Source organism: Fundulus heteroclitus, chromosome 19 (assembly GCF_011125445.2).
Source record: "Fundulus heteroclitus isolate FHET01 chromosome 19, MU-UCD_Fhet_4.1, whole genome shotgun sequence".
In the NCBI taxonomy this organism is placed as follows: Eukaryota; Metazoa; Chordata; class Actinopteri; order Cyprinodontiformes; family Fundulidae; genus Fundulus; species Fundulus heteroclitus.
Window position 1 is genome coordinate 5,186,299 of NC_046379.1, and position 57,826 is coordinate 5,244,124.

Sequence of the window (57,826 nt, forward strand, 5' to 3'; positions counted from 1 at the left end):
ACTCAGGTCTTCTGGCTCCAGCCTGCTCTGCAGAACCAGAACCAGAACCAGACATGGAGAAGCAGCATTTAGTTCCTATGCTCCACTTATCTGGAACAAACTCCCAGAAAAGTGTAAAAGTGCGGAAAGCCTGAACTCCTTTAAATCGAGATTAAAAACACATTTGTTTAAAATTGCCTTTGAATGCTCTAGTTAAACTGTTTTACTGTTTTTAATGTTGTTTTTTGTTTCTACATTCTATCCCTACTTGCTTTTATTCCTATATTTTAATCATGTAAAGCACTTTGCATTGTCTCTGTACTGAATTGTGCTATATAAATAAATTTGCCTTGCCTTGCCTTGCCTATTTTGGTGGAGTTTTGGAGACTAATTGTTTCCAGCAAACACGCTCGAGCCACAATATTAAATGTTTGTTCAACCACGAGTGTTTTAGTGACATTGACAACTGGTAAGGTTTGATAATGTCAAAAAAAAAAAAAGAAGGATCAGAATTTGTGCCTGAAGTATAATTATTTTTGTTTAGATTATTTAGTTGCGCTAACTTTCTGCCCTTGAAAGAGTTGCTCTGAATATTTTGTCTTTATTATTACAAATGCAGATAGCGACTCATGGGAAAGCACAGGCCTTCAAATTCAGTTCTCATGGCTACCCTGGTTTCAAACAGCCATTTGGTTTGTGTGAGAGAGCAGACATAAAATAATTAATTACACCTTCATCTGGTCAGTGATACCAAGCAGGTAACTGTGTAAACACACCCTGAGGATAGATAAAACCTTCAGCTTACCTTTAACTGCTGATTAAATCCCGTAAAGCCCTGTGACGGACTGGAGACCCTTTTCAAGGTGCAGGAGCCATCTACCACTTTCCCAGCTGCATGGACAAGCGGGGGCTATAGATAATTTATGGGTCTCAGCTGAGTTGAGATACCTGGGGTTAACCGCTGAAAACAGTGGAGAGAGAAGAAGAGAGAGCAGGCAGGGTGGATTAGATGAAAAATGCCAAAAACGATGCGTGACAGAAAGATGGCTTCATTGAAAGAGAAAGTCCATAAGAACAATAGTGAGACCAGCTATGGTGTAAGGTTTGAAGACTGTAACAAGGTCTAAAAGACAGGAGGCTGAGCTGGAGGTGGTGGAGTAGAAGATGCTGAGCGTTTATTTGGGAGCGACCAGGATGGAGAAGATTAGAAAAGATCTGATCAGAGCAACAGCTAAGGCTGGGTACTTTGAAGCGCTGAAGTTAGAGAGGTAAGGGTGAGGTGGGTCAGTGAAGAAGGACTTGGAGATAATTGGTGTAACAGTTAAAGCATTGACCCCTAAGAGGAGCAGCCAAATAAGACAATAATGTATGGACAGATGGGAGAATATTGTAAAAACTAGTGTTGTTACAGCTGAACTAAAACAATACTGCCCTCTACAGGCAAAGCAGTGGCTCTGTCCTACTAGGTCGGTGCAAACATGCTGATTTATCTGATTTTTCTACTTTTCTACTGTGTAGATGACAAATCCAAGAGTGTGTGGTCACACGTTCACATGCAGTATCTCACGTCTTTAGAATCAAATCAGTTCAATGAGGTAAAATCCAGCATCAAATGGATTAAATCTAAATGAAAAAAAAATAAAAATAAGTGGTGGAATCTACAACTAGATTAGAGTAGCATCATTCCATCATTGGGTGAGATCTAAAGGACAAATTCTATTTATTATATGCTTCTTTTTTTCCTCTCTCAGTCTGTTTGGGTTATGGGTAAAGAAATGTTCCCTCTATTGTTTTAAAATGTTTTCTAAGTGGCGATAGTTCCAATAGAGAGTTATCCGGGTGAGTGTCTTTTGGGAAACAGCGCAACAGTTTTCTTCAAAACAATCAAACACAAAGTGGTCACTCTTCCTCTGTATTTTTTAAATGTTTTGATTTTGTTTCTGACATTCTATTTTTATCCTTTTGTACGGTGACCTTGAGTGTCCAGAAAGGCGCCTTTTAAATAAAATGTATTATTATTACTGATGCCAGTTAACGTGTGTTACATGAAGGCGTATTATATTAAACATAATATATGAAACATAAATCTTGTTTTCTCTTTTTAAAGTCACAGAAACGTGACCGTATAGCATTAAAAGTAATTGCATGCAAGTTAAAGCCAGGATGAAAGTGGATGCTGGTATACAGAAAGAGTGGTCCTACTGAGGGACACCATTAGCTACAGCAGTGAACTCTAATTAAAGCCATCTACCTTTACACACCATGTTAGAGAAAGATAATTATCAAACAATCCCACAGTTTCATCAGAGAGACCAATAATTGTGAGTCTGACGTTTCAATGTATTGGGATGAAGGTGTATTTTTAAAAATGAAAACCAAACTTTAAGGGATTTTAAAGGCTGGTTTGTTAAATGAATTCACTCAAGCTGTAAACAAAGTATTTATTTAATAACTTCAAACAGATCACACAATATTATAAAATATTAAGTGCTGCAAGTCTTACAAAAACAGTCAGAAAATCCTGCAAAACATGGTATAAATACAAATGAATTTATGTACAAATACCAAAAAAAATATAATGCTCATTAAAAAAAAAAATCTACAAATTTTCAAATTACATTCTCTAATCTATATAATAATAATAATAAAAAAAAACTCACACGCAAACAAACCACGACACCCATTTTTACCAAGCTGCCAAACACACAAACACATTTCAAGTTTTGTTAGGACAGGACTGGTAGCTTATCTCTGCGGTGTAGAGGGAAAGCCATAAAAATAAACTTCAGCATCAAATTCAAATGTTTACATCTCTAGAACGCTCACCAAAAACATTTCATAGCCCACCTGTAACACAGGTGACGTGTTTTTTTTATTATTTGTTTTGGTGATTTCCAAATATTTCCTCAGAAATACAATATAGATCTGAAACTACTAAAATCAGACATATTATAATTACATCTGCGATCAGAGTCAGATTAACAGGGGAGCTACCAGATTAGGATCAAAGCTGCCAAACCAGGAGTCAGTGATTGCTTCTCAGCGTAGCCAAAACTGGGCTTTGGGTCTCAGTCGGCACAGTTTTGGCACCGAACGCATTAAAGACCTGACACTAAAAAGAGAAAAGTAAAGAAAGAACGTGAGCGCCTATTAAAACAGGACACAGTACGTCCAACAGCTCTGCACAGCTTGGCTGGACTTCTCCTGTATCAAAGCACCCTGCAGTAACAGCTTCCTTTCATCCAGTGATTAAAACCTATAAAGCTGCACAAGAGGTAAAGCTGACAAAATACAAGACTGCCCCCTACAGGTCAAATCATTTCAGGCTTTGGAGCAAAAAAATTAAAATAAAAAAACAAATCCTGAGTTGATCACGTTAAACGCTGCCTCATAGCGGCGTAAATCACATTTTCTCCACATGTAATGGTTTATCCTCTTCTGATGTAACGTTTTTTATCTAATCTTCTCAGCGCAGTTTGAAAGTGTTCCCACAACCCCCCCCCCCCCTAAAAAACCCACGTTTTTAAAGTTTGTTGTAAAGTTCTCTGAGCAATACGAACAAAATTCACGCAGTAAAGTCAACAACTGGCTCTAAAGACGTAGAAATAAGCAATGGCTTCATAGTGTAATAATATTATTTGCCCCATTCAGGCATTCTTTTAAATATTTCCCACATTTTTTATCCCCCCCAATTCATTAGCCACCTCCGTCGTTTTCAGCTTCAGCTCTTTAATAAATCCCCGAGGTCGTAGGTGTCGAAGAAATCCGACACCCCTTCGCTGTCCTCCAGGCTCCAGAGGTAGTCGCTGTGGTCTAAAGGTGGAGAGAAGCTGACGAAGGGAGTGTTGGGGTCTGCGGTGAACGAGGCGCCGGGCAGCTGGTCCTCCGTGATCTGCAGCAGGCTCGGCGGCAAACCCAGAAGTCCCTCGACGTCGAGCAGAGAGGCGGCGGCCGAGGAGGTGGCAGGAGCTGGAGCTGGAGCGGAAACAGTCACTGTGAGGAGGACGAGGACAGAGCACAGAGGAAATACATTTAACTGCATGATGGAGGACACCTGCAGATGAAATAAGTGAAAACTTTATAAACCAGAGCTACGTTCAGTTATTTTTAGAAACGTAACGTCACGATGATGTCACATCACGTGGTACGCAGTAGGGCAAGCTTGCATAGTCCGCCGCTGTTTCGCTGTAAAAGAGACGTGCGTTACCCTAGGTTTTACTCTGTAAACGACTGCTTTTTCCAAATCTAAAACCATGGTTTTTAAACATTGTTGCTATGGAACGTGCAACAGCGACTCGAGTTACGCTGATCGGCCGCATATGAAGGATGTTTTCTTCAAGACTGCCAAGGAGAAATGTGTGCGCTGGGTTCACCGGGGCGGTCGGCCTACACAACAGTTCAACCCGGAAAAAGTTACCAAATTCACGTACATATGTAGCAAGCATTTTGTCGGAGGAAAGGGCCCAACCGAAGAACATCCTGACCCAATTCCAGCGACATCAAGTAGTGAACAGGTAAGAGTTTTTTTGTGTTCTATTGAAGCTTAAATCTGATCATACGTCGAACAGCAAGTCATCCTTTGTTACACTTTTGTCATGTCTGCTTGTCTATCCTGTCTCGCGATATTGGCTTAGGTCCCTAAGTCGACCATGATTGTTTGTTTTGTCATCATTTCAGCTGGAGAGGTACGCTCGATGCAAAAGAAAGGCCCCCAAACAACGACTTTTCACCAGTCCACCAGTCTCTAAAAAGAGGAAACAACTTGTTGCTGACGCTGATTCCCAGCGTGATCTTGATGCTCGCCACGAATTTCTTAAGGGAAAGATTCTGAGATGTAAACAGTTGTTTTGTAGCTACCTATTGGCAACATATACCGATTCCTGGACGGTGATTAAAAACAGAAAAAAAACGGCCGACGACGCCATGAACGCCGAGCAGGAAACAAAAACAAAGCTTACCGTTCATCAACTCGGCCCGTTTTCCGTTTTTTTTAAGCCCTCGACACTCAAGCTATCGTTTGAGCTGAAGTTTGGTGTGTTCTTCGACAGTTCGACCACTAAACCGTGCGCCTGGAACATCGTCTTGGGAAAGTTTAACGGCTGCAAAGTCGCTGTTTCTGTTGCGCGTGTAATGGCTGGTTGCTACGGGCGCTCTCTACCTGTTTGTCCTACCAAAGCGGCAAAAGGGGCTTTGCTCTTGAGACGGTGACGTCACGTGCGCGGTACGCTATTCAATCCAATTTAATTTATATAGCACCAATTAACAACATGTCATCTCAAGGCTCTTTACGAAGGTCAAATTCAATCAAATCCTCCTGATTGGTCAACAAGTTGCAGGTTGCATCAAGTCTCGGCGTAGCGTAGAGCCACAGTGGACAGTTGTCTGCATTGTTGATGGCTTTGCAGCAATCCCTCATACTGAGCATGCATGAGGCGACAGTGGAGAGGAAAACTCCCCGTTAACAGCTATTCCTGGTGACGCCCACGATACCAGACCTACCTTCTACGGTCTCCTCTTTGACGCTCTGGCTCTGCGGCGCTGCCGGGGCCGTCACCGGTAGCTCCAGGTTCTCCTTTTTAGGGGAGACGGCGCTCTTAACCGGGCTGGCGTCTTCCAGGCCTTCCTCTGGGCACAGGTAAACTTCTATAGGACCGTTCCTGCTCTTTAAGTAGATCTGTGACGAGCCCTGCTACAGAGGAAAACGATCAAATCGTCACATTTACAGAAGCCTGCAGAGGATCAAACAGCGGCTGTGGCTGTGTTCACACGTTGAGTCTCACCCCTGCAGTGTCCGGCACCTCCAGCTTGGTCTCGGCGGGAGCCTTGACGGCGATGACCGTCCGGTCTCTGAAACTACTGATGGAGCGGATGTCCTGGTGCGTTACGTAGCCCAGAGTGCAGCGGGGGGTTAAGGGAAAACGGACAAATGAAGTGTATATACAGGACACAGAGGAGAAATGGGACAACGTAGCAACAGATCTTTGTAGAAAGGATATCTTTGGCTGTCTTTGAACTCCGTGAGCTGTTTGAGTTGAGCGGTGGTGGACTGGATCAGGTCATCCAGGCATCGCTCTGCTTTCTCCAGGTCTCCTAGCTCTCGCTTCAGAGCAAAGGCCTTTTCTCCTCCAGCAACGCTGCCTTCAAAAACATTTCCCACCCTAACAACACACACACAAAGACAGGATCGCACACATAAATAGGCAGGTTCTGTTTTAAAGACTATCATTAGCCCATTCTAAAAGACTGGGAAGTCAAATAGGATCAAATGGTAATGGAAAATAAAAGGTTGCTGGATTTTACTGTGGATTTTCTCCAATACAGCAATGTTCAAGGTTAAACATACAGGATAAAATATGCATGTATAAGTAAAACATGTATTTTCTCCACAACTTGAAGTAGTACAGATATATGCACTGCAAAAACGGAACTAAAAATAAGTAATATTTTCTTAAAATGAGTGTATCTGTCCTTGATTTGAGCAGATAAATAAGATGATCTGCCAATGGAATAAGATTTTGGCACTTAAAATAGGAACAGCTCATCTCCATCGTCTTATTTCAAGTGCAGGATGTCTAATTATCTTATTTTAGCGGTCAAAATACTCATTCCATTGGCAGATAATATTATTTACCTGCTCAAATCTAGGACAAAAACACAAATTTTAAGAACTTTTTACCTATTTTTAAATCCGTTTTTGCAGCGTGTATAGATTTGACCCTGATTTTATCCTCCATGTCTGGAGTCATGTTCTTTTTCTTGGACAGTAGATAAGCAGATAATCTTATTTACACAACAAGGGCAAATACTCGCATTTCAAGAAAATACATTTTACTGACTTTTATTTCCCTTTTTGCAGTGTGGGTTCCTTGCTGTCTTTTGTTCTCTAATGTTCTCTAACAAACTGAACAACTGCATTTATACAGAAATTAGTCATTTCTATTTAGTAATTAGATAAATTTGAAAGCCAACTGGTTTGCAATGGATTTAACTTAGAAGTTTCAGAGTGAAGGCGGTTATGCACAAAATACAGAGTCAAATAATCCCTCTGTTCTTCTGGAGTACGTATAGGCCTTCACTGAAGGCACTGAATACAAATGCATTCAACACTTTTACAGTTTTTTATTCATAAAAAATAAAAATAAATTCTCCTTCTTCCTCACAATACTGGATCTATCACATAAAAAATTTTGCAGTTTGTGGCTAAGACCTGACGAAACGTGTAAAAAGTTTGAAGGGGGCCTGAACACTTTTGCAAGGTACTACAACGACATGTTTGCACTTACATTTCTACACCTACGGGAAAACAAAATCAAGAGAGAAGATATGAACACATTCTCTTAAGTATCACACTGCAAAAATGGATCTAAAAATAAGTAAAATGTTCTTAAAATTTGTGTTTTTGTCCTAGATTTGAGCAGGAAAATAAGATTATTTGCCAATGGAATGAGGATTTTAACCCATAAAATAAGAGAATTAGATATACTGCACTTGAAATACGATGATGGAGATGAATTGTTCCTATTTTAAGTGCAAAAATCTTAATCTATTGGCAGATCATCTTATTTACCTGCTCAAATCAAGGAAAAATACACTAATTTTACTTATTATATAACATTTAACTTATTTTTAGTTCCGTTTTTGCAGTGCAGTTCCCAACCCTGCGCTCTGCATTCAGACTTACAGCCACTGGATGTTGTTCTTCGACTTCTTTCGTATGAGCTGTACCCCTTCAAGGACGTTGGTGATGTCATAGATCCGCCTCTTCTGGACCTCCAGAACTTCAGTGGCCCAGTTAAGATCCAGAACGCCGTCGGCAGATTCTGCGATCAGTCCCACAAACTTCTTGGTCAGCAGGCCCAGCGAAGTGTCGTACCGCGTCCGCTCGCCTGGAGACTTTGGTGCTTGAAACAAAGTAGAGCAGTATACAAAAAAAATAAATAGTTAGCATTCAGATCATCATTTTATTTTAACATTTTCTAACTCATAGATGTCCATCAGCTGACAATCAGTGTGATTTAACTCATTACTGAGTCACTGGAGGGTTAGAGGGGCTGCATAAATGTGCCGTTGATTATTATTTATGCTTGATTGCTACTGGTTAGTGATTAGTGAGTGAAACCTTCCCTCTTTCACCTTTTTTAAAACAAAAACCAACAGCCCCTTTTCCATTAAAGGGACTTTAAGTCGTTATACCCAGGATTTTTAAAGCCCTCCGCACATTTCCACACAATTTCAATTTTTCTGGGTCTGAACCAGGATAAATGTTCCTGATCAGGAGGCTAAGACTTTCAGATTACCCCAGGACTGTTGAGGGGGGGGGGGGGGGGGTTCAAAGCTGGTTGTTGAAACAGAAGTGGCAACGGGAGTAAAAGCTGTGTTAAGAATGTGCTATTTTACATTTTCTGTGGCACAAAATAAACGTGTAAGATCTTTTTCAGGCGAGAGCGTGGCTGTTTAACACTCAAATATCTGCTCGGTCCATCAAGACGTCACTCAATTGCAAAAGTGAGCCAATTTTTTTCGGAGAGGTCCGTTCCTGCTGCGCTAACAGCTAGCTCGCCTCGCCAGCTATCCGGTCCAGGCTCGCCGTACCTGGGACGAGAACTGCTGACTCCCAGCGCCTCGTTTTCAAACTCCTGCAGCCGTCGTCACCGAGTGGAAGTTAAACACTGATATACGTCCGTTCATGATCCCCAACCCTTTGGCTTATTTAAGCGTTTGACTTTGTTACTGAGCAAATCGGTGCGGCCGAGATCAAAGCTGAGCTTCATGGCGGGATAGTTTTATTCAGCTTTAATGTTTTACTAAAGAGCAGGAGAGTAAATGTGGAAATTAATAATTGGCTCATCTTTAACGCATGTCGGTGACGACGGTACGATTGCTGGACTTCCTCAGGGACTAAAAAAAAAAAAAAAAAAACTAAACGGAGCAAAGGTTTGGGCTCCGTTTTTAGCTGAGGTAAGGGCAGGGACAGCTGATGACGTTGCCTTTACTGCCACCTGGTGGACTGGAGGTGTAGTGCAGTCTTCTTTATAACTTCCCCACATGTCATTAGGCTGTTTTAAATCCATTTTCAGCGGCCTTTCAGAGCAATGGAATCAGAAAACACATAAATTACCCAGGCAAAAAGCAAAATTCCACATATTTTAATTTGAGGATTTTTAGAACCGGGAATCTTGGTGAACCGTTCTCCATCCTTAAGCATCCAGTTCAACCCACAAAGATTCCTTATTTTCTTAGCTCCACTGAGCTATCCTACAAAGCCTATTACTTTTCTCATCTGCTCAGAACTTGACCAGAACTGAACAAGCCTAAATAAATTTACTGCTGATATAAGCAACCTCTTGTCCATATGTAGCAGACTCACTTCGTGGGCTTGGTAGACCTGCTGCCAGGTTGCTTTTCCCTTTGGGTGTGCGAAACTCAGGCAGGTAGAGAGGATCTTCTAGGTCCAGCTTCCTTTTCGCCTGCAGAGAAAAGGTTTTGCACACGTTAGACAATAAAACCTAAACAAAAACCAATATAAATTAATTTGCAGTGAGTCTGCAGAGGAAAAGCAGCAGAATCTGCAGAGGAAAAGCAGCAGCGTATGCTGGGGAAATCCACACCCAGCACCAGGACTATCAGCACCGGTTGTCAAAAATATGGATAATCTGAAAAGTATCGATTCTCAAACGCTGTATCCGGTTACAATACTAATTTGGCACGGTATTGATACTAAATATTTTTGCATATGAGGCAAATGAATGTTGACAAGTGGTGGTAACGGAGTAAAGCAGGTCAACAAACTTGGCCAAACATCTTAAGGACCGACAAACTGGCCTTCCTGATGGATTCGACAAGTTAATAAATTAAAGTTCCCAATCATAATTTAATTTATTATATTAAAGATATTACTGATATTAGCGTGACCGGTGGTCCGCATTGTGTGATTAGCTGTGGCTAGCATGTTACTAGGTAGGGGTTAATTTGGGTTAATTATTTAGCATTTATCTGCAAACTAGTATCTGTGATTCTGTTTAGGAACCTTGTTCCACGCTTAGATTGAAAAAGGTAGGTTTTCTATGTTAATAACATAGTTTTTATGCCTTTAATTATTTGTGGGGGGGGGCGGTTTATCCCCGTAGTATCGAAAATAGTCTTGCGCACATCGAGTATTTTCCTGGGTACCGATATCGAGTTTGAAATTTTAGTATGGTGACGACTCTACTCTACATCAATGACTTCACCTCAGGAGACCCATCTGTCAAACTCCTGAAGATTGCTGATGACACAACGGTCTTCTGCCTCACCTGGGACGTCTATTTCCATTAAATTTTATTTATATAGCGCCAATTCATGATTCATGTCATCTCAAGTCTCTTTCTAAAGTCAGATTCCATCAGATCCTCCAGATTGGTGAGAAAGTTTCCTCTCTAAGGAAACCCAGCAGGTTGCATCAAGTCTCTCCAAGCAGCATTCACTCCTCCTGAAAGAGCGTAGAGCCACAGTGGACAGTCGTCTGCATTGTTTATGGCTTTGCAGCAATCCCTCATACTGAGCATGCATGAAGCGACAGTGGAGAGGAAAACTCAGGAGGAACTTCAGATCCATCTCACCCTGACCAACTTCTCCCCTCTGGTTGGCGTTACAGAGCCCTGTACACTAAAACCAACAGACTTAGGAACCGTTTCCTCCCACAAGCCATCACTCTAAATACTGCTATTCATTTCTACTCTTCATATTGTACTGTATACCATATCCACCTACCTCATGTACATAACAGCATAAATAGTTCTCCATAATGATAACAATGGAAGTAATATTTACACCTGCATCCTTTGCACTCTGCTCACTGCACCGTTGCTTTATTGTCTAAATCTTTCTGCTTGTTTATAGCGTCTCCATACGTGTCCTCTGTACTGCCGACTGTGTTTGATTTTATTACTGTGTTATTGGAAGAGTAAGCACGTTGTGACCATCATACAATCCAGGGTGGACACAAACCTGGCAAATAAAGCATCCTAATTGTTCAATCCGTCTATTTAAATGCGATGTGCAGAGTGAGTCTAGACCCGGAAACAAATGCAAAGAAAGGGGACTAAACGGGGGTTTTGTTTGGGGTCATAAATGTGCCAACGGTCCCCAAGAGCACCAACAAAGTGCTCCCCTCACACTTTCCCAGCCATGAAGTGGGGCCCATTGTGTGTAGGTCAATAAAGATTTGGGGAGGGGGTGGTTGCTTCTTGACCCAGCTCCTGCTAAGTGCCAGGAGGTCTCTGGAATCCCTCGTGAATCCACTGACCTCCTCTACTTTGCGTCCATCGACCTACGACACTGCACAAACCCTCTGCACAAATATAGGATGTACCGACTTATCAAAGCAACTAGTTTCTATTAAATTCTGCCATTTTGTTTTTCAATGACTATATAATATACTGTTTAGAAAATCAAACGGCCCAATTATTTTTGGTTTGGCTAGCAGGCTTTTAAACTTAATTCACACCTCCAAGTTCCCGTGAAAATTAAGATAATAAGACTTTCATTGGTGATCTTACCTGGCTCCACCTCTAAGACAACTTTCTTAGTCTTTCAAACAAATGTCAGCTGTTGTGTTATTTGCTGCGAATGATAAAAGGTCCCAGAAATTAAGACTTAGACTTAGACAACTTTATTTGTCATCCTGCATGCACAAAAACGGTAAAAATGCAGTAGATCTCAATAAATAAGACTGACTGATTGATTAAAAAAACATGTGCTGCAGACTCTTTGATGGCGGCCATAGTTTTGAATCCGACAGGATATCAAGAAATCTCAAGTTTATCCCAGAAATTAAGACTTAGACTTAGACAACTTTATTTGTCATCCTGCATGCACAGAGTGCGTAAAGAACGAAATTTTGTTTTCAAAAATGGTAAAAATGCAGTAGATCTCAATAAATAAGACTGACTGATTGATTAAAAAAACATGCGCTGCAGACTCTTTGATGGCGGCCATAGTTTTGAATCCGACAGGATATCAAGAAATCTCAAGTTTATCCCAGTTTAGTCACCAAAGTGAAGTGTTTTTTCTTTAACTTAAGAATCTGCATCTTTACTCGGTTTACCAAAAAACGGTGGGAGTTCTTAGCAAAGATGCACAATAAATCGTACTGAAGTCCCCATTGCAATGCCTTCTGAACAGGAGACTCCTAGAATGCAATATTAGGCAGGATAATACAATCCTTGTGTCAGGAAGTCTTGCTTTGCTTGTCGATGCTAGATAAACTCTAACTGCCCTTCATGTCAACACCGGACCTACTATGAATTCAGTGACAGAGATGCTGGAGTTCATGAAGCGTGGCAACATGCGCTGCAATTTTCAGTAAAAAAAAAAATATAAAAATCACCTATTTTCCAGATATCAGTCAGCCATGGTTCTTAGTTTTTGTTTATTTTGATAAAGACGGGAAGATTGTCCTGTAATTGACCAGCGGGTCACTAATCAGAGGGGATCAAGGACTGTTTATGTCTTCGGATGACTGATGTTGTAACTTTTGACCCGTACCACACACACAGCAGAAGCGAAAGTCCAGAGAGCCCGGAGCCGCTTTCTTGGACGAGTCTTCTGTTGTGCAAATGGGCGACAGCCTTAAAACCCAGCCAGGACAAAGGAGGCCGATGAACCCTCCCTGTGGATGGGGGGGGGGGGGCTTTGTCAATCAGTAACCATTGCCCCAGTCACACAGAAAACAGCAGCGGCAGCAGTGAAGGTGAGGGATTTCACGGCAGGTTAATCTGTCCCACCTGGCTTTGGACCTGGCATAAATATTTATTCTGACACCTCTTTTCTCCTCCAAACACACCAGGTGAACGCCACATAACAGGACAACGGGCTTTTTTAAAAAAATCACAGAAGGCCCGAGGCGCGAGGCCCTCAGCCACGTGCGGCCGTGCCAGAGACGAGACTAGAGAAAGCCGGCGTTGTCTAAACGCGCTCCCCCCCCCCCTCCGACGCGTCCACCTGTCGCCTGCCGACATCTGGAGCGGCGCAGGCGGGCCGACGGGCGACTTTAAGGCCACAAATCACCCAGCCAGCCGGAGCAGGCTGGACTAAACCCAGCAGAACTCTCTGGTATCTGAGGTGTCCTCCACTCACAAATCCATCCGCGGCAACTTCCAGTCAAACAGAGACGAGCTGACGGGTTGTAGGAAAGGGACCAACGGTTTCTCCCTGCAGCTGTTTGTACTTGCAGCTGAGGGAGAAAGTTTTTTTGTGGTGCATTTTACTAGTGAAGTGAGGACTTTTTCTGGTCCCAGGGGTTAGGTTTAGGACTAAGGTGTCATTTAGGCTTAGGGCGGGGTCAGGTATATGCTGGTAATAAGGGGTTCAGGCCATAGAAAGGGTTAAAAATGAGTAGAAGTCAAGTGTGTGCGTTTGTTCGGGTGGGTGAATACGATCCTCCTTATTTGCATGAGGGAGTTTTCTGTTCACTCCGCCTGATGACACATTCTGGCATTTTAGTCGACAGAAAGTAGTGCCACCAGCTACCTTTATCCGTTTGTCCACTTTTCTTCAAATTGTGCTCTGACTTTAAGTTCACCGATATGCTGTTATCTAATGAGCTCTTGCATTTTAATCTCAGCTACATTTATTTTCTCTTTTACAAAGGACGGTTTTGTGGATCTTTCAGTTATCTACTTTAAATGAGTACCAGAAGTTCTAGACAAGGTCCTTCATATTAAAAACAATCCTGGCCAGTCCGTCTCGGTGCGTAGCATCGATAAATGACCAGATTGGCTCTTGAAAGGATCTGGAATGAAAATTGAGGATTTTTTTGAAAATCCCCATTCGAAAGAACCTATTTGTAAAATGTTCCATACGTGAGACATTTTATGGGGATAAAAAAAAAGACAAATAATTAAAGGCATAAAAACTATTTTATTAAAATTGGTAAGAGATGTATGAGATTATCTTTTTCCTCCAAGTCGTTTCTTAACAGATGGCGCGGTGCAAAACTTGTTGCTGTTGCCAATGTGCTTCTGCTCAACCTGCTAGTCTATTTTTTTTTTTTAAATACGGAGTCCAGGAATGTTACTCAGGTACTTATTAATAAAGGGGATACTGCGGGGAAATGCCATTTAGCACAAAAGCTTTTAGATGTTCTAATTTTTGTAGAGGGCACTGCTCCTTATACCTATCTATTATCTATCTATCACATATATATATATATATATATATATATATATATATATATATATATATATATATATATATATATATATATATATAAGATGTTCGTTCTTCAGAATGGTGCTCCACAGGGTTCTCTTCCTAATCCTTTTTTATTTGTGCTTTGTTTGCGTTCCTTCCTCCATGTTTTAATGCAGAATAGATTTTAGTTCTGGTTTGGACGTTTAAAGCGCAGCATGATGACACTTCATGGCCATATTTCGCCACCGGTTTCGCCACCTCCTTTGATCAGGGCAAGACATTTCTTAAATCGATGCTAAAAGCCACAGGGCTCTTGCTGTAGCAGCTGAAAGTCAAACGTACTGAAAGTCAATTAACTTCAGCTTCTGCCACCACCTGAAAATTAATATGTATAGAACGCCTTTTGGATACCATTGCATCTTATATGATTTTACTGTTTAGCCTTTTTGCTTATTATTTATTCCATCTTATAATAACATGTCATATTTCACCTTTGCCTCTTTTATTTGTTTTCCCACGGAGCACCATGTGAGCTTCACCTTGCAGGTGCCATATAAATATAAACCAGTTGTTCTTAACTTAGCGCCAGTGTTGATTGAATGCTTTATTGGCTCTTTATTGTCTCCGGTGTGGCCGATGCAGCCTTCTTCCCCCGTGTGCTGGAACCAAAACCCCAGAAACAGCACAGAATCCCGTCAGATGGAGGGCATGTGCAGCTAGGCCTCTCTTTAAACCAGCAGACCCAGTTGGTCAGGCTGCACAGGGCTCCGACTCCACCTGAGGCGAGGACAAGTCACGGTACGCCTGCACGTATCTACCGTCTGTGGGGGAGCCTCCCTTTTTGGACAGCGGCAGAGAGGAAACAATCCTGCTGTTTATTGGAAACCAACACCTACACACAGGTGAAATAAAATGGTGGATAACGCATTTGAAAAGTTGGCAGGATGACAAACGCCACACCCAGGCATCACTTCCGAGAGTATGGGGTTAACCACAAGAGCTACAGGGAGGTGATGTAAGTCGTCGCTGTGAGAAAGCCCCCGCTTGAGACGACAGAGAGGACTTCCCTGGACTCTGAAAGGAGGCATTAACTCTGTAACACATTCACAGCAGAACATTATCAGCATACGACGCACCCTGCTTAAAGCTCGCCGCCGACTCCTGCCTTTTTTACCCCCGGAGGACTAAAAGCCAAACCCGAGATGTGTGGATCTTAAAAACCCCTCAGAGTTTCAGAACCCAGCCTCCTGAGAACGAGCGTCGATCTCAGACTCGTTTACCTGCCCACGAAACTTTAAAGAGCCGTGGTTGATCCGCTGCCTGGCTTAAAGGAAGTGAGCCTAGCACCAATAAGAGACGTTTCCTGTAATCATCAACAACCATGAAAAGCTGCCAAATCAGCAAGAACACGAGCTGAACATCTTTAAGCGCAACAGGGACGATATCTGCAGCAATCCATGCGCGTAGTAAACTAACAGCGAGCCACATGTTGGTTTTTTTTTGTGTGTTTGAATGAGTTTCACATTCATTATAAGAAATGCATCATACAGGACGATTAGTCTGTTGGTTTTCTTTTCCACTATGAACAAGTCAGACTCGTTTGGGTCCACGCACGCACCGCCGAGGCTTGATGTCGACTCGCTTTTCCTTCAGCAAATGGCATTTTTTTCTTCCCGCCCCCACATAACCGCAGTGTGCAGAAGACCTTTTAACGAATAAATGTTTCACCTTTGGACCTTTTCTCTACTTAAACGGCAGCCGAGCGTCATCCTGACCTGAACTAATAACCCACATAAGAATTACTCATCTAGTGATAACAACAGACCCTAAATATGTAAAAACCTACAACACGACACAGTATGATTGTGATTTCTACTTCTGCTGTTGCTGGAAATGCCTAATTTCATCAGATATTTGTTCGTGTTTACGTCTTAAGATGTGATCGAAACGTGATTGTTATTGTTAAAGCAGCGCGTGCGTTCATAAGCGTTAAGGAATACAGAAAATAAAAATATTGCGGGGGGATTATTGGTCCGTCTGGCTAACGCTTCCAGGGACGCAGCGACCGCCACAGCCGTGCACATCTCTGGAGATCCATGCATCCCATCCAGGCTGCTGTCTCCGCTCTTTAAATATCTATAAATATCTGGCCTGGTTTTTTACGTCGGATTACCGGAGGAGCTGGAGAACATCTGCAAAGCGACGCACAGTCGCATCCGTACGGAGGAGAAACGCGGGTCCAGCGTGTCACATGACGAGCCAGGTGGTGGTTTGTCTCCCGCTATCCGTATAATCCTCATGTGAGGCCTATTAGTGGAGGAAGGGTTTCAGGACCGAGGAGATTTAAAGACCCCCCCCCCCCCCCCCCCCCCCCACACACACACACTTAAACCCCCCAACGCTGGTGTAGCAAGAAATCTTTCAGTCAAAAACGTCTTTTTATATGAATCATTAAAATTATCTCTAATCCTTTAATGTGACATAGCCCACTGCTGTGCTGTGCAGATTAGGCAGCTCTCGATATCGAGATATACGCAGGACTTTATTAAAAAATCATATTTTTCCAGCTGTACGGGGCGGAGAGTTACGCACCGTACCCCCCCCCCCCCCCACCTGTTGCCGATCAGAAACGATTCAGCTGCCTGGCCCCCGTTGTTTGATACGTCCGTGCTTTTAACAAAGCCTGTTGCTACACACTGCTGGTAAGCTGGCTGAAATATAAAACGCCACACTTTTTCCTCGGTTACAAGGAAGACAATTTTGACTCTTTTGGAAATATGTGCTGTCGCAGAAAACAACATCCAGACAGCCAAACAGCCAAAAAGGAGGAAGTAAACGAGTGCCAACCATGGCCCTCAGTACGGTAACGCTGTTTTAACACCGTGGTTGGTATAACTAATTAGCTCTGCCAACTAATTAACCAGCTAATTTAGACTGTGTTACTCTACAAGAAGCTAAAAGGCATAAAGATTAAACACAACACAGACAAAATCATATTGCATTTTAGGGGGGGGGGGGGGGTTGCTTCATTTTGGCTCGTATCAAAATCTAAATAATAAATAAATGTCTCAGATAAGTCGCTGTGACAACAGATGCATTGATCTCTACAGCGGAAGGCGAATAAACGAGATCAGCAATAAAACCAGGTTAAGACATTTATCTTTGTTTGTGACCTTCTTTTTTTTTTTTTTAAAGTTAATGTATGATGTTTTATCTCTAGGTTATCGTACCGTGGGGACGTCATGTTGCACCCACTCCCTGTACAGATGTGCAGATGTGGCACATTTTACTGCAGGTGTTCAGTTAGGACTCCCACCAGCTTCGGTTGGGTGAACAGGTTCTACAGGTTCTGTGTGGGGCAGCTGTCTATGGGTGGAACCAGCAACCCAGCCTGCCTAGTCAGCACCCCCCCCCCCCCCCCCCTTTCTGTTTATGGAGGCCCATCCTCACTGCAGAGGGGCCACTCGTCCTACTTTTTTCCATAATCATACCATCCCCGACCCCCCTCCCTCCCTCTTTCTCACCCTAACCTCCAGCATCTGGCCTCCTCCGGCCACAGCTGGGCTGCTGATAGAAAGATGCCCCCCCCCCCCCCCAATCTTTACAGGAGAGAGCGCACATTCATGCGCCACAGAGGCCCCTCTGTGGCTTATCGCGTCAGAACATGACCGAGTGCGCCCTGCTCCAACATGGATGCCAATGCAAATCTAGATGTATTCCTCCTACGTGCGCACGGGTCGCGCATCGAGCGCATTGTGTTTGCAGAGAGAGAGAGAGAGAGGGGGGGGGGGGGTCTGAGTGCGTACCGGCAGCCGCCCGGAGGACGATCTGATGGGCTTGGCGTCCGGTCCGTGGGGGGTCGAGTACAGACTGTTGGCTCTTTGTTCGGCCGCCGTCGTGTTGCAGATCTGGGTGAAGTATCCGACGGGCACCGTGCTCATCGGCGGGCTGGACAGCCCCGCGCAGAACAGCTCGCCCTTCGCCCCCCCGCCGGCGGAGACCTTCGTCTTCTGCTGGGCGCAGGAGAGCCCCGCCGGCGGCCGCGCCGGTGCCGGAGAGACGCCTCTGGGCAGCCGCATCATGTCGCCGAGGCGAGCGGAGGTGTCTCCAACCGGACTGGTGCCGCGGAGGAAGAAGAACCGTGTTTGGGAGCTTAGCGGGGATGAGACGCCAGGCCCGGTTATAATCAACCTATAAAGGGATAAATGTGAGAGTTAGGCATGCAGCGCTGTCCTGGATTACCTGTTAGGACATTTAGCATGCAGTCAGTGTTGTTATCCTTTGTTCCCCCCCCCTTACCAGAGACTTAAAAAAAAGGTTCCGTGAATAAAGATGCACGTTTACACATCCAAGAATACAGGAAAGAAGAGGTTGCCAGGTTTCTCTGAGTTCGGATCCAGGTTAACGAGCGTCCCTCGGAAACGGAACCGGATCCAGTCCAGGCTTACTGTCCTCACAGCGCAGGGCAGGCACCGCTCTCCATACAAGAGAAGAAGAGTCTCTTTTAGCGCCAAACTCGATCCCGCGAAATTCAGATCTCCCGCGGTTAGATCTCGCCTCTGATTGGCTGCCGGCACGCTCGGCTTGTCACATTTGCGTGAAACAGTTGTGGAGGGCCGGGACTGGCGCTCTTAAAGGGACAGGAGCACCAATTTGACCCCAGACTGTTTATTGTCAAGCTGTACGACAATTGAACTCTGCTATAGTAACTTAATGTCCATTATATAGTCGTAAATATTGCTCAAAACATTTCTCAAATCTACGCCGAAAAGGTATATAAATGAATACATTTCAAATTGTCATAAAGGCTGAAGAAGATTGGAGATGTATGACATATATAACAGAAACCATGTCATTTTTAGTTAAAAGACAAGGATTTATAACTGTATACTGTATTTTTAGGTTATACGCTTCATTTACTCATTTTACTTTTCAGAAAAAAAGGTAAAAAGTGTTATACTAACACATTCATGTGCATTTTGCACTGCCAACATAACACTTTTCAAATTTTTGCACCATTATCTTTGCACTATAAACATGGTTGAACATTGTTCTGCACGCTTTTTTAAAAACTGTTTTTCTCCTGCACTGTTACATTCTTATCTCTGTTGCGCTTTATATAGTAATGTTATTTTATTTCAATTGAAATCTCATTACATTGTCGTAAGCAGTATGCAATGAAATGAATGTTTGTCTAAGTCTAAGTCTAATTCACAGTTTAAAAATACACCAATACCAAAAACAGTCATCTTTTATGGCCTTCTACTCTTGTTTACTAACATTAAACTAGGAGAAAAAAAACATTAATAGATTTTGAACAGGTTTGGGAGAAACAATGGTTTAATTATATCATGTTTCACATTTTCGAGTAATGAAAGTGCCTCGTGGGTGTAGCCACAAGCAGATGCCGTGGGCAGTCTGTACATGATAACTCAGTCAGCTGAACTCTTGCTCATTGGCTCACAAGAGATATTGAAAGAAAACACCCCAGCCCCCATTCACAGCGAACAAACCCAAGCCACATGACCTGACCCCCGCTGACCAAGACAAAGTAGACCCGCTGCCACAGCAAGACTATTGGCATGGCTCGATCAGGGTTCAATTTAGAAAAAAAATTTATGGATATTTAAAAGTTTTCTAAAGGCATTAAAATGCATTTTATTAGCTCTGGCTTTAACCATTCAAATCTTTGGGTGCAGGGGAGTTTCAATGTTGCTGGATTAGACTGACAGTCAGTGAAGAAACCACGCTAAAAACAGTAGAGAGAAGTTGTAAAGTGTATAAAAGATTAGGGCTGTAATGGGTTCCTAATTTATCCCCACCCTCTTTTTCTTCCTCTTTAATAATGCCAACTGCAAAAAAGATCCTGTGTTGAGCAATCCACAGACACGAGATTTCACATCTCTTTTTTCTTCTTTTTTTTTTTTTACTGAGATTGCATAAACTGGCATGTTCCAACAAATGAAAATGGGTTTGTAGACATTGTTAAATTAAATGTGCTCTCGGGTGGCTTAAATTAATCGTAAAATGAAATTCAAACCGTTGAGAATGAGCACAGAAAAGGGAAAGCTGGCACACTTGAAAAAGTCTTACCACATGGTTGGTTGTTATTTGTGATACTGAAGCGTGCACGGTGCACACATACTGTACATACAGCTATTGCATGTAAATATTCCAGCCATTATGGTTTTGTCTGGATACCTGAAAGTACATGTCAATGTTTTTTTTTATATGAATAACCTTATATTACTCATTTAGAAAGCATTGAAACATCCCATCAGTCATAACTTTAATTGATTATAGTGTTAAACCTTCATGTGAACAGCTTGTTGACATTTCTTGTAGCATTCAAGCTAAAAGAAGTGGTTTAGAAACATTTTATTGATGTCACTTTTTCTTTGGGTGTTTAAAGTAGCAGCCAATCTCAGTCTGTCTTTGACTGATCAGCACCTCATGATGCCTCCTCACCTGAAAACGCAGGCTGTCAAGGAGCTGAACTAACCAGATGAACCCATCAAGCACCTTCACCGACTCAATCAGAAATAGGTCTGATCAACCTTTCAGGTTTGTTTGGAATAAATGTTTTGTTTGTATTGTGCATCCATCCAAGTTTGTTTGAAATTATCATTAAAATATTATTATCTAACTGATTACTTGCCTGGTTATACCACCCTACTCTTCTGCCCTGCCCCATTTTAACAAAGCTAATCATTGGTGAACAGAACTCAGTTTAATGCATAGCCTCAGTTGCATCAATCAATCAATCAATCAATCATAGCATCAATCCTCAGTTGTGTTTATTAACAGTTGGTTTTACTTATAACTAGTATTTGGGATCTTAATTTCGGTGTTGATTATTACTAAATCCTAATCCTGACAGACATGCATAAATCTCTTTGCTTCTTTTGTGTGGTAAAAACTGCCCACTGAGCAGTAAAACCATTAATCTTTCTGAGTTATTAGGAGAGATTATGAGACTCATTGATTTACAAACATTAGCCTAATACAGATCAATAAATCTTGGCTAGATTTACTTCTTTTTCAAACCCACCTTCTCTGTGTCAATATCAAAATTTGATTTTGGATGACGAGCAGCTGGTATACTTGCTCTTCCCTGCAGGAAATTATCTCACATGCAGATCTTTGTGTCGCATTCTTGTCCAACACCCCCATCTTGTGCTGTAAACTCATAATACAGACTGCCTGAAAAAAAGAAGCGCACCCCAGGATGTAGAAACTCCTGTCTTCTGTTTCATTTTACTGAGTGAACTGTAGCCAGGCGTTGTGTCAGTGCTTCCCGTGTTTCGCTTTTGAAGATTTCCTTGTGTTGGCTAAAAGTTTCTCCTGGTCAAAAACTTTCTCTCGTTTGCACTGAAAAGATAAAGAAGATATTTTTGTATGTCCTTAGAAACAAAATACATTAAATCATTGCCCCATTGTGTCCTTAATTAATTAATTAAAACAGCAAAACAAGCACATTCATAATTTATTGAATATAACAGATTAACAATTTTGCTAGAAAAAAAACCTGTTTCATTTATGAAAGGCATCTGGAAGTATCATGCTACACATTTAATGATTTCATGGTTGCACGCTGAACTTCTCATGAACTCATTTCCTCTGAGCCTTACTGATCTGAGTTAGCAGGTGTGTAACAATTGCTCTTTTCAACATCATTGGTCTGAAGTCGCAGTTCAGGTTAACCAATCAACTATTCGGCTGTTACTGATGTGCCACTGTGACCGTTCAATTTAGTTTCACTATGCACTGCAGGAAAAAAAGAAATAACTGAATACCAAAATAGTTATTTACGGTATTCACACATTTCAATGCATGTTTTGCATATTTCAACATTATTGTATCATCTAAAAATATCAATACATGGAGGCTACCTATTTATATCCTATTTTGTAATAATTGTAGCACGTATAAAAAATGTCAGATGGTCACTTTAAAGTACAGGCATGCAGTGGAAGAAAGTCTTAGCACTTTATTGTGATATTTTGCTGCAGACTATTTACATATTTAAGGTAGTCTTAAACACAGATATCAGCAGATATAGACATAGTTATAGCCGTATTTTATTTGCAATGTATACCAACCTGGTTTCTCAGAAATGTACAACTCTTTTGCAAACACTGTTTTAGTCTGTATTCTGAAATCCGTTGCCAAACATTTATTTTTGACATTTCTTTGGTGCATGCAACCCCTCCAGGATCTCATGCAACAAAAGCAGTTTTTAACTTTTGACACAAAAGTTAAAAACTGGTTTGCATGTCAGAAATACGGACGTATTCGATCCTCTTTCAAGAAGCCAGAAATTGTGGCTTTTTGGGTGCAGAGCAATCAATAAATGAATTAATTGTTTCAACAAGCATCTAGCTGAGAAGATGATGGTTGTTTGAAGGTTCTTGTCTGATGGAGTGGCAAAGGTCATAAGAAAGATGAGGGATCAGCTTCTTAAGTATCAGGATGCATTAGGGACCACAATCATCAGGGTCACTGGTGACGCATTTATCTGCAATGGACTGAAATGTTGCTGACTCGTCTTGTTTGACAGTGAACGCCTAAATGATTCAAATAGGACTTGGGAGAAAGTCACATGAATTTGTTAACACTGGTTCGGTGAAATACTTGCTGTGACCCAATAGGCACCATGACATTCCTCGCACACGTAGAAGCAAAAAATATTGTTTTTGGGCTTGTTTTCCGCTAATGGGGCAAGGTGACTTTAAAACACTGCAGCAATATACCATAAGGTCTTTGGCAAGAGTCTGTTTGCTTCTGCCAGAAAAGTGAGGATTAATTGTGTTTGAGACTTCTGGCAACAACACTCCGCTAAGGCAAATGAAGTGGCCTCTTTTTAAACCCTAAACCTACAGGAAATCTGTGGAGCTAAACGTTCAAATTTCCAAGCAGCAGGAGGATCTAGAGCAGGGCTGTCATATTGGGCCACTTTGGCATCATGAATTCATTAAAAGGGCCGGTTGCATCTGCATAAATGACACTTTTCATTCCAGTTTACATAAAAATGTCAAAGACTTCACAGTAACATAAAGTTAGCACCCTTAGGCCCATTTGGACAATTTATCTGCAAAAAAAGTGGATATTGGAGAGAGTTACACTTTAAATTCTCATCATTCTGCATCACTTTTCTCTTTTTGGACATTTTGAGTTACTTTAATTTGTTGTGGAAAAACTGCCATCTAGTGACAGGATGCTGTTACTACACAGCATCCTGTCACTAGATGGCAGTTGATTATTTCTGATCTGAAAAAAATCAACATTTACTACAGGAGGCTCGGTTCCAACCACCTTATACAATTTTAAAGGAAACATGTCTCTACTTTATGACATGATATGTCTTTGCTGGCTCTTGAGGACCTCAGAAATTGCCTTGATGGGCTGGATTCGGCCTGCGGGCCATGGGTTTGACCCAGGTGATGTAGTAGAGCGATTCTGTCCAGAGGAGAAAGCAAAACACTCCCAGAGATGTGTTAAAACCCACGGATTAGAGAAGTGGAGAAAGTCTATTTATGCTCGACTTGCCAAAAGATTTTCTCCTCAAAATTCTAAGTCTTATTTTCATATGGGTATCAAATACAATTTTTGACATTTATATCATGTTTTCTTATTAGATTGAAATTATGTCTGTGTTAAAATTAAACTTCTATAATTATATGATATGTAGAACATAACTTGAATAACTATAATAACTATAATATACATATTATAGACATAGTTGATTTCTTTGTAAGTCGTCAAATTTGCTAAATCAGCAGAAGGCCACTTGCTTATTGACCCTGTGGGAAAACATGCAAGGGTAGAGTAACGGAATAACATTAAGTTTTAGATGCAGCTCACTGGTGGGTTGTGCATTTTTTAGGACAGGCTTGTGGGCGCCACATGTGGTCCTCGGGAGCTACTTGGTCCTAGATCAATGCTTTTGTGTCCTTATTGTGTCTCTGCTCTGTCTTCTCAACCCCTTAGTCAGTCGTGGAAGACGGCCATTCACATTGATCCTGATTTTGCTGGAGGTTTCATCCTGTTAAAGGGGGAGTTTTCCTCTCCACTGTCGCCACAGGCATGCTCGGTAAGAGGGATTGCTGCAAAGTCAACGACACAATGCCGTCTACTGTCTTCTGTGGCCACACACTAATACAGGAGGACTGAACGCAGAGAGTCAATGACTCGATGCAATCTGATAGGTTTCTTTAGATAGAAAGGTTTTTTTTACCAATCTGTCTGGATGATGTTATAAAAATGACCTAGTAAATATTCTTGACATGTTGTGAAATGACCCTATAAAAATTAACTGAACTGAATTAATGACCTATTGTACATTTTCTGGCCAGTGGATCCTAATTTAAAATGTTCCAACAGCTAGAGAGAGCTTTGATTGCTTCAACACCATGCATGTATGGTCTAATTCAACATTCTCTTCCTATTTTAAATACACTTGACATGTGCACATTAACAAAACAACTTATTTTTATTTTCCCTTTGGATTTAAAATGTTTTTATTGAGAGCAAAGCGGAACCAAAGTCAAAACCTACCTAAACCTACCTACCTAATAAGAAACAAATATTTGAAATGAAAGGGACTTTTTTTTTTTAAGATTTCCAGTTTGAACTGATGGTACTATAATGGCAATACGTAGGAGACAAAGTCTGTATTTGTGTATAAAGAAATTTGGATTTTAGGTCCCAATTTTTATTTTATTTAAATCAGAGGATTTAAAAAAAGTCGTATTTATTTTAGAAAATACTCAACATGAAGTTGCTGTAATTTAGAATTGCTTAGAAGTGGAGTAGAAAATGAAAATAAATAAATAAATGCGTTTCTAATATGAATCTGATCTCTCAACATCCTTCCAATTCATAAAATTAAAATTTAATTAAAAACCGGATTAAATAATTGTGAATTTAAATAAATTCAAACATAATAAGAGAATATAGAATCAATCAAGCGTTTTACTTATTTACTGACTGGCTTGACAGAGTTTAGACAGTAACTCCTAATTACCACTAGAGGGAGCTGCGATCTCGTTAACAGCAAGTAGACAGAAGGTAAGCAGGTCATCGTTCAGGTTTTGAGTAAAAAAAAAAATACTTTTTTGTCTTCTTCGAAGGTTTGTAAGCGCATATTAATAGGATAAGAAGAAAAACATACTTTTCTTTGTAATTATTAACAGGTTACACTGAGATTAGAGCTTCAATTCAGCTATTTTAGATTAATGTAGATTGTGTAGTTCATCTTTTGAGATATTTTACAAATCTAAAGTTTGAAGTCATAATGAATAAGACCATGTGCACAAAAATACCAAGTTTAGTTTCCTAAATAAATCCTTAAGCTTTTACTACAAGAAATAAAATGTTCTCACAATGCTTTTTTTTTTTACATGAGCTGTTTTACACCCTGCAAAGTCACATAAAATGACCTATATACTTTTTATTTATCTTTTGTATTAAGCTCTGCTTTGTTGTAACAACCGGGTCAGCCGGCTCGTCTTTTTCACCGTGTAAGAAGCTGCGTACACTGGCCGTTGCTTATTCAATGGAAAAATAAAAAAGCACTCACAGGAAACTCCCTTTGCTTGATTTCCAACCACCCAACCTCAAGATTCATCTGAACACATCCTGTTGTATCAGCACTTCATTGTCATCCAGAGCCCAGAAGTCACACCAGCGTCACTGGAATCTACTGAAAAGGCGACTCATTCATTCTTCCGTGCTAGACACTCCACACCAGACGCAGCTGCTTCACGTCTTTTCTTTTATTTCATAACATAGATACAAATTAAAACTTTTCAAATAAAGAGTTTATGAAACTCACAGCATGTTGTCCGTAGAAATAAGACAATCCCTACAAACAGTTATAATAAACTCTATTATAGAGTTTAGAATATATCAGCTAAAAGTCCCATTAAAAAAAAAAAAAAACATCCAAAAATGACTGACATCTTACAAACCCACAGCAGATATGTACATATGCTTCAACAGACAAGCAATCTGTTTGGAGGGGTTAGGGGTGGGGGGGTTCTTAAGTGAGGTGAAGACTTGGCGCAGATCATTTCAGATGGGAATTGGTGTTTTTTTTTTGGAATGCATTTAAAGATTTTAACAAAAAGAAGAAGAAAAGAAAATGATAAATATGTCCCTTCTCCTAAAAGGAGCTGCATTGTTTGCAGGGAAGACGTGCACGTCGGTTTCAGTTCCAATTCCTCTGCTTTGGTGTGTTGATCTCATCTGTCCAGGAGCCAGAGAATGAGTCTCTGTCTCCTCGCTCATGCACTACCACCGCTGATCCCGTTCATCTCAGAAACAGTTCAATGTTTTCTTTTTTTCTTCCTCCTCTAAGCCCTCCTCTTCTTGTCTTCTTCTTCTTTTCCAAATACCTTTCCCACCTCCTCCTCCTCCTCCCTCCTCCCCCCTCTTTCCTTTTTCTTTCTTTCTTTCTTTCTTTTTTTTCTACCCCTCTTGTCCTCTTGCCCGGAGTGAAGTGGAGACATGTGTTTCCCTGCACCTGCATGGAGAGAAAGGAAGAAAAGTGAAGTCAGATCTGTGCCTCCCACCCTCTCTCCCTCCCTCCCTGCAGAGGGGAGCAGACAGACTGGCGCCTAGCATGGAACTTTCATTAACCCCAGGCAGATAGCGATGAATCCGCTCCACGTTCACCTCACTGCGTAATTGGCAGCACATTGAAGGCGCTGTTTACACACAGATTCCACTTTTTCTTTTTTTTTTAACCTTTAGCATGTGAAACTCAAACCATGCCCCCATAGGAATGCTTTACTTCAACAAAATTGCTTAAAGGATAAACGCGTACCAGTAATGTTCCGTCCTCATCCTAGTGGCACAATCGCTCTTCTTCTTTGGAGAAATTGTGAGTAATGTCCGCAGCCTGAGTGAGGAGCAGAAGGAGGAAGAAAAAACAACAACAGTTTTAAAGCAGGCAGACCGATTGATACAAGAATAGCTCACAAGTCAGAGATGCGGTGTTATTGCCAGAGATCATTATCTGCCTCTGTACCACAAAAAAAAGGTTAAAATAGAATAAGCAGGGGGGGATAAAGCAGCTCCACGCTGCGCAGCTTTGGCAAATTCACAGAACAAGTATCTAGTTTTAAGTCAAGATCCACGCCGAGGCGCTTCCACGTGCGTTTTTTGTTGGGATGTTGTGTGCCCACCCTGCAGCAGCCCCCCCTCCTCACCTTTATGGATAGAACCATCTCCGGCGCAGACGCGTCCTCCGCCTCCAGCGCGATCTGCAGGTCGAAGATGTAGTCGATGACGTGCTGCAGGATCTCCACCTGGCTCACCGACTTGTTCTGCGGGATGCACACCAGCTCCTTCAGCTTGGAGTAGCAGTCGTTCATGTCGCACAGCGCGCTCACGGACTCGTCCACGCACGGGTGTTTATTCCGGCCGATGGCCAGGCTCTGCTCCGAGATGCAGCACACGGCCTTGTAGCAGCTCCTCACCGAGCGCACGGGACTGATGGCCTTCATGCTGGGCAGACAACGCGATGAGAAACGGCTTCGTGTATCGTCCTCCTCCGGGGGGTGGGGGGTTCGTGTTCGGATCAGCTATACGGCGATGTGACAGCGGAGTGCAGTTGGGTTTTTATACGGCACGGACGCCTGCGGACCGCCCACTTTTCGCATCGCGTCGTGATTGGCCAGCGTGCAAAAGACGCGTGCGCTCATTGGTTGAGCGCGCCTGGTGGCTGGAGCACAGGGAATGAGGAAATTTGGATGGGATGCCTTAAAGGAGGTTGTCGGTCAGCCTGTTAACTGTCGTCTTCAGGTGCTTTCTTGGTTTGATATGGATGGAAATACGAAATAAATTTAAAAAAAAAATAGGCTCCTCAGCGTCCAACTCATTTCAGCAAACGTTAAACTTCCTGATGGTTCACCGCGGGTCTGACTAGATAGACATATAGATGTGGTGTTATATAGGTAAAAGGTCAGACACAAACAGCTCGTTTCAACACAAATCAAGTGATGCAATTAGAAAAAATAATCAGTTTAGTCAGTTTCCCGTCAGGGTATTGCATTATAAGCCCCTATGTGGCAAATTGCTTCTTAGTAAGAATGTGTTTTCATCTCATGTTTGATGATCCAATCTGTTCCCCTCGGAGTTAAACTGTCATAAATGTTGCTTTGGAGCAGATTTAAATGTTGCTCCCTTTTAGTTTACACCGAGGCACGTCCCGTTCTGCTCCTATTTGGGTCTCATTTTCCCCTTTTCTCACAATCCTGTTTTGTGGAGGAATGCAGGCCTGAGCCAGCTGTGTGTCCTATCCCGGCCCAGCTGTGTTGATCTAACGCGCCAGTCCCAGACATGCTGGCGCCAGCCTCCCGACGTCATCCATTCACCCCGACGCGCACTCCCCTCTCTGGCAGACGGTCCGCCCTCCCCCAAGAACCATCGGAGCGGAGAGGCGCAGAGGCGCTCGGAGATCGGATTGGCTGAGAGGAAGTGCCAATCATGGACGGATACGCCGCTCCACAGTCCTCCTCTTTGGATCTGCGGTCTTGTCCGGCTCAGATAGGTGGGAAAACTGAAAAAAAAAGAAGATTGCAATGTAAAAAGCTGGACAGAAATGTTCAACACACTTCATGTTCTCGTTTACATTGTTATTAATATTATTGGTGTATGCCATATAAATTACGCACTATCAAAAAATATAACAATAACACCAATTTGTTCTTAAGAAGCAATAGAGAATCATTACAGAAACATTAAAGGAGGGGGTGCAACGCCGCTTATACCTTAGCCCCTGGTCAAAGATCATTAACATCTTATCTTCAGACGCTTATGTGTGCGTAAATACCCACGGTCGTAGATACCCCTCCAATTACGCAGAGGTTGAACAGATGTTTGGGCCACAACTGCCTCCCTCCTCGCCCCCTCCCTCCTTCCCTGCCTCCCTCCTGCTCCTGCTCCTCCTCCTCCTCCTCTTCGCAACCAGTGACCCTGTGTGACAAGTCACTCAACGACCTCACTTCAGAGCAAACCATAATATTGAACCGTGAGACAAGACTTCGATCTGGGCGCTGTTTTAAAGAGGCATCATGTGAGTGGCGCCGGTTGTGCAAACAAAACTTTGACCTTAAATAGCTTTCTTAAATATGTCAAGAGGAGGAGGGGGGGGGAGGAAAATATCACTTTAAATTTCCCAGATCTGCTGGGAAAATAACTGCTGGAGCTGACATCACGGAATGAAGCAACCAGGGAAACGAGCCGGTCCGACGTCTTCCAGCTGACTCGCAGTAAACCACCAATCAAACAATTTCCGTTTCACAAAAAAAAGGAGAAAAAGTAACAGAATTTTCTCTTAGAAAAAAAGAGCAAAACTTTTTTTTTTGTTTTGTTTGGTTTCATTTGGTTTTTGCGTATCCCTCCCTCGCCAGCCCGTTGCTAGAGGTCTGGCTGCCTGTGTGAGAAGCGCACACGCACACACGCAGCAGTGTGTCTGGGCAAAGATCAGGTGCTCGCTGGAAAGGCCCCGGACACAATCGGGTCTCTCTTTCAATGGATGGGAGAATTCCGAGGCCGGCGTCAGCGAGTCTGCCTCTCCCTCTCCCTCCCCTCTCCTCTCCCTGCTCCTCCGTGCAGCTGGACGCAGACAATCAAGCCATCAACAATCGTCACGCATAATTAGCAGCAACCCCCCCCCTCCTCCCCTTTTTTTTATCTCTCTCTTTATCTGCCTCTCAATTAAATTTGAGACCATTGTGTTTTATTTATAACCACTTACTTCAAAGAGAGACAGAGAGAGAGAGAGAAATAATGGTAATATTCCTTGAGCAAGAGGCAGACTCATAAATGTAGGTGTTTCCACAGCTGCTGAACAGCTCGTTTCCTCGCCACCGCCAGGCTCATCTTTATGCCTCAAACAGCATGTTTCAAGCTAAACAGAGCGGCTCCTTTTACTTAACGGGGGAAAGACCGTCGAGTAATAGGAGTCATCTTGTTAGATGAGATAGAAAGGAGGGAGCAAAAGAAAGAGAGAGCCACAGTGTCATGTGGAGAGGCTGTGTTGTGCAGAGAGGAGTGTATCTTTTTCATCCTCAAGCAGGGCCCATCATGGTTGGGTAATTAGGAAGCAAGAAACACAGTGAAGCTTAAATCTGTGTGTTCGTGCGGGATTCCTTATCACCCTCTGCTCAGGGTTTTCTGTCTGTCCTTCATCAAAGACTCCTCAGTCTTCCTCGTCGGCTTTGAACGGCCCACACATCCCCGGCTTTTGTCGCTTGTGACCCAGGCGGTGACACGACATTTTATTCGCATTGTTGTCTTGTATCGGCCACTTGTTAACAGTCTTAGAGTCTCTTGTTCGAGCTTATGCATGATGATGATTCTGCAAGAATTTCACATGCGAGAGCCAGAGAGCGCCTAATCTCTGAGGAAATGAACTGACGTCTGTGACATTATTTCATTCGGTCTGAGAGCGGCCCACTCTCTGACCCGCGTGGCTGTGAGGAGCTGTGAGGAAAAACAATTACACACAATGATCCATCTTTTTTCCCCCCTCCCATCTCATCGTGGAGATGAGACAACCTTTCTGGGACACGATGACGCTAAACATCGGATGATTTGCAGCGCCTTGCAAAAGTGTTTACAACACCTGAACAGTTTCACATTTAAGTCGTAACGACCGCGGAGGCTAAAAGCAATCGCTTCCAGAAGTGACCCGCTTATTAAATAGAGTCCATCTGTGTGTATTTTAATCTCAATATAAATCCAGCTTCTCTCTGAAGTCGTCGGAGGTTTGTTAGAGAACATTTGTGAGCAAACAGCAACATGAACACACAGCTTCAGTCGCTTAACACACAGCTTCAGTCGCTTCAGCTAAAAACCACTAATCAGGCCCGAAACCTGGGTGTAGTGATGGACTCAGACCTGAACCTCCAAAAGCATCTAAAGACAATTACAAGGTCGGCTTTCTATCACCTGAAGAACATTTCTAGGATTAAAGGACTGATGTCTCAGCAGGATCTAGAAAAACTAATCCATGCGTTTATTTTTAGTCGAATTGATTACTGCAACGGTGTTTTCACAGGTCTGCCTAAAAAGTGGATCAGACAGCTGCAGCTGATCCAGAACGCTGCTGCCTGCGTCCTCACTAAGACTAAGAAAGTAGAGCACATAACCCCAGTTCTAAAGTCCTTACACTGGCTCCCTGTATCTCAGAGAATAGACTTTAAAATACTTCTGTTAGTCTATAAATCCTTAAATGGCTTAGCACCTAAATACATCACAGACTTGTTATCAGCGTATAAACCATCCAGACCACTCAGGTCTTCTGACTCCAGCCTGCTCTGCATACCTAGAACCAGAACTAAACATGGAGAAGCAGCATTTAGTTCCTATGCTCCAATTATCTGGAACAAACTCCCAGAAAACTGTAAAAGTGCGGAAAGCCTGAGTTCTTTTAAATCAAGATTAAAAACACATTTGTTTAAAATTGCCTTCAACTGTCCTAGTTAACTGAATCACCACTTTTTTGTTCTATTTTCTATCTATATTTTATTCCTACTTGCTTTTATTCTGTTTTATTTTGCTATATTTTAATCATGTAAAGCACTTTGCATTGTCTTTGTACTGAATTGTGCTATATAAATAAATTTGCCTTGCCTTGCCTTGCCTATGAAGACTGAGCAGCAGACAGGTCAGGGAGACGGTTGTGTAAAAGTTTAAAGCAGGGTTAGGTTCTAAAACAATGTGTATTTCAGTTTATCAGCCGATGGGAACTTTGGGGGAGCTGCAGACGTCCACTCCTCAGGTAGGAGAATCTGTCAACAGGACAGCTAGTAGTAGTACTCTCTACAAATCTAGCTTCTATGGAAGAGAGAAAAAAAGTATTTTGTTGAAAAAAGTCAAATTTACAGTATTTAACAAGTCATGAGGGGGAGATAACAATGAGTAGAATAACCTAATCTCACCCTAAACAAAGCATTTCCATGAAGGCACTTGTTGGTGGCATCAAGCTGTTTGGACGCTTCTCTTCAGCAGGGACAGACGAGCCTTTGGGAAGATGGGTTTTTACTCTTTTAAAAGAGTAAAAACCCAGGAGAGAACCTCTAGAGGCTGCAGAAGATTTGAGATTGGGGCAGAGGCTCACCTTCCAGCGAGCGAACAACCCTAAACCTGCAAGCCAGAAATACAACAGAATGGTTTAGAACAAAGCAGGAAAAGTCCGGACCTAAAGATGGAAAATCGATTTTCACAGACGCGCTATCCTCCAGCCTGGACGAGCTTGAGCCGGTTTGCAACGAGCGACAGGCAAACATCCCAGACTTCTGGATGTGCAAAATACCAAAATACTGCAGCTGTAACTGCGATGAAAAGTGGCTCTAAAAGTAATCAGCTGAGGACGGCTGAATCCGCTCGCTGTCGTGCAGGTCCACAAAATCGAGTCGCACCAAAGGACATTGAAGACGGCCTGGTTGTAACGTGATGAAACGAGGGAAGACTGATAATGAGTTGATGCTTATCTGATGCACTGCATGTTTTTGTAGAAACAAAGCCTTTTAAAGCACCTGATAGAAGCCAGTAAGGAGTAATAAGGTGGCGGTTTCAGATTTTTGTGGACTGCTCGTTGTGGGAACTGAGCCGTAGACATCATCGTGTTGTCAAACGGCCCATTTATGTCCTTGAGAGTGAGGATTTTACCCGTCTCGCTCTTTCTGCCGCCGTCTTTCTGTCTGTCTGTCTGTCTCTCTCTCTCCGTCTCCAAGCAGAAGCTGCAGAGCAGGTGGGACACGGCCCACAGAAGGCCATAAAGCCCACAGGCGCCACATAGGGGCAAAACAAGCTGAATCTACTGTTCAGGAGACAGAGGATGCCAGGTGCTGGTCACATTATTGTTTTGTCGTTTTCATCAACTTACTGGAACAGATGGTTTGTGCTGTGGCCATCCAGAGAGGATAAACATGTGGCGTTGTGCAAGGAAGGCCAGACTTGGTTATTGTGGTAACGGGCGCTTGGTGTGGGAGAGGGCGATCGGATTCGTCACAACACCTCCCATCGGTTCTCTTTTGTAGCTTGGAGCAAGCTCTGAACTTCATTTGGACATTTTGGATCAGCAGTTTTGGTCGTTTGATAGAAAGATTGCGGCATTCTTCAGCTGCACACCATGCAAGAGATCCAAAAATGAATTATCACAGCTCTAATTAGACGGTCTTCGGCAGAGGGAGAACTGCCTTGCTATGAAAACTGGGCCTGCAGACGGCACAAAGTGGCCAACTGTTTTCTCCACTGCCTTTTTTGGTCTCGTTCGCTGTGGAGCCGCATTCTCAACTTCAGCTAAAATCAAGATGGATTAAACATTTTGCAGATTACATTCATGTAATTATTTTTTTTACATACACTCTTGTGTATCAACAGCTCCTGCTGCAGCTTTGCAAAGCTTTTCATTGTGGTGAAAATGCTTTAAACTAATCTCAACTCGATTTCTGACCTTGCTTTTAAGGGCAAGCCTCATCGGCATCCAGCCTCATTGAAATCTCACACATAGTGCGGCTTGTTGATGAGGAGTCTTTGAATCTGTAATCCAGATCTGGTCTTGGACTTTCCAATGAGTTTTAAAAAAAAGGCAGCTGGATCTGCTCGCTTGAAGAGATCCAAGTTAGAGAAGAAGTTTGTGTGCTAAAATGGAAAAGAAAACCGAGTCCTGTTTTTCATCATGTCCGACGACGTATCATGTTGCAGTGAATGATTCAATTACATTTTATTTATATAGCGCCAATTCATGAAACATGTCATCTCAAGGCACTTAAAAATTCAATCAGATCCTACAGATTGGTCGGAAAGTTTCCTCTCTAAGGAAACCCAGCAGGTTGCATCAAGTCTCTCCAAGCAGCATTCACTCCTCCTGAAAGAGCGTAGAGCCACAGTGGACAGTCGTCTGCATTGTTGATGGCTTTGCAGCAATCCCTCATACTGAGCATGCATGAAGCGACAGTGGAGAGGAAAACTCCCCTTTAACAGGGAGGAGAACCTCCAGCAGAACCAGAACCAGGCTCAGTGTGAACGCTCATCTGCCTCCACCCACTGGGGCTTAGAGAAGACAGAGCAGAGACACAGAAAGCACAGAAGCTCACATTGACCCAGGAGTACTTTCTATGTTAGATGGTAATAGCGGATAATCTGTCTTTCCTGTATGATGTCACAGCTAACAGAACGCCAGACCAGGTGTACCTTCTATGAAGAGAAAAAAATGACAAAAAGTTAAAAATTTAAATAATGACAAACAATGCAAACTGGAGAACAGTAGGAGAACTCAGCAGAGTGAGAGAATTAGACCCTGATGTCCTCCAGCAGCCTAAACCTATAGCAGCATAACTATAGAGGTAGCTCAGGGTAACATGAGCCACTCTAACTATAAGCTTTGTCAAAAAGGAAAGTTTTAAGCCTACTCTTAAAAGTAGACAGGGTGTCTGCTTCACGGACCAAAACTGGGAGTTGGTTCCACGGGAGAGGAACCTGATAGCTGAAGGATCTGCCTCCCATTCTACTTTTAGGGACGTTGCAGTGAATGATGTTTGGTGAAAACTTTTGAGCAAATCGACCACTTTAGCAGATTAAAGGCAAATATCCATCTGTGTTTTCTTGCACCCAACTTCATACATGTGCGGCAGTAAGGAGATGTGTATTTCAGTAGCATGGAGTTATTTTGAGGCAACCGAAGCGGGAAAACCAAGGCTGAAAATGTCAGATGGGCTGATTTGGTGTCTGGCATCAGGAGGAAGAAAGCAACTCATGCACTGTGACAGAATAAGAGATGGGCCGAAGGAAAGAAAGCTGCAGAGGGGTCCGTCACGGTGGTGGCTGCTGCGAAGGGGATCAGCTGGTCGGACTTCACGCACACGCACAGACACAGGGGCTGTTGGGTCCCTGGTGAGTATCTGTGCACCTGTGTGTGTCTGTGTCGTGCCTTTCTAGGTCAAGTAGATCCCAGAAACCGAGTGACTTGCCCCGTCTGTCACTGACGTTGTATTCTTCTTTCCTGGCCCCCACCCCCAGCACCACACACACACACACACACACACACACACACACACACACACACACACGGTCGCACACGTCGGTTCCTTGTGCTGCTAATGAATTGAAACGCCACAGACTGAGACATAATGCACAGCTGATATTCCCCCTTCTCTCTCTCTACACACACACACACACACACACACACACACACACACACACACACACACACACACACACACACACACACACATACACTTGCCCTTTCTTAATCTGGGTCAGCGATGTCCATCTTGGTCACCCCTGGCGGAGCCCTCCAGACGAAGGGGGCAAATTGGCAGCAAAGAGGTTTGGGCTTCCAGTGACCTGAATAAAGGCCCTTCAACTCACCATGAAGCTCTGAGACCAGCCATGTACGAAAACACACCGCGCGCTTGTGTCTGGACTGTAGTTGCTCTGATACATATGTATATGTACACCAGCCACTTTATAAGTTACGCCTGTCCAACTGCTCGTTAATGCAGATTTCTAATCAGCCAATCACATGGCAGCAACTCAATGCATTTAGACATGAAGACGTGGTCAAGACGATCTGCTGCAGTTCAAACCGAGCATCAGAACGGGGAAGAAAGGAGATTTAAGTGACTTTGAGCAGAGGTCAGAGGAGAATGGCCAGCGTGGTTGGAGCTGATAGGAAGGCAACAGGAACTCTAATAACCACTCGTTACAACCGAGGTCTGCAGAAGAGCGTCTCTGAACGTACAACACGTCGAACATTGAGGCTGATGGGCTGCAGCAGCAGAAGAAAACACCGGGTTCCTCTCCTGTCAGCTAAGAACAGGAAACTGAAGCTACAATTCACACAGGCTCACCAAAACTGGACAATAGAAGATTGGAAAAACGTTTTCTGGTCTGATGAGACTCGATTTCTGCTGCGACATTCGGATTGTAGGGTCAGAATTTGGTGTCAGCAACATGAAAGCATGGATCCATCCAGACTGGCATCAACAGTTCAGGCTGCTGGTCTAATGGTGTGGGGGATATTTTCTTGGCCTACTTTGGGCCTCTTAGTACCAATTAAACACAGCCTACCTGAGTATTGTTGCTGACCATGTCCATCCCTTTATGACCACAGTGTACCTTCTTCTGATGTCTGCTTCCAACAGGATAACACAACGTGTCATAAAGCAGGAATCATCTCAGACTGGTTTATCGAACAATGAGTCCGTTCTACTCAAATGGCCTCCACAGTCACCAGATCTCAGACCAACAGAGACCTTTGGGATGTAGTGGAACGGGAGATTCACATCATGGATGAGCAGCCAACAAATCTGCAGCATCTGGGTGATGCTATCATGTCAATGTGGACCAAAGTCTCTGAGGAAAGTTTCCAGTACCTTGTTGAATCTCTGCCACGAGGCAGTTCTGAAGGAAAAAGGGAGTCAGACCCGTTAAGGTGTTCTTAATAAAGTGGCCAGTAAGTGTATATAGAAGGAGTCCCACAAGCATTAACACAGAAGTCTTTCTTCAGAGTTTTTTTTAATCATGGAGCTGTGACATTAACACCTTTATGGGGCAGACGCTCTCCATCTGTTGGATTTCTGCATTTTCCTTTTTAGCCTTGTAAGATTTATTTTACTGATGAAACCTTTCTGAAAACCTCTCATTGCCTTGCTAATAACAGTTTGATTGATTTTTGCTGGAGAATATCTCTTAAACATACTGCTGTCTCACAAGAGCAATCAGAAATCTTCCAGTTTTTCCCTTTTGGTCGAATCACAACCACCAACTTTAGTGCAGTTTGTTGGGATATTACGCGATCGACCAACAAGATCGTGTGTGAGGAAACGATACGTGGTTTAGAATAATTTTCTACAAATTTGAAAAGCGTTGCTAGCATTTGAATTCAGCCCCTTTACTCTGATAATACTAAATAAAAAATGAATCCAGAACTTGTCTAATTTCCAGCTGTGTGATATGGCTGTTCTGTGAAGGCCTCAGAGGTTTGCTGGAGAATATTTAGAGAGCGTTTCCCAGAGCTCTGTTCAATCCATCATCTGAACACAGAAAGAGGAGAGCAGAACTGCAACCATACCAAGACATGGCCAATCACCCACGCTGACAAACCTGGAAAGAAGAACACGGATCAGAGAAGCAGTCAAAAGACCCTGATTTCTCTGGAGGAGGTGCAGAGATCCCCAGCTCAGGTGGAAAAATTAGTTCCAGAGGATATCTGTTAGTCGCACACTCCACAAATCTGATCAATAAATAAATAAATAGTGGCAAAAGGGGAAGCCATAGGAAGTCAGTTTGGAGACTAAAATGTGTCACAACACAGCACACAAGTGGAAGGTGTTCCGGTCAGATCAGACCAAAATTAAACTTTTTTGACCTTCGTTTAAATTACTGAGTGACAGAAAACAGTCTTTGTGCATCAGCCTGAGTCCACTGTCCCCACAGTGAAACATAGAGGCAGAATCATGCGTAAAAATCCAACCAGAGGCGGTGGAATGGTTTATACCACAGCATGTTCGGTAGGTAACTTCTGAAGGTCGTCGTTTGCCCTGGATTTTATTTAGGGCTATTAGAGCAAATGGGGTTAAACCTAAATGGATGCCACAATGAAAAAAAAAAATCACACTATTCAGTACTTTGTGTTGGCCTGTAACATAAAATCCTAACACAATTGATTTAAGTTTGTTGTTGTGATGTACCTCTGACCATTTTCACTTTTAGTTCAGCTGTTTCTGTTTCATACAAATGAAAAGAAAATTGCCTCAACATCTCTGTAACGGTTCCTGAGAATAAGAGAAAGACAAACACGAGTCACCCCTGAAGAGAGTAAAACTAGCAGGAAATTCTCTGAGTGTATTGTACTACGGACATTTCCTGCTCACATTCCCTGCTTACTCTGTAATTACTGAAAATATCCTTCCTCCACTGAGTTAAACCCATTCAAGAAGTCTAAAAAAGCCCCTTCCTCTGGTCGCTCAAAATGGCCAAATGAGGGAAATAACTGTTGGAAGCAAGTTCTCAGAAACCTGGTTTTATTTTAAACACAGATAAAAGCTATTTTTTTCCACCGTGTTTTGTTTTTTGAGACAAACTGAAACAATATCAAACATAATGTGCCGGTATGCAATAAATTACCCATCCTAGTGGTTATTGTGATGGTATATATTCTACATTTGCTGTTTTTTTTTTTTTTTAAATGGGACTATCTTGCTGTTAAAATGTTCACTGAGCAAATAATTGCAAATGTCACCCTAAAATAAATCTAATCTATTCTCCTCTGATCTTCCCCAGAAACAACAGGGGCGCCCTAACCTTTAGGGATGCAGAAAGGAAAGGTTCATCCAGAGGAACTGTTTTTACCGTCATACTGCTGGGGGAAAAAAACCTTCATATATTTTTGTCTTTTTCCAGGATTGGCCGTTTTTGGCCACAAGATGATGTGCAGATTCAACTAGATTCCTTGGGTTGTGTCTATTTTAACAACACACCGATACGATGGCAGCAACTTTCAAGCTTCTTTTTTGAAGACGCAGAGCTATTTTCAGTGTTAACAACCACATGACACTTATGACATTGTCAGTCTGGCTGGGGAACACCCACACACCTCCAAATTCAAAAAGGCAGGAAACTTTTGCTATGTGAAGATCTCTTTCTACCTTTTGTTGCTGTCTCTCTGTTTTTTCTCCCCTTCTTTCTCTCTAGAAGCGACCCCTTGCTCGTGTTTCCTGTGTTTACCTGTGCGTCTTTTCTGGATTGGGCCCTGGACTGAGCTGTTGCTTCCATTATCGCATTATTCTCTATTTCAACGCCTCTCCTTCTGGGACAAAGTCACTGTAGATGCTGGTGCTGCCGTTGGCTCCGTTAAGCTATTTGCTTTTCATCCCGTAGTTTGGGGATTCTCATAAACTTTATGTTCAAATGTCCATTCCTGACCTGTACGGTTAAAGGTCAGGAACAACCATTAATGACCAAATCCTCTTTATCAAAAAGGATGAAAACTTACAAGCAAAAAGAATCGGCCTCCAACTGATTGTCTGTGATCTCTGTCATGATCGAGAGACTGATTCAGGACCCAGTATTCAGGTTCGTGACAATCTCAGGTTAATCCTTTGACTAAAAATGGATTAATGTCATTAACTTTCATGCCTGTGCAAATTATGCGCCTTTCTTTCCCCAAAAAGAATGAAGATAATGAATAAACTGAACCAACGGTACCAAAGGACACTGTAAAAAAATGGTACTGTCTTCCTTCACTTAGCAGCCTAAAAACTTCATTTTAAGAATTGGTTTCATTTATTCTAAAGTCCCTTTTTGTCACATTTTTTCAAACTAAACATTATCTAAATTTAAAAAATACCTACTTTTGTGCAAAATAGAATCTATTGGTTTTAATTTTTTTTTCCTGCAATTCTGTTCAAATCTACCCGTCAGCTATGAATGTGTAGTTGTGCAATGCAATTGCAGCATATTTCATATAAAAATACAGAAAGCTTTATGTAAAAATAATAATAATAATAAAAGAAACTCTAAATCAACTGGAGAAAAAGTTGATTTTTCAGTAATTCCATTCAAAAAGTGAAACTTATATATTACTTATGTTCATCGCACACAGATTGATATATTTAAAGTGTTTATTACTTTTGATTTTGATGAATATAACTGACAGCTAATGAAAACCCCAAATTCAATATTTCAGAAAATTTGAATCTTGCAAGCAAAGGCCTTTAAATGTTCTCCAGTCTAGTTCTGTAGGCGACACAATCATGGGGAAGACTGCTGACTGGACAGTTGTCCCAAAGACGACCTTTGACACCTTGACAAGGAAAACAAGACACAAAAGGTCATTGCTAGAGAGGCTGGCTGTTCACAGAGCTCTGTGTCCAAGCACATTATTAGAGAGGCGAAGGGAAGGAAAAGATGTGGTAGAAAAAGTGTACAAGCAACAGGGATGACCGTGAAACGAGGATTGTGAAACAAAACCCATTAAAATGTGTTGGAGATTCCCAAAGAGTGGACTGCAGCTGGATCAGAGCTTCAGAACCACCAGACAGACGTCTGCAGGTCCTGGTTCAGCTGCAGCGTTCCTGGTGTCAACCACTCTGGAACAAGAGACGGCGTCAGAAGCGTCTCGCCTGGACTGAAGACAAAAAGGACTGGACTGCTGCTGAGTCGTCCACAGTTATGTTCTCTGATGAAAGTAAATTTAGCTTTTCTGAGGAGATCAAGATCCCAGAGTCTGGAGGAGGAGAGGAGAGGCACAGAATCCACGTTGCTGAGGTTCAGTGGAAAGTTTCCACAGTCAGTGATGGTTTGGGTGCCGTGTCATCTGCTGGTGTTGGTCCACTGTGTTTTCTGAGGTCAAAGGTCAACGCAGCCGTCTACCAGGAGGTTTTAGAGCACTTCATGCTCCCTGCTACTGACCAACTTTATGGAGATGCAGATTTCAGTTTCCAACAGGACTTGGCACCTGCACACAGCACCAAAGCTACCAGTACCTGGTCTAAGGACCATGGAGTCCCTGTTCTTAGTTGGCCAGCAAACTCGCCTGACCTTAATTCCATAGAAAATCTATGAGGTGTTGTGAAGAGGAAGATGCGATATGCCAGACTTAACAATGCAGAAGAGACCTGAGCAGCACCACAGACTGAAGGACTCCATGCCACGCCACATTGCTGCAGTAATCCAGTGAAAAGGAGCCCCAACTAACTATTGAGTGCTGTACATGCTCATACTTTACATGTTCATACTGTTGAATAGACCAACATTTTTGGAAATAATTTTTTTATGTTGGTCTTAAGTAATATTCTAATTATCTGAGAATTGAATTTGGGGTTTTCATTAGTTGTCAGTTATGATCAAAATTAAAAGAAATAAACACATGAAATATATCAGTCAGTGTGTAATGAATTAATATATGTTTCACTTTTTGAAACTTTTTTCATGATATTCCAGTTATATGACCAGCATGTGTAAGTGCCGTATAGTTAATTAAAGCTCAGTTGATTGATAAACTCCAGCTGATTTAGAGCTTCTTTATTTTAATTTTTTAACATAAAGCTTTCCGTACTTTTTACACCTGTAGAATCAAATTGCACTGCAGCTCATTGGATGTGAATCTCTGAGTAGTGACTGGACTTTATCACCATGAACTGGGTCAAATAAGTCATGCGTATGAATCCAACTTGTTTGTAAAATTTCTTGCAGTTCCATTTCTCATAGGTTGGTGCTTTCTAAAAAAAAAAAAAAAACTGTAACATATTTCTAAGATTAAATGGAGAAAGGACGAACGCACGGTGGAGACACCTAGGCAGATGACCTCAGCACAGTGCTCACAGATAGAGAGAGAAAAACTTCAAACAAGCCAGATAAGCTTCTCTGCGAAGGACATGGAGCAGCTCCTCAGGTCAAAACAGGACAAGGACCGGTTTATACGAGCCCAGTGAACAGCCGCGTCTCTGGATGGTATTCACAGAAGCTGGAAGGTCTTCTCCTGAATGTATGTTGAATACCAGGAGAGGATAAAAGCTTTAAAGGTTTCTGGCCCGATTGGAAACTCGCCTTTATCTAATCAGCGCTAAGACTGTCAACAGTGGCGTTTTGTAACTGAATGGGATTCGGCCTAACGTGACAGACGAGCTATGATAACGTTAGAGGTCATTCAGTGTGTGTGTGTGTGTGTGTGTGTGTGTGTGTGTGTGCGTGTACACAACAGCCTCATAATGACTGTTTAACAACTGGAGTGGTGCTCACCTGTGTCAACGCGTTGAGTGAGTTAATTATTGGCCTCCAGACGTCTGCGATTCCTCGCAGAGACAGAGAGATTAGAGAAACCGAGGAGGAGATAAAGAGTCTCGGGCTCACAGCGGCCCTCAGATCAGCGGGAGCATCCCAGCTATCGTCCCAGCTCCGTTCACACAGTAATGCCTGTGAACCGCTCCTCTGCTCAGGCCAGATGTGTGCCCGTCCTGACGGGGAGGCAGATGATCCACCCCTCCCCTCCTCTTACCAACAACAACACTCCAGTGTTGGGCTAACCTCCCGGTGACTGAACCGCAGCATCTGGCAGATGTTAGGCTTCACCTGAACCGGCCGTTTGTGCTGTAACCTGAGCAGGACGCTTGCAGATGCGGCTTTTTAAGCACGGGTGTGCGTGATCGTGCACGTCCCGTTTTTTTTTTTGTGAACTTCTGCCGCCTGGTTTCGGGGAGCAACCGAGAGACAATTGCGCCGAGTTCAGGCATGGAAGCAGAGAAGTTGGAGCGTGCTCAGCAGGGAGGCCCTTTTCACGCCGAGCACAATAACCACCCGGCCCTGGAGGACACGGCGCCTGGCGAGCGCGCGGCGGTGACAGTGTGCCGTGCACGTGGTTCCTGCAGGCCTATGTGTCTTTTTGTGAGCGCAGACCGAGGAGAAGAGGGGGGGGGGGAAGCAAAAACAGAGAAGACCAGAGAGACAATAATCCCACACTCTCTGCGCAGCTGGCATATTTTCTGAGAAGCTATTTCCTGTAAAAAATTCTGACACAGGAATAATGATGGCTTTGATTGGGCCCCAGTTAACGGGAGGCACTTCCTGTCCCTTTGTATTGGTTTCATTGTGAGACGATGGAGCGGGAGGGGGAGGAGTGGGCGAGGCAGCGTTTGAGGGAAACAGCTGCTAGAGATGACACAGTCAAGAACATCCCTGTGACCTCCCACCCCTGCACACACACACACACACACACACACACACACACACACACACACACACACCGGCGCACACTGCCACCGCTCACACGGGTAGATCCGTACACTTCAGCGGGAGGTTTTAACTGCTGACCCCGACTAGTAAAAAAACGATCCGGTCAGGCTCTGTAAAAAAAAAAAAAAAAATCGGGCTATGGTTGTAAACTTTAATTTCTTAAGGAAGACACAGTTTCAGTCCATCATGACTTGGTTAAAGATAAAGAAGTCAGATCTGTGAGACCAGAGTTAATGATCAGATAACGAGAAGATTGGAGTTATTTGCGAAACAGCGCGGAGCACCTTTTTCTATTACCGTGCTGTTCACTGCGTCTCAGGACCACGTTTCTTAATACTTTGTGGTACTGGTGATAAGCTTAAGTGTTTCCTGTGATTGTTTCAACACCAGAGAACAGGTTGCACCGTCTCAGATGGGACTATTTAGGCCTTTAAGTAGGGTCAAAAAAACAAGAACCCAACAGAAATCTGAGTTTTAATGAAAGTTGAAGCTTTCAACGCCAGCATCGATTTCTCTATTCATCCATTCATCTTCTAACACACTTATCATGAGGGGTGATGGCGCATATCTCCAGCGTTCACTGGGCGAGAGGCGGGGTACACCCTGGACAGGTCTCCAGTTTATCGCAGGGTAACACAGAGACAAACAGGACAAACAACTAAATAACGCACACTCACACCTAAGGAGAATTTAGAGAGACCAATTAACCTAACAGTCATGTTTTTGGACTGTGGGAGGAAGCTGGAGTACCCAGAGAGAACCCACGCATGCACAGGGAGAACATGCAAACTCCATGCAGAAAGACCCGGGGCAAGGGTAAGACTTAAATCTTCTTGCGTCTTCCTTCTTGCAGGACTTTCTTGCTGCAAGGCAACCGTGCTACTCACTGCGGCACTGTGCAGCCCTTCCTCTATTCAGCATACAGGAAAATGATGCGAGGTTTAAGAAAAAGCGTGGTCTGGATATGAGCCTATGCTTCATGTCTCCACCAGCTGTGCATATCTAGAGGCTGAAATGTGCGCCCTTTCTTCTGTGCAAAACAGCTCAAGCTCTGTCTGATTGGAGGGAAAGAGCCCATGAGCATCAACATTCAGCTTCCCTGTGACTAGTAGAGAAAAGCATCTCCACTAGTGCTGCCACTGGGCTTGTTTACAGTTGGCATGGTCCAGGGCGTTAGCGTTTGTTGATGTCCTTCATCGGGGTCATTATGTAATGACCCAAATAAAGTTGTTTTCCAGCACTTAGCTTCATCTATGACCATGCACCTTGGCAGTTCGTGTGCCAGAAACCTTTTAATGTCTGAGTATTAATGTTTTGTATGTATTCGAAAAAGTTCTATCGTGGTGATCAGAGAACCATTTTCCACTGGTTTGCAGCCTCCCCTACATGATAAAATTAAAAAATGTTGCCAATCTTGGCTGGTTCCACCTGAGCTGCAGATGTCTGCAGCTGCTCCAGTGTCACCATGTGCCTCTTGGCTGCTTCTCTTGTTCAGGTCACCCGGCGTGTCCTGGTGGGTCAGCAGGTGGTCCATCCTCTTTCCAGGTTCAGATGATGGACTGAGCAGAGCTCTTGGAGATGTTCACAGCTTGGAATATTATTTCAGGACATGAACATTCTTTGAACTTCCTCACAACTTTCTCCCTGAACCGGCCGCCGGGTTGTTTGGTTTTTACGATGCTGTTTGTTCTCTGAGGAACCTCTGAGGCCTTCACAGAACGGCTGGACTGATACAGAGATTAAATCACAGTTTACTGCTTAGGTGACTCTTAAAGGGAGTTTGTTGGACTTGGCTTTATTTAGGAGCATCAAATTAAACAGAGCTGATTAGACATATGTACGCCACACTTTTCAGAGTTTTCATTAGTCAAGAAGTGTGAATACTTTTGCATCATAACGTGTAAACGCTTGAATGAGGTTTATAGCCTTTTTTTTTTTTTTACATCCCACTAAAATGTCTTTTGAAGGTTAGGGTTTGCAACCGAGCCTGTGCTGTTTGCAAGGCTTCACTTGTTATCTGTAAAGGAAAGACTGTGGTTCACACATAAATTGCTGCAAAAGCAGCTTCATCTTGTGTCCAATCTTAGTTTGGAAAGCGTAAGAAAAACCTGCTTGGTGCAGTCTTTAAAAGATATTTATAAAAAATACCTGCCTACAGCTAAAACCGTCCAGCATTAGTCCTTGAAGAGAATTAAACAATGAAGGCTCCCGGATCATGTAATCCCACTCAGGGATTAATTAAGTGTTTTTAAATTAATTTAATAGAATTTTAGAAGTACACTCATTTTCAACAGTCTGCTTGTGTTATCTTGCACACACACTCTCTCTCACACACACACAGACACACACTGGTGTTTTCTATCTGAGCGAGGTTTTCCATTAGCATTTTTTGTGCAGAGATCACAGGTTGTTCTGTTTCCTGCCATGCTGCGTGTTTCACCACAGAAGTTAACCAGCCTTCATGTGCTCTTTGCACTGCAGTGAAGCTGATCACTGGAAAATCATCAGCACAACAAACACGTCGCAGCTGCATGAACACAAACGCAGTTACTGCTCAGTCTGGTTTTGAATTCACTCTTAATTTGTAAAGTTATGGGGTGTTTTTTAATGTGTGTGTGTGTGTGTGTGTGTGTAAGAAACAAAAAAACAAAACAGAAATCTGGTCAAAAACAGCGTTAATTTACTCTGTTGTTCTTCTTTGTGTGCTTTTCTTTCGTTGCTCTTATTCTTGGCTCCAGCAGTGCCAGTCTCCGAAGAGAACTGATGTGAGCTCCAGATGTTGGAGTAGACAAGCTGGAGACAGAGAGGGCACCGGGTGCTCCCAAGCATACTCCTTTCCCTTATGCCTAAACAATATATCACTCTTTTATAGCTTCAGCTGCTGTTTTTGGCTTCAGCTCCTGCTCAACGTCTTTAATCAGCTGATAACTTGTAATTTATGCTACTTTAAAGGAAAATTGATATGAAATCCATTTGTAAACTCTCTGAAATATGGGACATAATGGCTGTGATATCTTTACAATTTCACATCTTGCATTGTGCATGATGAGGATTTTATGTTTATGCTGAAGAAGCAGACTGCAGAAGGTATGGGTGCCTGTAAGGCTATTTCATACAAAGCCATAAATAAATGTTTGGAGGCGTGATTTAAAAGCTAAAGTTAAGAAAGTCCTAGTGATGCAAACTTTATAGTTTTACATCTGCTACAATTTCCCAAATCGTGGCCAAACACTAAGCATTCATGTTCCTGACTCTAAAGAAAACGTAATGATTAAAATTGTTGTTTCTTCAGTTAATCTGAACCAAGAATGGCAGAACCCAGTCAGCAGTTAATCAAACAAAAGTGCAAAAGTGACTGTTTTCTTTGGAGAGAAAAAAAAACTCCTACTAATCTGTTGTAATATATGGGTCTTGATTCTTAGATAACCTTTAACCAGCTGGCATTTTAAACTGAAATTCGTCTGTATGATTGTGTGGTTTTGAGCATATATCCATTTCTGGATAAAAATTTTATGTGATTTGTGTTGAGATGACATTTGATGTTAACCTACATAAAAATATTATAAAAATAACCAGAATTGAACTGTAAGGAGACAATAAAGTGGCATAACAAAAAAAAAAAAGATAAGAGACTTTTGGCTGCAATGCTGAGAAATGTGTGTGAAGAAAATAAAAAGTGCAAACATTTAATGAAAGCAAAACATCTACGGCTTGAGCTGAAGACCAGATTCATTAAAAGTTTCAGTTCGCACGAATGGACAACTGATGTTCGAGATGTTCAAGTTGAAGGTTTACTTTAGTGTAAAGAGTTTAAAAACATTAGAGAAGGACAACCTGTCTGTTTCATGTAGCGATGAACCAACCTGAATTCATTCATTTCCCTTTTATCAGCTCTGATTCATTATTGGTGGTTCAAATACTGGAAAATCCGATTTTGTTCCCCTCCGATTCATAAAATACATGAACCAAAAACTCCCACCATTCTTAGACCATAAATGCATCAACCAACAGAAGGCACTTTATTTTGCTTTATTTGAAAAATATAACATCTGATGTGAGGGAAAAAAGATTTTCTACCCAAAAAATATAAAACATATTTCTGTTTGTTTTTTTTTTCTTCCCTTTTTTAAACCAGTAAGCTCTGAAACAAGAACCAATCTCTGAAAACACTTGAGACATCGCCTGATTTTCTAAATGTTTTGTATCGTTATGAATATAAGGCCAAAAACATCAAATTTATTTCAGTTTATTTGGATTTTTTATAATGAATGAGTAAATGATTTTGCACTGTATTTGCTCAGTACTTGTTATTTAGACAGAAACTGTGATAGCAGTGGCACAAATTGCTTCATGCTTATGCAGGTAAAGGAAAAGGAGGGAAATCAAAAGAAATGAAAATGAGAGTTTGAGCTTTTTTGCCTCTTTTTGAGAGTTTTGGCGCTAAGAGAAACACACAGCACACTTAAGCCCAAGACTCCCCCTTTTCTTACAAACAACCACTGAAGTTGCCGTTTTGTTATACAGCTCTTTGCTGATTGGGTCAAAGGTCATTTAGCCTCCAAAGATATTATCTCTGAGCCTCTGCGTCCATCCATCACCCCGGCTACATTGTCACCTTCCTCACATCTCGTTTCGCGCTCTTCCTCCTCTCCCTGACCGTGCCGGCCCTCCGGGCCTCGGATCCCCTGACTGGTGTTGCCTTTAATCAAAACGCTGCGGTGGACACGTGCAAACGGTTTGTGGATTTTGTCCTGGTTTTCCCACACGAATCACTGCTGCAACAGGGATCGCTCTGTGAAATTAGGACGGCCGGCTGAACCCGGGGTCGCAAACACGCATCGCTGGCCATGCACGCGGGTTGGCCCGTAATGCACTGATAAGAAGTCCTGTGTACTTTGCAGGTAATTTGAAGTCACCTCACACACTGAGCAGGAAGTACAGTAAATGAGAGTTACTGTTGTCACTGATTTAGATCACGGGAAGAGTTGTTATCTGCTGCAACTTAAAGGCCTTTTTCTCAGTTTGCTGCAATAAAAATCGCTCAAACATGCTGATTTGACTAACGCCAACAAATCTTGGGTAACAGCTGGTAGCAGCACAGGAGACCTGAAGACGGCCAGGGTTTGTTTTACCTCTCAAGGCTTAAATGTTGAAACCACAATATTCAGCAATCCAACTTGATTACGGTCTAAGAATAGATTAGCTACATTATCTGTAAAGGGTGTGAATAAACCACCAACAAGCTAGCTCACACGTAGGAATGTATCCCTAATTGTCACACTGGGTAGGGTATTTGGAAATAGCACACTAAATCCACTTTGCCCTAATTAGAGCACTAACTAGAACATCAGTTTCTAACACATTAGTCCGGTCACCTCTTTGTAATTAAGTCCCGTCGGGGTTTTTTTTTCTGCTGAAGGTCCTCAACAAGGAGTCTGTTGCTATGAGGGGCCTGGGTCAAGAGTTCAGACTGGAGCATTGGCTTTTAGATGAACTCAAAATAAAACAGTTTCATTTTCTGCTGCAGAAGAGACCTCAACCGCAAGGGAAAATAATTAAAAACAGCGGCGTCCAACATCCGACCCGGGGTCCATCCCAGCACTTGGAATGATTGTTTGTGGCCCCTGACCGGCAATTCAGCAACGGCTTCAATTTGGCCCGTCAGCACGGATGGCCACTTCTGTGACAAATGGAATAATTTCTTAAACTATAAAATGTTTGGCCAAAACCAAAGTATTAGGAATTTTTTTTGCTTTCATTATAATTTCAGATTGAATGGGAAGGCTTCATTCTGCACACACCCAAAGTACCGCAAGAGTTTCTGTGTCCAGTTCTTGTTGCTGCGCAAAGACTAAAATCTTTTTACTGAACCAAATTGGGGGAAAATGGCTTCAAAACATTAGGATACTATGTGACTTTTTTTAATAATGCAAATATTCAAGACCCTTTTTATGTTTTGGATCTACAAAGATTCCTGGATCCGTTTTCTAGAAGCATTTGGCAACTTCCTTTGTTTCATTAAAATGTTGCTTTTTTAGTTTATTGTTGACCTTGATGTGAAATAAAAAGAAACTCACAACATAGAATGAAAATGTAATTTTTGTGGCCCACAGTTGCTTTCAATTGGTTGATTCTGGCTGTGATGAGGAAAAGTTTGGACACCAGATAAGTAGAAAAATAGTTTGGTTTTTTTTTTTTAAGTGAGGGGCCTGTGAAGTTATTGTTGTTAATGATCCCCTTACCTGTAGACGGCTTTCATGTCACCATGACAGACAGAGTCCCAATTTGATCTGATTTTAGATATTTCCATTATTTAAAAAAGCAACCTGAAAATTATTTTACAAAACCACTCAAACCCCTTAGGATTCATGTGAAGATCAACACAAAGTAAATCATAGTTGTGAAGAGGATAGAAAATATGATTATACGTTTTGTTGGATGGCTTTACTGTGATACTTCTAAATAAAATCCATGCCAACCAACTGCCTTGAGCAGCTACCTAATTAAGCAATTAGAGTCCAACTGTGCGTAATTTAATCTCAGAGTGAGTCCAGCTGTTCTGTAAAAACCTCAGACGTTTAATAGAGAATAATAATGCTGTGAACTGAGAGGCCTGGTGAGGAGAGCAGGAATCAGAGAAGCAGCCAAGAGACCCATGGGTCTCTGGAGGAGCTGCAGAGATCCACAGCAGATGGAACAATATTTAGACAGGGAAACTATTATTTACAGTCTAAACAAGCCTGTTTTTTTTTTTTAAAGAAAGATTAACAAGAATTATAGAAGGAAAGCCATAAGACATCAGTTTCCCACACATGTGGAAGAAGATATTCTGGTTCACTGAGATGAAAACTGAACAAAATGCAATGCCGCAGCAGCATCATGCTGTGGGTCCCCTTTTCCACCGTCTTTCCATCAGCTCTGAAGGAAAGACGGTGGAGCTAACTTCAAGGCAACCCTGGCAGAAAACCTGTTAGACACCGCAAACATAATGAGGTGGAGGTTGCTTGAGGTGGAGACACACCCAGAAAAAAAGAACCCCTGCAGCAGTTCTGCAAACTAGTTTGGTTTGTCTCTGACCTGTGCTCCTACTTTTGACATGTTTTGGGTTGTATTTAGGGGTAAAAGGAGTAAAAGGGGCAGAATACTAAGTCGAGCTTATCAGATTTTTATGTGTTTGTTTCTGTGGCTGGAGTGAAACAATCGAACTCCCTGGAGAACTATCTAAAATGGTCTTTAAATGTTATTCACTTTGAATATAAGTACAAATAAAAAAAATTAAATTTTATAAAAAGTGAAAATATCTAAAATAATAATAATTACAAATATATATGTATGTGTATTTATGTGTGAATGGATATGTACGTATGTACCTATGTATATGTATGTATATTGCATTTGAAATATAAATTTCAGTAAGTTTTCCTCTTTGTTCTCAAGCGCATAGGAGAGGCTGTCTGATTTGATTTATGCTTTTATCTTTTTGAAATATGAATGGGGTAGGAGTTAATACAAATTGTTCTTTCTTATCCTATTCTTTTTGCATGGGATGTGTTGTTATTGTGTTTATGGATTGTGACAGCCATACTTAGTATGATTACATTACTATGGAAAAAAGAATGAAAAGAAAACATGAAAAAAAAAAACATGTTGAAAATCATCTATCATTTTCATTCTGCCTCAGAATTAGCGCTACATTACAATGGTTTTTCAAATAAAATCTCAACAAAATCCACTGGAGTTTGGGGTCATAAGGTGAAAAAGGCTGACTGGATTCATGTTGAGTACATTTCTACAACGAGAACCTATTTTTAAATCCTGCAGATTAACTCGATCTTTTCTTTTTCTAATGTTATAAAGAAACACAGCTCTGACATCTGGCTGTTGCCTGCAGTTTGAAACTATTTATTCACACAGGCCTGTGTCTGCGAATGACGGGTTTAATGGTTCTTAATGGCCAGCACTGACTGAAACATGCTCCGGTCTATGTGTTATTTTTCAGTTAGGTGCTTAAAAGCCAGAACAAAATAACTTTAACATCTAAACAAGATTGAGTTGACTGACTTTAAGTTCCGCTTTGGGACTAAATGTGATTGTCCAACTACTCCGGGACATACGGACAGGTTGGTTTGGATAATTTTTCCTTGTTAATGCATGAAATCAACATTTGAAATCATCAAACTGAACAGAAAAAAATGCACCAAACTATAACGTGCAGATAGCAGCGGCAGCGTGTTTCCTCTGCATTCTTTGCACATCTGGATCGAGGGGTCAGGAGTTGCAATCGTGTTGACAAAAACATCAATAAGTGAATGTGTGGATGCGTGTCCGCGCGCCGTGATCTCGATACCCTTGTGCTCCTCTTTCCTCTGTTGCAGTTTTCTGTGGTTTGACCGTTGACCCTGCCATTTGGCCTTTCCAGTGGTCACGACTCCTTGGTCATCCAGCTGCGACACACAGTGAGTTTCTGGGCACATCTGTGGTCTTGCTGCATCCTGAAGAAGTTTCTTGTCTTTGAACAAAGTAAAAAAAAAAAAAGCAAATAAAAAACAGTAAACACGTTTGTTTGTTGTCCTATGGTGTGGGCTCTTTAGTCCTTTCCTCTTGTTCTTGGTCCATTTGTTCAGCCTATTGGTCTGCAAGGTGAAATCTGCTAGTCTACCCCTCAGATTCCTTGCTCCCTCTGCAGAGGACCAAAGGAACTGCATTTGCATAGACACAATTTAATTTATTCACTTAATACTAGGAAAAAAACAATGCAAACAACAGCTTCACTCTTTTTGACAAGATCTCCTACTGAGTGAGAGGTTCTGCCTGAGAGAAAACTGCTTAACTTTGCGTTCATTTTCCTCCATGTAAAAGATAAGCAACATTTAAGAATAAATACACATATAGTCATCCATCCATGCATCCGCTGTCTGTACCTGCTTATCCTTGCAGGGTCACCGGGGTGAAGTCACCCCAGGACAGACAACCATGGTGACACAGTCATATGGGCGACTGTGATAGATCAATTAACAGATCAATTAAGGCAACGGTGCTAAAAACTGCACCATTCTGCAGCCCTGCAGTCATGTTAAATACATTTAAATATAATTGAAATGTTAATTTGTCTCAGTAACTCAAGTCACCAAGACTTCACTGCAAAAACGGATCTAAAAATAAGTAAAATGTTCTTAAAGTTAGTGTATTTGTCCTTGATTTGAGCAGGTAAATAAGATTATTTGCCAATGGAATGAGTATTTTGACCCCTAAAATAAGATAATTAGACACCCTGCACTTGAAATAAGATGATGGAGATGAGTTGTTCCTATTTTAAGTGCAGCAATCTTATTCCATTGGCAAATCATCTTATTTACCTGCTCAAATCAAGGACAAATGCACTTATTTTAAGAACATTTTTACTTATTTTTAGTTCCGTTTTTGCAGTATTGAGTTACTGAGAGAAGTTAATATAGATTAATTACACACAGACTGATGTTTGATTTCTGCTGAATGTGATTATTCTCTACCTACAGGTAACAAAAACACGATATTTAAGATTAGAATATTGCATGAGACCAATAAAAAAAAAAAAAACATTTCTAATACAGAAACATGTTTAATGCCTGTTTAAAGGTTATCTTCTAATCTGCTAAAACAAACTTAATTTGAATGCAGATTCTAATGCATTGACTATAGATAAATCAGATTTAGTGTTTTGTGCGAAAGAGAGAAAACGATGCACCGCTTAGTCCACGATTTCAGAGCGAATTTTGAAAACATAATTTTAGAAAAAATGGTTCCTAAAAACCAGAAAGGCGTCCAGCCCTACTACGACCCTCCAGTTTCTCCCACCGCTCTTCCTTCTTTTTGAACTTGTCGGGTCCCCACCACGGCACACAGGGCCCCAGTTTTTGATTTCCTCCCATCCCTCCTTTTTTTCTTCTTCTCTCCTTCCTCTCTCTCTCTCTCTCTCTCTCTCTCTCTCTCTCTCTCTCTCTCTTTCTCTCTCTCTCTGTCTCCCCCCTGCTAGGATCCCCACAGCTGCGTGGACCAGGTGCGTTCCGCCCCAACACACACACACACACACACACACACACACACACACACACACACACACACACACACACCCTCACACTCGCCAACGGACGCAGCAGGAAATGCCTAATACCAGTTTTAGAATGATGCCACTATGCCAGCTTGACAGGGAGGCTGCAGGATCTGTCACGAGAGAAGGCGACAAAGACCGAGTGAGAAAGTGAGACAGATGGAGAGCAGAGTCTCGCCAAAATCTGAGAAACTCAAGGGGAAGAGATTCAATATTAGCGTATTTTTCTACGTCCAAAAGTAACGTTTCCACCCGGCAACGCGTCCACATGTGGACGGTTTCGTCTCTGCGTGGCCGCAGTACGTCCAGCTACGCGTCTCTCTATGTCCCCTGGGATCGTCGCACAAAAGGGACTTCTGTGAGCGTCTGTCTGAAGCAGGCCACGCATGTGTGACTTTATGTGTGGGTGGATGTACGTGTGTTTTACAAAAAAAAAAAAAGAAAAAAAAAGTACCAGTTATTTTGGTCTGTGGCTCACCACAGCTCACACTCTCCTCTGTCTTGTACTGATCTCACGCGGCCCCGAGAGAACAAGGGGGAAAAGTGTGCGACACAAAGAAAAGTCAATGAAAAAGGCCGCGGCACATCAGACGTTGCAGATGGGCAGGTGGAGGGGTGGTGGCTAAAGATTTCTCAGAACTGTGAATTCAGAAAATATCTAATAAATGTAGATTGTCCCCATTCATGCTTCCGCCTCTTCGTCTGTTGTGTTTTTATTATATTTTTGCTTAACCAGGGCTGCGTTGGTGCAAATGCTTAGTGCACACGGCCAGATCATGTATTTTTGGGTTTATTTTAGTTTTACTCAATAAATCCCTTCAGCATTTGTTAATTTTACTTAGATTTTTTTCTTTTAATGTTTCTAAGACACTACTGTTGCAATATGATTTAAATGAATATTTATTTTTGTAATTTTGCTCCAAGTAAAGATATTTTGTTATATGCTGCAAATAGAGAAATGATATAGTTGATGATTAGTGTTCAACCACCGAAAAAATGACATTTTCATTGTATAGTGGGGGGGGGGGGGGGGGGAGAAGCATGAATGGGGGGATCTAGTTTTTTGGTGCATTTTTTTTGTAAGAAATCAAAGATGGTTTAATGGTTATATCTGGCACACAAGGGGTTAAAACTTAAGAAAATGTACTCCTAATTGTTGCATAGGATGAAGACTAAAATAACAACATTTCAGATTTTTTTTAAATCAGAAAACTCTCGCTTCATAAGTTTAAAATATCAATCTATGAAAGAGTATTTTTTGTGTTCAAGCCCCCCCGCAACAAAATAATGATTAAAATGCACTTTCTAAAATACTCCCATATATTTTGAATATAGCCAACATTTGTAAACAAGTACACTCCCGATTGACACCCTGTCTGTTTAGTATTGCTGGAAATGAGACACCTGGGTTTAAAAACACAAATCATAAAAGAGATTTGTTGCTTACCATCAAGAAAATGTAAAAAAAAAAAAAAAAGTAATACCTTATATTTAGCACCATAAAAAGACTTAAGTCCAGCAGATTCCTTCAAACAAACACGACAACGGAGTATAGATAGTCATATTTCTTAAAAAATACACAAAACTACTAATGGAAATGTGAAATCAGCGATAGATTAGACAACTGCTTCTCTCTACGTTTTCTCTTGACATAATTTAGTCGACCAAACCAACAAAGGCAAATAAAAACAATCCGGTAAATAAAATAATCAAGATATTTCAATCTCTGGAAAATGAATAGAGCAAATATTTATTATTTATTTAAGTTGGCAATGATTGAAATATCAAGATACTACATTTGTGGGTTGAAAGAAAAATGGGCTCCAAAAGTACTGAACCGACACTTAACATTAGGTAGAACCTAATTAATCTCAGGATGCACGAGGCATCAGTCATTTCTCATTCTAATTGAATGATCTCTGAAACATCTTTATTAAATATTGAAAGATAAATCAGAATATTTTCGGGGACTATCCCATAATGAGGCTATAAATTGTGAGTAAAAAAAACAATTAACCAGTTATTGATGATGTCATAAGCACTTTGAAACCAATAATAATCTGCTATGGTGCAATAGTTAAGGGCGAGAGCGACCCATTGTTTAACTGCATTCTTTTGTGTTGCTGTTAACCGTGTTTATCACGCTTATCTTTATTTTTATCATCTAGAGCAATGGTTTTTAGTTGCGGTCTTCGGAACCCACCGTCCTACATTTTTATGTTTCTGCTCCAGCACACCTGAATCAAATGATTGCATTATTTCCTCCGCAGCCATCAAGGGGCTGCAGACGCCTCTCCATCAGCAGTTTGTTTAAGACAGGCGTGGGGAGGCAGGAAAAAACACCTAAAACACGCAGGACACTCCGATCCTCTGTGTCGATTCTAGATGTGTCTCTGCTTCAACACACCTGACTTTAATATGAGCTCCGCAGAGCTTGACTGCATGCGGAGTGAGGTAGTTTAGCCATTTGATTCAGGTGTATAGAGCAAGGGACACATCTAAAAGCTGCAGCACACTGGCTCTTAAAGTTATGAGCTGGCTCTTGAGGGTTGGAGACCACTGATCGAGAGCTTCTGCCTTAGACATTAATCAGTTACACAAATGTCCACAATGCACATTTGTAAATGTCTTAATCATCTGATTGAAATAACACAGAAAAGTGTCTTATGATTTTAAAAGAGCAAAAACAAAAATAGTAAAATTGTTACTCAGAAGTAACAGAACACATAAATATGTCAAAAGATTGAAATATAAAGGTATAATGAACAAACAAATCAATCCAATGAAGCATTTATGAATGTTTACTAGTCACAAAGGAGATTTTATCTCCAGGGATGTCCTGGTAAAACAATGGTTAAATTAATACAAATAAATAAATGAGGGAGAAATGTGTTTAACATTACAAGAATGATTTACTAAACGTATTTTTGCCGATTATACTGTGATTTTAAACAGGCCCAGAGTGTCCAAGAAGCTGGATGGAGTCTTCCATCTGCACTCAGTGAGGTTCAAGACCAGCATCTGGATCTGAAATATTACCAAGGTCAAAACATACGTCTGAGCTTCTCAGAAGAATCAGAAGTTTAACATTTGATTTAATTGTTTTAGTATTTTAGATAAGTGTGTGACCTCGCCACCCTGCACGGATAAGCTGGTGTAGAAAATGAAAGGATGGATGTCCACATGGATGGATGGATGGATGGGTAGAGGTTGATACCGCTTGTGAATTTCAGCATGTTTGGGGTCATACTACACATTACCATTTAAAAATAAAGAATTTTCACAACTTTATTAACCCGCATTAACCAGGTTATAGACTGCTATCTAGAGGCAAATCAGACAGAGGATAAAAATCCAGAGGTGAGATAATCTACGTATTTGAGGAGAACAACTAGCATGCACAAACAAGAGCTGCTACAGTTAATTTCTGATTTGGATAGTCAATAAACGTTGTCCCCCCCACTGATGAACTTTACAAACAGAAAATTGAGGCGAAGACAGAATTCGACCTGATCTCAACCACTGAAGCTGAGAAAATGTTACACAAAGCTACGGGTACCCATACGAACATGGAGAGACCCGGACGGCTGCTAGCAAGTTATGTGAAGGGCAGGAGAACTGCGCAGATGATTACCCAGGGCAGAAGTTCCACTGATCAAACAGTGACTGATCCCCAGAAGATAAATGATGCATTTAAGACCTTTTATTCACAACTTTACAAGTCAGATGCTCCGCCGGAGGATCTATCAATGCAGCGTTTCTTTTCTGGTATAGAAATAGCCAGCTTGTTGGTCGAGGAGAAAACCACCCTAGATGTCCCAGTAGATCTGAATGAGATACATAAGGCTATTAAATCAGAGAACAGTGGAAAATCACCAGGGCCTGATGGCTTTTTGGTTGAATTCTACAAACAAATTATCCAATTAAACAATTTACCCCTTACTCCCAGGCAAGCTGCTATTTCTTTAATACGCAAACAAGGAAAGGACCTAGATCTCTGTGCATCCTATCAACCTGTTTCGCTTATTAATGTAGATGTAGAAACTCTATCTAAAATTTTAGTGAGCCAACATGAAGTTGTTATGCACAGTGTTATCTCTGAGGATCAAGCAAGTTTCATAAGAAACCAACACTCCTTCACGAATGTGCGTCAGCTTCTTAACATCGTGTTCTCTCCCAGTACATTGCCCACCACACAAACCATTGTGCCAAAAAGTCCTTTGACTGTGTGGAGTGGCCTTATTTATCTTATGCTCTTACCAAATTTGGCTTTGGTGATCACTTCATCTCCTGGATTTGGCTGCTTTGCACATCTCCACAAGCGTGCGTTTGTGCTAACTCTATCAGATCTTGTTTTTTCTCTCTTACCCGCCAAGGATGTTCACTGTCCCCTCTCCTTTTTGCCCTGGCAGTTGAACTACTTTCACTTGAGTTGAGGGCAGATCATCTTATTCCAGGGATAAAGAGGAGAGGGGTTGAACACAAGGTCTCTTTATATGCGGATGATCTCCTGCTTTATTTGTCAGACCCAATCAGGATTATTCCTTACGTTTTAGATACACTTAACAGATTCAGAAGTTTCCCAGGGTATAAACTAAATATTGCAAAAAGTGATTTTAGTCGGTCGAGGCAGATGACCGTTCATACTGAGCCCGGTTCTGCCGGAGGTTTTCCTTCCCGTTAATGGGGAGTTTTTCTTCCCACTGTCGCTTCATGCTTGCTCAGTATGAGGGATTGCAGCAAAGCCATGTACAATGCAGATGACTCTTCCTGTGGCTCTACGGTTCTCCAGGAGTGAATGCTGCTTGTCGGGACTTTGATGCAATCAACTGGTTT

At 42.0% G+C, this 57,826-nt stretch overlaps 2 protein-coding genes across 6 annotated transcripts; both read right to left on the reverse strand.

Annotated features, from left to right (window-relative positions):
* Nucleotides 1-3,493: 3,493 nt before the first annotated feature.
* e2f2 (E2F transcription factor 2) lies at nt 3,494-19,017 on the reverse strand. 5 transcript variants are annotated; one of them, XM_021317530.2, is made up of 8 exons: nt 18,451-19,017; nt 17,958-18,342; nt 9,347-9,446; nt 7,661-7,880; nt 5,976-6,137; nt 5,760-5,874; nt 5,479-5,668; nt 3,494-3,954 (listed from the first exon to the last, which is right to left on the reverse strand). In XM_021317530.2, the coding sequence occupies exons 2-8, from the start codon at nt 18,231-18,233 to the stop codon at nt 3,701-3,703; spliced, it is 1,317 nt and encodes a 438-aa protein (XP_021173205.2). In that variant the 5' UTR covers nt 18,234-18,342; nt 18,451-19,017; the 3' UTR covers nt 3,494-3,700. The 5 variants fall into 5 exon arrangements, with proteins under 5 accessions (XP_021173205.2, XP_036006561.1, XP_012719955.2 ...); XM_036150668.1 differs by having other exon boundaries at nt 3,494-3,948; nt 18,451-19,014; XM_012864501.3 differs by having other exon boundaries at nt 3,494-3,972; nt 18,451-19,013.
* A 6,896-nt stretch (nt 19,018-25,913) lies between these two features.
* On the reverse strand, nt 25,914-27,764 carry id3 (inhibitor of DNA binding 3). Its single transcript, XM_012864594.3, has 3 exons — nt 27,366-27,764; nt 26,981-27,055; nt 25,914-26,677 (listed from the first exon to the last, which is right to left on the reverse strand). The coding sequence occupies exons 1-2, from the start codon at nt 27,660-27,662 to the stop codon at nt 27,002-27,004; spliced, it is 351 nt and encodes a 116-aa protein (XP_012720048.1). The 5' UTR covers nt 27,663-27,764; the 3' UTR covers nt 25,914-26,677; nt 26,981-27,001.
* Between the last annotated feature and the right edge of the window lie 30,062 nt (nt 27,765-57,826).

Bases quoted from the DNA above. Each gene is read 5' to 3' on its own strand.
- e2f2 (XM_012864501.3), bottom strand. From the start codon at position 18,233: ATGATGCGGCTGCCCAGAGGCGTCTCTCCGGCACCGGCGCGGCCGCCG. The intron at 9,447-17,957 runs GTACGCACTCAG...TTTTCTCTGCAG, and splicing joins CGTCCTCCGGGCGGCTGCCG to GCGAAAAGGAAGCTGGACCT. The intron at 6,138-7,660 runs GTAAGTCTGAAT...GTGTGTTGTTAG, and splicing joins AAGAACAACATCCAGTGGCT to GGTGGGAAATGTTTTTGAAG.
- id3 (XM_012864594.3), bottom strand. From the start codon at position 27,662: ATGAAGGCCATCAGTCCCGTGCGCTCGGTGAGGAGCTGCTACAAGGCC. The intron at 27,056-27,365 runs GTGAGGAGGGGG...CTCCTCACTCAG, and splicing joins AGATGGTTCTATCCATAAAG to GCTGCGGACATTACTCACAA.